The sequence below is a fragment of the Equus przewalskii genome, chromosome 5 (genome assembly GCF_037783145.1).
Source record: "Equus przewalskii isolate Varuska chromosome 5, EquPr2, whole genome shotgun sequence".
NCBI lineage: Eukaryota > Metazoa > Chordata > Mammalia > Perissodactyla > Equidae > Equus > Equus przewalskii.
The window spans coordinates 12,981,845-13,053,933 of record NC_091835.1 but is presented as its reverse complement, the minus strand read 5'-3'; the positions used below and the strand labels follow the sequence as shown (position 1 = coordinate 13,053,933).

At 42.5% G+C, this 72,089-nt stretch overlaps 1 protein-coding gene across 1 annotated transcript; it reads left to right on the top strand.

Moving 5' to 3' along the window:
* The first annotated feature begins 36,020 nt into the window (after nt 1–36,020).
* Nucleotides 36,021–59,283, top strand: FAM124B (family with sequence similarity 124 member B). The gene is made up of 2 exons (XM_008519106.2): nt 36,021–37,255; nt 56,433–59,283. The coding sequence occupies exons 1-2, from the start codon at nt 36,524–36,526 to the stop codon at nt 57,081–57,083; spliced, it is 1,383 nt and encodes a 460-aa protein (XP_008517328.2). The 5' UTR covers nt 36,021–36,523; the 3' UTR covers nt 57,084–59,283.
* Nucleotides 59,284–72,089: the final 12,806 nt, after the last annotated feature.

Here is a 72,089-nt window from a genome sequence, read left to right as displayed (position 1 = left end):
AGAAAGACTCACAACCAGGATATACAACTATGCGCTGGGGCTTTGGAGAGGGAAAAAAAAGGAAGATTGGCAACAGATGTTAGCTTAGGGCCAATCTTCCTCACCAACAAAAAAAAAGAGAGAGAGAGAGACATTTAAAAAAAAAGAATATATCAAAGAGACCCCATATTCATGAAACAGGAAGCAATCAAGCAGATGGAAAACCAGCAATAATCAAACAAATGCCCAAAGAACATTTCCCCAGGTTTAAGAATGACATGACTCTGACTCAAAATGCCTTACAAATGTTCAGCAGGATTATTGAAAGAGTTTCCAAAATAAATACAACATGCAGTTTTCCTACAAAAAAGGAAAGAGACTCAGACCGCCATCAGAATTCTCATTTGCAACACCCAATGCCAAATGCAGTGTGGAGCGATGGTGGCAAATTTCTGGGGAAAAAACATTTTCTGAGAGTCCCATACTAGACAAACTATGGGTTATCTCTGAGGCAAAAAAAGACATTTTCAGACCAGCCCTATAACTTTCTAAAAAGAATTACTTGGAAATTATCCAGCCAAAGGTAAATTTGAATCTGAATTCGAATTTGAAAAACTAGGCAAGTGGAAAGCATAATACCCAACAGACAGTGATGAGAATGAAACTGATGTTCGACCGCAGAACTACTGAACCAGAATCTTCCTTTAACAAGATTCCCAGGCAGGAAGCTCTGCTCTGAAAACGATTCTGAAGTCCCTTACAATCCCCACCTGCTGAAAGGTGGGAAAAATTTTAAATTTTGGTTCAATTTAGTTTGATTCCAATTTGGTTTAAAATAACCATTTATCCAATCTCTGGGCTTAGCTCTGTTTATGGGGGGCTAACGGTGCAGACTTCTGGTGTCATTCCCACCCCCCGGTTCCTTTCTAACACAATATCTGGAAGATGGGGTGGGCCCAACATGGTATGGTGTCATTTAGGAGTAAAAGGAGCCCATTGATCTCAGTTGGTCCTTGGGTGTGTAGTTGGGTTGGCTGAGAGCTGGATGGTCCCATCTTATCCCGGGCATCCTGCTGGTGGCCTCTGGAAGTGACGAATTCGTGGTTTATTCTTTCTAGGCTCCATCAGGGCTCAGCCGCCCCTCCCTCTGGCTTCATCAACCTCACTTTGATCTTCACTGAGGTTGAGACCCTCGCTCATATGCTCCTTCCCAGCTTTTGCTTCAGCAATCCACCCCATGGCCTTTGCCCTTACCTGCTGGTTGGCAGCTCAGCATCCCTCACCTCTCGGGATTTGAGCAAGGATTGGCTCGGGCCACAGATTTAGATCCTCCTGTTGTGTGTCTACAGTGCCCTCCCTCCCTTGTTAGACCAGGGCTGCCTGCACCTCAGGCGCCTTCCACGGTCCCGGGGGGAATAGAGGCCTCACCATCATCTTAGCACACATTTCCCTCACCACGCCAAGGCTCCAGGAGAAGCTGGGACACACTTTTGACTCCCTCCTCCCACGTCGCAACCTCCTCTGGCCTCTTCACCTTGCTCTTCCAACCATCCCCAAGGACCAGAACAGACACGCTCCTCTTTCACTTCCTCTGTTTCGTACCCTCCACTTTCCTGATTCCACCTTCTCGGCTAAACCCTGTTGGCAGACAAAATTATTTTCTATGAACTTTGGGAGAATTACTGCTTTGTGGTCCAGGCCTACCATTTGATATATTAAATCGAAGCAAAGGAATTTAGACATTTCTTTGTTTTCAACTGACTTCCAAGCATATTCGCCTATTGTCTTCCTGCAAAATGCCATTTAAATGTCAGACACTGAAAACTCTTTGTCCATCGCTGCATTTCTTCTCTACACACAAATCTTAGTAATTCTCATTTTCCAACAGCTGTTGAAGGCAGATGAACACCGTGGCCTCATGTATATGTGGAATAGCAGAAAAATCTACAAATTTTTTAAAAAACCATTATCTTTGTTATGCTACATAAACTTTATGGTTAAGTCTAAATAGTTTTCATAAAGTAGTTATGAAGTTTACAGGTGGTAAAAACAATTTTTAAAATGTGTGGCATAATACAAAAAAACCACAAAAATCTTAGTAAAATTTTTACAGTCCTAAGCTTGCTGACAGTCAATGAAGCAAGATTAGAAATTAACAAATATAGAGACAACAAACATTTGTCTCATTTGGAAACTTAAGCCTGCTCTTCTAAATAACTCCTGTCACAAAGGAAATCAAAATTGAAATTATAAGATCTTTAGAATTGGATAACAATGGGAATTTTAGATATCAATAACTATGGAATTTGGCTGCAACCATACCCTGAAGACAATTCAGGATTCAATGCTTTTATTATTAAATAAATATGAAGCTAAACATTCAATTCAAGCCTACAATAAAATAATCACAAGACAAATCAAAAGACAGGAAAAGGATCTAATAAATATAAAACTAGAAGTTAACTGATAAGCAAGTGAAAAAGTAGAAGAGATGGATAAACCAAGAGTTTGACCTTTTGGGGAGGGAATAGATTAATGATAGATAACATTTTTAGCAAAACAAATTGTTTCTCAAGTTCACCTGAAAAAATAAATGGAGACCACTCGTTAAAGATGTCAGATTGAACACACACATTTAACCACCACTCCCTCCTGAAATCCTACAAAAATGAGAGTAAAGGTGTTTTTCTTTTTTTTTTTTTTGCACAACTCCTCAGGGCCACAGAGGGCAGGAGAAAGCAGGAATCAATGTCAGGATCTGCAAAACAGATGGGTAATGGCAGCTGACGCAGCAGTTCCCAGAAAGCTGCCTCCTGAACTGGCAGTGGAGAATATGCAGCCCTTCACAGTAGAGAAGCAGGCAGCTTCTCTTGAATGGCACAGTGAATACCAGAAATATGGTGGTTAGCATAGAGGAAATCATGGCGGCGGCTGGCAGGCTGAAAATGCGTGATTGAACTTGGTAGTTATAAGTTACAGATAAGAAGCCACTGAAGTTTCAAAGTGAGGCATCAGACAGATCCTGGAAAAGAACTGAATAAGAACGTTTACATCAGAGGGGAAAAAAAAGATTTAATGCCCTTTGACAATTACAATTAAAATTAATTAAAATATCCTTAGTAGAAATGTAAGTTGGAGTTTTCCAAAGTATTTGGGCAAAGTATTTGGTCCTAGAACATCACTGCTCTTTGCTACTCTTACATAATTCACTCTTATTTTCCTTAATTATGCTCTTCAGTTAAAAACGTAGCCTATGGGGACTAGTTTCTGATTTTAAATACTTAAACTTTGTTGATTGCATTAAAAAGTGGGGAAAAATTGTAAATGTGTATAATATTTAATGTTTAAAGGAAAGAATTTCTCTGTACAACGTCTCATACAATGTCTCAAACAATGTCTAGCACAAACGTTTTTTACTTAAAACATAGAAATAATACATGAATTCATTTGAAGACTCGTATTTCCTCCCATTGCGTCTTGTCCACAAATGTCTGATTTTAATTTACAAAAATAGCCCATTATAGCATTGTTGAGTTTTTGCTACATTTTTGGAAAGTAAGAGTGGATCATGGAGGGACTGGCCTGCTGGCACAGTGATTATGTTTGCATGCTCCGCTCTGGCAGACCAGGGTTCATGAGTTCAGATCCTGGGTGTGGACCTCCACACCACTCATCAAGCCATGCTGTGGTGGCCTCCCACATACAATGGAGGAAGACTGGCACAGATGTTAGCTCAGTGACAATCTTCCTCAAACAAAAAGAGGCTTGGTAACAGGTGTTAGCTTAGGGCCAATCTTCCTCACACACAAAAAAGGAGTGGATCATGGAAAGAATATTTGTTATTAATTTACAAATCAAGCTTTGAGTATGACCTCAGGCCAGGCAGAGGTTTAACTTTTCTGTGTCTAATGAAATATGGAAGTTCGGGCCAAGCACCCACTCTAGCTTTCACCGTGTGTGTGTGCTTTGTCAACATTTTGTTTTTTTAAAACATTGAGTTTATATGCCTTAGGCAGAGCCTTCATTCTGTAGTTGTACCATGCTGACACCATGATCTATTGTCATATACAAGGTTACTTGACAAATTTACGTAACTGTCTGGCCTCTGAAGGCATTCAAGTCTGTAATTCCTGGAATAAGGCCTATTCCAACTCCAAAACTTGTAAAAAATAGGCACCCACTGAATCCACCAGGGGTCAGCACACCAAACGTTATCACTCCAATGTCAATATGAGTTAAACCAAGAAAAAAAGCTAGAAAGCTTAGAAAAGCCAAGTACCCTTTGGGACTTGCATATACCCATAATTAATTTCTTTTTCCTTTCAGGAAAGTCGCCATACTTGCTTGCTTCGTACTATTTTGATCCTTCCCTCTGAGGGCCAGGAACTCAGTAGCCATTAACTCTGATTTGTAGTCAAGATGACTCCATAAGTTAACCTTTTAACTCATCCTCCTTGCTCCAAACCCACAGCAAAGACAGCCCATAAAAAGGGAAAACCATTAAGATTAAGTCTGGATCAAAAACAAAATAAATTATTTCATGGACCAGAAATGGATCAGAAATGCAATGCTATGAACTGAGCCAAAGCCAAGCAAACACTCTCACTAAAATAATTGTTAAAGAATATACTTCTAGGGGCCAGTCCCATGGCCAAGTGGCTAAGTTTGTGCACTCTGCTTTGGCGGCCCAGGGTTTCGCCCATTCTGATCCAGGGCACGGACATGACACCGCTCATTAAGCCATGCTGAGGTGGCGTCCCACATCCCACAACTAGAGGACCCACAACTAAAATATACAACTACGTGCTGGGGGGCTTTGGGGAGAAGGAAAAATAAAAATATATTAAAAAAATAAGATCTTAAAAAAAGAATATACTTCCATAGGAAGAAAAAGGAGCCTAGAGGAAAGGTATGGGATACAAAAAAAGGTGGAAAGCAGGGAAATTGATAAAGTGTGAGCAAATAACTGTAAAAAAATTCTCAATTTTTGTTTGCTTTATTTCAAGAAGTGGAAAACTAAACTCTAGATAACAATAAATTGAAGAGAAACTGTCAATGGGTAGTTAAAGTGTGCTAAAGGGGTTTTTTGCTATTGTTTTTCAGGACAAAAATAAAATTACTGAGCATTTTAGATTATTTAGAAAAATGTATGGCCTGATATGTATGTTAAAAAACTAAAGGTAAGTAGTCAAAAAGTGAAAACACTGTCCACAGCTTCCTAACCAGAAAGAGGGGAAATATAGAAAGCTTTACTAGTTCAATAGAATGCAGGAAAGAAGGAAGAAAAGAAACAAAGACCAATGAAAGTGAACAGAAAGTCAAAACTAAGAAAGCAGAAATAATTTTAAATCAATTAATAATCCAAAACATTGAAAATGAAATAAACTTACTATTAAAAATCAGAATCTATGATTAGATTAAATTTAGAAATCTAGGCATAGTCTTCTTATAGAAGATACACATAAATAAAACCACCCAGATATGCTGAAACTAAAAGGATACAAAAACTTGCCCCATACAAATAATAAAAATAACAACCCTAAGAATAGCAATATCAATTTCAGACAAAATATAACTTACAGCAAAAACACTATACGGGTAAAGAAGGAAACATCTTAGTAAAAAGAGGAATATATAATATTCATGAACTTGTATATACGTAAAAAGATAGCCTGGAAATCTAGAAGGCAAAAATTAACTTACACAAGGAAAATGGACAAACCTATAATCATATATAGGGGGATTTTGACACATCTCTACAAGATACTGGTTGGTTACATAATTTTTTTAAAAAAAGTGTAAGCATATAGAAATAAAAAATTAAGTTTGACATAATGAATTATTTTCAAAAGTATCTTCAAAAATTGACAACATAACAGGTATAAAGTCTAGATAAATTAAAAAAATATATCACACACACCACATTCATTCTTCGGCTACACTGAAATTAGATGAGACCTCAAGAATAAAAAATAGCAAAATAAATAATAAATGAAAATACTAATAAAATAATAAGTAATATTTTCACACATTTGGAAACTATAATGCTCTCTTGATTAATTTGTGAATTAATTGAAAAAAGAGATCGCAATGGAAATTGCATCAGAATGATAACGCACTTGTCACATATCAAAATTTGTGGGATGCAGCAAAAAGTTACTAGAAACACATTTTGTAGGCTTCAATGTATGTTTTGAAGAAGAAATTTTGAAAAAAAAAATGAGTAAAACACTCAACTCAAGAAGTTAGCTAAGGAACAGAGTAAATATTATATAGAGAGTGGAAGGAAGGCATTTTAAAGAATAGGAACAGAAAATAAAGTATAAAAGAAAGAAACAGTGAGTATCAACAAAATCAAAAACTGGTTTTTTGGCTAAAGTAAGAAAATACAAAACAATAAAAGAGAGTAAAGGCATATACACACACACACAAACAATATTTTATAGGAATGAAAAAAGGATATACCTATGCATTTAGTGGAGATTTTTAAAACCACACACGAACATTAAAAGGTTTGATAAAATATTTACTTTTCTAAAAAATATATGAATTTAAAAAACTGACCCCAGAAGACAAATTCTGAATAAACAAATAGCCATGACAGAAATTAAATTAGTAATCAAAAAGTTCTCCTGGCATTCTCCCCAACCCCTTCAGAAAAACACCAGGCCAGATGATTTTACAGGAGGGGGTCTTACCAAACTTTCAAGGAGCATTTATTCTATCTTAAATTATTTCAGAGAAAAAAAGAGAGGGGAATTATCCAGTCAATTTTATGAAGCTAATATAACCTTCATACGAAGACAGAACAAGGACAGGACAAGAAAAGAAATCACACGTAGGATTTAGATGCAAGATGCAAAGAGCCTAATTAAAATGTTAGCAAATGGAATTTCAGAATTATATACATCTAAGAGGCCAAAGTGGACACTTGGCTGCCTTTTCTGACCTGGCCTCAGGAATCCTGAAGTCCACTGTCTTTTCATGGTCACGCACACTAGCCCTGATCCAGGGCCCCAGTTGCCTACACCGGAGGGCATTCTAGCAGGAGGCAAGGACCCTTGCGGCCACCTTGGGGGCTGGCTACCGCAACCAAGGGCCCTTTTGGAAATGAAAGAACTATATAGTCTATTAGCTTCTCTAAGAAGTGTTACAGTAAAGTGTTTAATTAAAAAAAAAAATTCAGTATTTGTTTAATCCACATCTGTTGGACCCTGGAACCCTTTTATTCACCCAACACTTACTGATTCCTACTTGGTGCACTTCAGAAAATGCTGTTTGCAGCTGTTTTGAAGGGAGTGTTAAGGACCCAGTGTTCATAGCATCTTAGGAATCAGTCAACCCCTTGTAAAATATCTTCTTTCTGAGCGTTTGGTGTCTAATGGGACATCTGATTCGTTTCTTGAGGCTCAGTAGGGAAAGCCCAATCATAACTGGTCTTTCGTCCTGCTCAGGGGTAAGTGGCTCATCTCTTTTAAAATCAAGGTTGGATAAGATTCTCTCGCCCCTATGTCTAGGCACAAGTCTGGAGAAAGCGCTGAGGGAAGCCTTTCCAGAGGCTTCTGGAACTGGGTGGAAGGTAGAATCACAAACTCCTAAATCCCTTTCGACTCCTAAGATTCCACGATTCCAACTTAAGTTGATGGTTTTCAATTCTCCCTTGGCATTTCCCGCCTCTTGCACATTCTTCAAAATGTATCAGCGCTTTGAGAGACAAGGTGGGTGTCCTTCCTGTACCACATGATGTCACTCGAAGAAGATTAATAACCCACTGAGCCTGGCGGTTCCTTTTGTATGTTGAAGAGACCCCAGACTTATGCTCATGAGACAAGTAACCCACAGAGCTGGCCGTCTCCGATTTGGTGTGTGTGTGACTTGAGATCATCTCAGACACGACAGCAATCAGGCTCTCCCCAGACCCCTCCCCCTCCCAGAGAGACTTCCGGGATGAGAAGAACAGCGTAAGGATTGGAGGGTATCTCTGGGCCAACCCGCAGGAGAGCAAATAGAAGGAAAGGCAGGAACTTGAACTTCCAAAATGAACTTTTTAAATAAAGTTTCATGAATAAAAAAAAAAACCTTTTGGTGGTAATTTTTCTCTTGGAAAACCCTAGCCGGCCTCAACTGCTAAGGAAAAACAATGGGCATGCTGGCGTCCGTCCTGTACCCGGGCGGGAGGGACAGGCGGCAGGAGCCCTGACGTGGTGGGATCTGCTGGGACAGACCCTAAGGGGAGAGAGGGAGGGAATAAGGAAAGAGAAGAGCCCAGCCTAACTGGAATGCGTCTGCAGCTTGGGCGCGCTGTAGGAGTTCGTGCTGTGCGCCTCTAAGCCTGCAAGCAGCAATGCCTTTACTATTGATGCTCGAGGAGAAAGGGTGGAATGGAAAAAGTAAAAAACGAAACCTGGAGCTCTTAAATGTCGTACAGCTTTTTGTTTTTCAGAGGGGAGGGAGATGCTGTGAACTGCAGAATAGTTCAAGGGAGTGGGTTTGCCGGCAGGCGGGGAGCGGAGGCCCGGGATCCGGCTGCTTCGCTGAGCGCTTCTCGAGCCGCTTGGTGGGGTTCAGGCGATGGAGCAGGTGGAGGGATGTGAAAGGAGCCTGAAATGCGGGGCTCCTGCGCCAGACCCGAGGGCTTTGTGCGTCACTGTGCGGGCTATGAGGAGCCGCTGGTTGTTCTAGAGGAGAGAACAGTTGCAGCCAAAGTGCTACGAGATGGGGGAGGAGTGCTACATGCGATTAGTCGGAAAATAATCATAAAAAGGAGAATGGCGGGCCCAATGAAAATTCTAAGTTCTTCCTACAGAGTGCTGGTTTCATCCTTCGGGCTCCGCGCCTCCAAGAAGCCTTCCAGGATAGCGCCCCTTCCCTGCAGACCCCGTCGGGACCTGGATGAACCAGATCCCCGTGCGGCCTCGGCTTGGCGTCGCCCTGGCTCTCCGTCTGGCTCGGGGCGAGGGCACAGGTTCGGAGGCATGGTGCCCGCAGCCAGGCAGGGGTCCCTGCAGCCTCAGGAGGTGACTGGGGCCGTGCGCAGGGACCTGGGAGCAGGTTCGAGTCCGGAGGGGACCGAGCGGGAACAGCTCCAGGTGGCCGAGGAGAGCGCGGGGCGACCGCGGCGGCTGCCCCAGCGGATCCGGCCGAGGGGCGAATCTCGGCGCCCCTGTGACCCGGGGGTTCGTCGGCGGTGTTCCACGGGGCCCGGGCGGGGTGGTGGAGCTGGGCCGGGGCGGGAGGCCGAGCCCGGGTCCACCTTGCAGCTAGACTGGCCCGGGGCGCTGACTCCGCCCCGCCGCCCGACGCTGCGCGAGATGCTGGAGGGGGGCCGGGTCGGCTTCTTTTTCCTTCCTCTCTCTTGCTGGCTCTGAGTCCGGGGTCTCTGGCTTGGTCTCATTGCCTATTTATTCTGGTTCTGAATCCTGACTCAGCGCCCTGACTCTCTTTGGCTTCCCATTTTAAATCCCCCGAGATCCATCTCCCTGAGCACACCCCCTCATCTTTCCCAGCGCACAGGGGTCACTTATCGCCTTACACAAACTAAGTCCCGCCCTGCCCTCCTTCCCACGTCCATCATGAACAGATCAGGTACCAGGGTTAGAGACCAGCTTTGCTAAGTGGGTTCTCAAACTGCGCCCCGGGATCACCCAGACACCATCTACCTCCTTTGGAAGGGAGTTTCTGGAAATCCACTCTGGCCCATCCCTATTTTTTTCCACTGTGGTTATGATTGTTTTCTCTCGGATCTTGAAAAGCTTTTTCCTTCTTTCCTCTCTTTGGACTAAAAGGTAAGCGGCGATACCAACACTATTGTTAGAGGAAAAGTTAAGAAGGACACCAAGGAGGGGTGGTGGTGGCTGGGGTGAAGGCCTGTGGCCACCAGGTTACCTGGGCTGGAAGGAACTGCCTATCAAGGATGACGTGTCTCCTCTCCCCTTTCCAACCCGGGTTGATCAGATTTTGCTTTGTAAAGTCCACTTTGTTACAGGTCACTTATGTGATGCTGGCCCAATGAAAAGAAAAATTTGAATGGTGACTTTGCCATTTGCTTGCCAAATTGATACTTAGAGAATCCAGTCATACGTCCCTTAACGATGGGACACATTCTGAGAAATGCGTCGTCAGGCAATTTTGTCATGCGAACATCATAGAATGTACTTACACAAATCTAGATGGTATAGCCTACAACACACCTAGGCTATGTGGTGCTAATCTCATGGGACCACCCTTGTGTGTGTGGTCCCTCAATGACTGAAACGTGGTTATGGACACCTGACTGTAATGGCTCAAGTTATCGGGCACCTGCCCCCAGATAACCTCAATGACTTTGGGGGTAGTAGGAAGTAAACTGGAGGAAATAGTTTACACATTTGAACCTTGACACTAAGCAATAAGGATGTGAGTTCAAGTGAGTGGGTTTGGTAGCTAAGTCCCGGACAACCAAACAATGCAGAAGAGTCATCACATCACAGCGTTAAGCTAGAGAGTAGTGAGCAAAAGAAAAAAATAAGGGGGAAAACCTGAAAGCATCAAAGAGTTGAACCGAAGAGTGAAGAAAGGTGATTATGGGCAAATCTGATTCAAGAATGATCACTTTAATGGATTGGATAGTTGCTTGCAACAAAGATGGGAAATATTTGTGACTTTAATAATTAATCATGCAACATATTTTCTAGACTGAAGATATTTTAATCCCATGTCTCTTCTTTGCAATAGGATCTTGTAGGAGAACTTGGAAGTTGAGGTCAAAAGAAGGCCATTCAAATCCTAACTCAGGCCTTTCCAAGCTGGTGGGGGGAGGAGGTGGGTGGGTGGAAGGTGCGTTATTGACCTCTCAGAGCCTCTGATTATTCAGCTGCTAAATAGGATTGTGTGAAAATAAAATTATATACAGTACCTATGTATAGCTGGTAGCTGCTATTGACAAATATACTGTCTTTACTAAAATTACTATTCATAATAATAAACTATTTTGTAGAAATCACGCTATGGCTTTAGCAGCACTCAATAAATATTAAAAAAAAAAAATAAATGAAAGCCAGCCCTGATGACTTAGTGGTTAAAGTTCAGTGTGCTCCACTTCTGCAGCCCTGGGTTTGGTTTCTGGGTGTAGAACCACACCACTCATCTGTCAGTAGCCATGCTGTGGTGGTGGCTCACATAGAAGAACCAGAACAACTTACAACTATACACAACTATGTACTGGGGCTTAGAGTAGGAAAAAGGAAGGAAAAAGGAGGAAGATTGGAAACAGATGTTACTTAGGGTGAATCCTCCCTTGCAAAAATAAAATAAAATAAATAAATAAATAAATGACCCTAATTCATGTAATACTGTTTATGTCTTGTATTAAGTCACGTATTTCCTGTTTTATCCTAAAGACAATATTGTAACTGCGGGCCCTCCAGGACTGGTTCAACTGACTCCATCTCTTATCAATAGAGTGATTAAGAATTGTCTTTCAGAAAATCTGCAAAGTCATGTAGCCAGAACATGCGCAAAACAAGAAATCTTGACCTGAAGTGACCACAGAACCAAAGATTCTCCTTCCTATGGAACCCAAGGACTGGGACACAAGTGGAACTTGTAAGTCAGACTCTTATCAGAAGCGAGGGGGTCCCTCATTCAGGAAGATCTGGTGTTAAGATTCCTTCCCCACCTCATCAAAAATGTTTAGAACCCTATGATAAAAGTTGAGAACCCTGTCACAAATGTTTAAACCTTACCATAAATGCTTGAAGCCCACCAGTCAAAACCTGTCCCACCAGCATTTCTGTGTGCCAGCCTGTCCTCCCTAACCTCATAAATTTCACCCCAAATCCTGAATAGGAGAGACAGGTCTGAGGGCACACACTCCCTGTTCTCCCTGCTGGTTGATCTCGTAGAATAAAGCTGATCTCTTTTCCCAAATGCTAATGCCATAACTAATTGGCTATTTATGTGCATCGGGCAAGAGAACCCCAATTTTGTGTGGGAACAAGATCACACAAACTAAAATATCAGCATTTTCTTAGTTTCATTTGTTCTATTTAAGAGTAATAGAAAAGTTCACAGACTGTGGCATAAAGAAGCTGGTACATCTTTGTAGTCAAACTCATGATCGATTAAACTAAACAAAAGATGGGGAAAGAGAAGCATGGTCGGGGCTGCACAGAGCCATACTTGTCATTTGAAATCCATCTTGTTTTCCCAATTTTCCTTGTCATTCTCAAGGTCGGTATGTAGCCTTCCCAGGATGCTAAAGTGTTTTGAAATGTTAGAAAAAAGTGGAAGATATACTACCTGCCCCTGGAATCCTTCCATCCCAGGGGTGTTGGGGAGAAAGGAGAAAAATTAAATAGCAAGTAAATTAATATTGCTCTCATTCTGCTTGAAGGAACCATATAATGGGATTTACATTACAAAGGTTGAATTTACATTATAAAGAAGTCCTTTAGGTATTTTCTTACTAAATCCTCTTAGGGAAAGGCTTGTAAAGACTTGCCTTGAGTAACTAAAGTTCTTTATAAGGCATCCCAATTCCACATGAAACCACTGAACAGTGATATGAAGAATGCTGTTTGGAGTAATGTCAAAGGATTTGGTAGGTGGGAGCATGTTGGGGGGAAGGCACAGCTGGGTGGGATGTATGGACAAAAGCTTCACAAGGGGGTGTGATAGGGGAGGGGGTGCTTTGGTTAAAAGTAGAGTGTCTAGGGGTTGGCCCTGTAACCAAGTGGTTAAAATTCCCTATGCTCTGCTTTCACCTCCCAGATTTGTGGGTTCAGATCCCGGGTGTGGACCTACTCTGTTCATCGGCCATGCTGTGGAGGCATCCCATGTACAAAGTAGGGAAAGACTGGCACAAATGTTAACTCAGGGCTAATCTTCCTCAAGTGAAAAAAAAAGAGGCTGATTGACAACAGATGTTAGCTCAGGGCAAATTTCCTCACACACACACACACAGAAAGTAGAGTGACTTCTCTATCTATGTGACTGGTCAGTCCTGCTGCTGGTGTAGAGGGGGAGACGGAAGAATAGGTGCTGGGGATAGGAATTAGCTCACAAATCAAAGGAGAGTAGGTAGCTGGTGGTGGTGGTGGTGGTGGTGGGTGGGAGTGGGGAGGAATGGCTGCTGTGAATGAACCTTAAAGCCCTGGATAAGAATTTTAGTGTGATGCAAGGAGCAGATGGGGAAAAAAATGACAAGGCTCAAAAGAAAGCCAGTGTGTCTTCTGTGGCAGTTCCAGAATTTCCAGTGTAGGAGATGATTTGGGGCAGGTGTCATTGACTAACTGCCTGGAATAACTCAAAGGAGGTTTCAGGAGCACTTAATTGTTTCTCAAAGGTGTTTTTCAGTTATGTTAAGAGATGCAATCACCAACTGCCCTGAATGGGTCCAAACCCCACAGCAAGAGCAGCACCTGTGCAGACGGGCTGAGAAGTGTCCAAGAGTTACCTTTGCTTTATTTTAATGTTAAGATCTCCACCCCAGAAGGAGCTTAGGCCTTATTACCATAACATGTAATGTGTGCAGAAGCATGTTTTCAAATTGCACCTGAGCGAGAGAATACCCACCTCTACATGTGATGACACGTAGATTTGAATATTCATTCCTCAACCAAAATAAAAGGTACCTGCTTTCTCTTGCTCAGGGGCACGGCTTTGGAAGTGATTCCCCTGGTCCCTTTATTTGCTGCAAATAAATTTTACTTTGTGTGGCAACTACTCCTGGTGAAGCTTTGATTTCAACTCACCAGGAAGCGAACCCACTTTGGTTTGGTAACACAGCCACCTCCTCTGGGACACCTAAGAGTATTTGTCTGGAAGCTCATTTGCGAGTCAGATACTGATTTTACTTAGATTGCATATTTATCTGGAGTGGCTTGCTCTAGACCAAAGAGATAGGAGTGACTATAGCACTACCCCTGCTAACCACCACTTATATTATTTAGATTGTTTTGATTGCAAAAAAAAATGGTAATTGCAAAAAATGAGGTTTTATTAGAAAGATATTAGAGGAGTTAGGGCTCTGGTTACCTCCCACAGAAACTCAGCTGCCTTCACAGAGACCATAAAAGAATCATGGTCAGTGGCAGAGAAGGAAAGGACTCAGGAATTGGTTCCTGCAGGAATTCTTTATTATCTTCCCTTGCGATGAGTTGGTGTCTTTTTGCTGTGTTCCCTTTGATGCTTCTTACCGAGGTCATCCATCTTGCCTCAGGGGTCTCTTTGACCTCAACTGTCTCTGTTTTGCCCATTCACACCCCACCCCTGCCCCCGGAGTGTGAATAGGACCCAACTGGTCCAATTTAGTCTCCATGAGGCCAGGAGAGGACCTTTGCACCTCAGAAGTTGCAGAAGAGAGAGACGCTCTGCAAGCTGTGCTTTAGGAACTGTCTGGAGCTACTTCTGAAAGCCAGGCCTGTAGGAAGCACCTCCATAGAGGGGACTGAGACGTCCCCAGGAAACAGACCACTTTCTACTCTGAGATTCTGCTCAGATCAGGAGCATGAGCGTGAGGGAACGTGCTCACGTTACCTCTGTCTGTTCACCCACTGAATATGTAGAGAGGAAAAAGGCCTCAGAGGGTTTGAGAAACTATCTCATCTTAAAGAACAATCTCCCTTTACAACATTACTGGTGAGTCATTCAGCCTCTTTTTGAAAAGGACAATAGCATCATTTACTTTGATGGAGTGTTTGTTACCTGGCAGGAACAGCTAGAGTGCTAAGCACTTTCCCTGCTCATAGGATCACACATATGTACTACACCTCACCACTGTGATGACATAAATGCTCTTAATATAACTGGCCACATTTTCAGGTGAGTCATCTATTTCTGTGTCACAAACCACCTCAAAACTTGGCAGCCTTCAGCACCATTTTATTTGTTCAGGTGTAGGGGTCAGAGATTGAGTTAGGGCTCAGCAGCTTAGTTCTTCTCTGTTCTAGGATGTTAGGACCTCAGTGGGGCTGGTGGAGACTGGCTGGGAACCTCTCTTATGATATTGGGGCCACTCACCAGGGGCTGGAAAATCCAAGATGGCCTCCCTCATATACGTCTGGGACCTTGGTGCAGGCTGTTGGCTGGGGGACTTGGGTTTCTCTCTGGGTCGTCTCCTTTCTCTCTCTGTCTTTCTTTCTCTCTCTCTCTCCCCATCTCCATGGTCTTTCATCCTTCTGTGGGCTAGCCCAACCTTCTTTACATAGTGGCTGGCTCCTGAAAGGGAAAATATGGAAGCTGCAAAGCCTCCTGGGGGAGAAGCCTGAAAGTCACAAAGCAAGTCACAGAGACAGCCCAGATTCAAGGAGAGGGGAGATAGAGGCACATGAGTGCACGGGGATGGAGGAATGTTGGTGGCCATCTTTGCAGAGCATCTACCACAGAATGTGAGCTCACTGAAAATGGCAGAGCCACCTTTTTAACTGAGGCTGACCCTCAAGTTCATGCTTGAAACTGCTTCACATTTCTAGTAATAGCCCAGTTGGCATGGGACTTTGGTATTTATTAGAAATGTTTTCTATTTAGCTGAAATCTGCTCTCTGTTCCGGGACAGTGATCAGAGTGTAGGCTCATTAAACCTTCTTACTGTTACGAAATGCACCATTTGTTCTTTTCAAGGATTAGCTGATGATGATTCAGACAGGAAACCTCAGTGGTTAAGGACATATACACCTTTCTGCTATAAAGTGATTCCGCCCTGGAGTGGTCACCGGACAGAGGAGAATGTCACAAAGAGTCACAGTGAAAGCCCTCAGAACACCCTCTCTCCATGGACCTCTCACATAAAATTGCGATGCTCATAGAACCAAGCGATTATTTTTCTTCTTCTCTCTCACCCTTTCAAATAGACCTCATTGCAACTATTGACCTTTTTCCCACCTGGATTCAGTTGATGAACTGTCATCCAAAAAAGAAATTTTACAGAGTTATGCCTTCTCAATTTTGTAGAATATAGACCATGCTGAGGAACACTCTGGAAAAGCTTGAGCCATCAGAACATGTAGCAATGGGCTCCTCTAGCTTGTGTTTTTCTGGTTAACTAAATATTTAGTTCTAGTCATTTCAGATTCCGTTGAAAAATCTTAGAAAATGTATTAATCTAACTTACTGCCTTTGTAGCTATAGTATATAAAACACATTTGAGTTTTGGCTCACATCTGAAAAGCTCTAGGCTCGGGGTCAGTTTTACAAACATTATTTTTGGAGGTAGCTATAGCAGGACCAAGTGCCAAAACTATATATGGCATTCCCAGGAAGTTGTTGACAAGGTTTGATAGTTTTAGTATAACTCTCTTCTTTCTGATAAAATTAAAGGCAGCCCCTCTTTTCAAAAAATGCTACCTACTTGAAGATTTTATTATCAACTTAAATACTTTTAACCAAATGAAGGGAAACTATTTTGTCATTTAATCATGGAGAATTTTACTCTTGTTTCATCTGACTCTTCAAGAGGAAATCCGTAATTAGTATGGGACGGGTCTGCATCGCACAGAATCCCACTTCTTCCTAAAAGGAAGGCCCGAACAATAGGGGATATGAACTTTTATTGGTCTATTATTATAATAAATAGGCATATCCGTCCAGACACATTCTTTTTGGAACTTCCATTTCTGTTCAGCCTTTCATCTCTTACACATTTCCCCGTCAGACTCTTCATGCCCTCTGAAAGATAAGGTTTGCGTATACAACTAGAAAAGTAGTTCTAGGACTAGGCGATATTTGTATTTGATTGGATAAAGTTTAACTTTAAAGAAGACTTATTTGATTTTAGAAAGAAACCCCTTCCAATACAGTGACATTATTTGTCCAATCAAGTGTGGTTTATGGAATAGAAATTCCACGTGCATTTTCCAATTTAAATGTATAATCAGGAAGTGTGATAAGTAGAGATGTTCTGCACTTAGAAAAGTCAGAATCTGGGGTCTGGCGTGGTGGTGTAGTGTTTAAGTTTGCACACTCCACTTCAGCAGCCCAGGGTTTGCAGGTTAGGATCCCTGGTGTGGACCCAGCACTGCTCATCAAGCCGTGCAGTGGCAGCATCCCACATAAAATGGAGGGAGATTGGCACAAATGTTAGCTCAGCAATAATCTTCCTCAAGCAAAAAGAGGAAGATTGGTAACAGATGTTAGCTCAGGGCCAATCTTCCTCAAAAAAAGAAAAGTCAGAGTCCTTTATGTAGTTAGAAAATATATATATATATATATTATGGATGTTACATCAAATCATTGTCCACACCTGTCTCATTGTGCCCTTTGTGTTTGTCTTTCACAATTTCCTTTATCTGTTTACTCATTTGCTTATTGAAGAACCTAGTCTATGTCAGGCTCTGGGGATCTACACATCAATAGAGCTGTAGTCTTTCCTCTCTGGAGATAGATACTTAAGGGGAGTTGTTGCAACACACCAAGGGCTATCTTACAGGTGTGAACGTGGGGAGGCCTGGGAAGGTCAGGGAAGGTTGCCTGGAGGAAGAAATGCTTGTGCTGAATCTTTAAGAAAGAGCAGCAATTCATCAAGTACAAAGTGGGGTTGAGAGTTGGGGAAGGGCATACAAGAGGGAATTACGCGTGAAAAGGCAGGCAGAAGGCAGCTTGTTGAGGAAGCTGCGAGAGCTGGGCGGAGCAGGGCACTCTTCTCCGTGGAAAGTGTAACTGAAGCTTTGGAAAGGTCATTAGGGACGGGGTTATGGAGCCCTTTTGTGCTAAGACCAGGGATTGGGGCTCTATTCTGCAGGGTAGACAGTGGGCACCCTGGAGGGTTTTCAGTCTCTGTAAGTAAAAATGAAGAAGACGGTAGGTCTGGAAGAGGCGGGTGGGAGAGGGTTGAAGCAGAGACAGAGAGGCAAAAAGTGCAGTGGGCAAAGGCCAGAAGCTGGACGATACTCTAGGTTCTAGCTGCTCCGCCTTACTAGCTGTGTGCACCTGAACAAGTTACTTAATCTCTCTGTATTTCCATTTGCTCATCTTAAAATGAAGATAATAATAGCACCTATGTTGTAAAGTTATTAAGACATTTAAATGATTTAATGTTTGTGGAACATTTAGAACAGTGCCCAGAGCATCCTAATAAATGGCAGCTATCATTAATAGTTGTCAGTGATGTGATCAAAGATGAACTCAGAGAGCTTGCCTTGCTGGCACGGTAGAGAAAGGCTTGGGAGAAAGGCACCAAGGAGAAGATGTTTGAAGTTCACCAGATGAGAGACCATTGGTCCAGTGGTGAAATCAATCAGAGGATTGATTTTAAAAGATTTTAAAAGATAAACTCTTCAGGACTTGGCAACTGATAGGATGTGCAGAGGGAGAGTGATGAATCATGGGAGATGCCTCGGGTTGCTGGCTTGGGAGTGTGGCTGGGAGAGTGAGGTGTTCATAACAAGAAGAGAAGCAGAGGAGAAGGAGGGCAGGGAGTAATGGGAGGGGACCAGGGAGTAATGAGCTCAACTTTGACGTTGTATTTGAGGTGTTTGTGGGACATCGAAGTGGAGATGCTTGGGTGCATATACAGACAGTCCTAGGAATTTGGATTTCAGACTCATCATGGCATAGGCAGTAGGAGAAGGCATGGGTGTGGATGAGCTGGCACAGGCTACGTGTTTAGAGAGAGAAAGGGATGAAGGACAGAAACCTGAGTAGGATCCTATAGACATCTGGGGTTTGGAGAACTCTGGACCTTTCCCTTCTTGGGCAATGATAATGTTTTAATGAGTCTGGAGTTTTTCTACTCACATTGGAATGATCCATTAGGATGTCAGTACATCTGAGGGGACAATGACTCCTGGGGACAGGGAGGAAGGCAGAAAGAACCTGGAAGTGACCAGAAAGGGTGGTTAGGGATAAAACTCAATTTTGAAGAGGTAGCAGAGGAACCCCTGCAGGAATGTTCCTAGGCAAGAGGGGACAATGGCAAGATCATAATTGATTATGAGGGCTGGACAGACGATGATAAATAGTGGATTGTGGGGATGGTGGGAACTAGATCCAGGCGGGAGTACAGCTGCTTCTAAAAATAACTGCCTTTTGTTGAGCATTTTCTGTGTACCCAACATCATGCTAAGCGTCTCAGTTGGACAATGAACAGGAGGCCAAATTAGATGAAAGTGGGAAATAATCACTGCATTTTTTTTTTTTTTGGTAGGATCTGTAGTGAATAGTTTTCATTTGCTGACCACCAGCATGTCTTTGCTGGCCTGCATGGGTCACAAACGACAAATAGCACCTATCCTCCACAGTGGTTCTGGGATGGAAAACCTGGTTTCCAGTTTCTGAAAGTTTTGCTCTGGCTGCCAGGAGGCTCAACACCAATTCCTGTGATGGTTCTTCCACATGGAATATGTTTCTTCCTTTTCATGATTTTGGTTCCTCCTTTTATTCCGTTGTTGTCATTATTTCAGTTTATGTCTTTTATAGTAAGGACAGTCCAAACTTTTGTGGATGGAGGTGGAGGATAAATAAATATAAATAGAATAGAAGGGAGAATTTAATCTGAGATGTAAATAACCTGCTGATTTTTTTCCCCCAAAGTCAGGCTTGGTTTCTCTAATATTACATGTCAAATAAAGTCATCAATCTGTATCAGCAGAGAGTACTTATCAAGGATCATGGCAGCAAGTCGTGGTCCTGGCTTTCTCTGGCTTATTAATCCAACTGGTTTGGTGTTGAATCACACAAGGTGTGGGATACGCTTTGACTCTGACCTTTAGTACCATCACAGCTGTGTCTCTTTTCTGCATTCAGATTTCATTCCTGAATTCTTTCAGAAGATGTACTTTGTTTATTTTCTGAGTACCTCCCTAGAATGGGGGAGAACAAGAAATTAAAAAAAATTATTTTATTGACATCATATTGGCTTATAACATCGTATACATTTCAGGTGTACATTATTATACTTCAGTTTCTGTTCCTGTTCAGACTGCATTGTGTTCACCACCAGCAGTGTAGTTTTTATCCATCACCATACACATGTGCTCTTTTACCCCTTTCCCTATTGCCTACCACTTCCCGTCTGGTAACCACTAATCTGTTCTCCTTCTCTATGTGTTTATCTTCCACATATGCATGAAATCATAGAGTGTTTGGTTTTCTCTGTCTGACTTATTTTGCTTAGCGTAATACCCTCAAGGTCCATCCATGTTGTCACAGATGGCTCAATTGGATTTTTCTGTTTTATTCACCTCTATATCCTCATCATGTAGAACAAGGGCCGGCACATAGTCAGAGCCCAATAAATAGTCACTGAATGAATGAATGATGGTATAGATTTTGAAGTTAAGAAAAAAGAATCAAAGGCAATCACAGGTATTTTGAAAAGAGACAAAACTTCTGAATCTTCTGAAGAGTGGGGATTTTCTGCACCATTCCACCATTTGGTCGCAGCAGACAGCCGTTCACACCATCCTCATGCCTCCTTGCTGTGTATTCAGTCTCAAGCTAGCTATCCAACAGTGCACAAAGCCCGTGCTCTCAGATCAAAGGGTCAAAGGGCATTACATGGAATACAAAATCTACTTTTCTTGTTTTTGACATATTAGGTGATTTCTCACCATGGTGATACTTGACCCCAGTGTACTGGAAATTGTTTCTATGGCAATTGAAATATTCAATTAATCTATAAGCTGTCCTTCCATCATCACTTAAGAATTTAGTATAGCCATGACAGCTTGTATGTAATAATTTCCAAAAACTCTTAAAAGTATTTCGTAAACAATTATTTTGGCATAGGATAATTCTAGGAAATCAATATATATATTTTTTAAATTGTTCGAGGTGGCCGGTGCCAATACGGAGAAGAAAAACACGAACCCCTCGTTCTCAATTGGCATCTCTTTTGTACAGTCAGATGAATCTCAGAGCTTGTGGGGTTTACTGCCCGAGAGGAAAATGTCTATTCTGACTCCATCATTTCCTTATGTTAATGTAGGTGGAACTTGAGAATGACTCTGTTGAGCCAATTAAGCATGTTCTTTGTCTCTCTAGTGCTATCAGAATACCAGGCCAATAGGCTGAGTAGTCAAAGTTTACTAAACAGAAGCAAATTTATGGAGCATCCCTAGAGCGCATGCACCATGCCAGGCACCGTCAGGAATGGAGCAGGGCTGTCAGGCAGCATGTCCGCCGCTTGCAGGTTTACGGTCTCTCTAAGGAGATGTTAGTACGGTGAAATGACTGGGAAATGATGGATAAGAATGAGCGTGTGCTAATTACTTATGGTATCAAGTTGCTTAGACCTCTGCTCTGGGCCATCTCCTCCCTCCGCTCACTCTCTTGGTGATCTCACGCAGGGCTTTTATTTATTTTTTTAGTAAAATTATTTTATTTTATTATAATGAGTAAAATTGGATTGTACACTGTTGCGGTTGTAAAGAAAGTAGTCAAATTTTATTCAGGGCTTTTAATGGCTTTAAATACTGTCTGGATGCTGCTGATTCTCAAATGTGTGCCTTCCAGCCAAAGTCCTCCCAATGGTATCTCAAACTCACGTGTTCAAAGCAACCCAACCTGCTCCTTGACCAGGCGTCATCCTCCTGGAAATGGCATCACCATCCACCTGGCTGTTCAAGCCAGAAATCTGGAGAATTTTCATTTCTCCCTTCCTCTCCTCCTCCACATCCAGTTTACCCCAAGCCTTGTTGGTTCCACCTCTTCTACCTTCCAAGCCATGCCATCTACTTTTCACCATCTCCGTGCCTCCACCCTAGTCTGAACCCCTACTGGCTCTCCCTGCGTTACCGCAGCAGCCTCCTAACTGGTCTTCCGACCCAACCCATCCTCCTCCTTTGGTGTCAAAAACATAAATCAGATTAGATCACTCATTCAAAATCCTACCCTAGAATCTGTGCATGGAATAAAACTGCAGACAGAGGAATGAATGTACGTCAAGATCAGAAAAGCTGAGTAAGGTCTATAGTCGAGTTAACAGCATTGTACCAATGTCAGTCTCTTGATTTTGATGTTGAACTACACTCATTCAAGAGGCCACCATCAGGGGAGGATGGATGAAGGGTACGCAGGAATCCATGGACTATTTTTGCAACTTCCTGTGAGTCTATGATTAGTTTTTTAAAAAAAACTTGCTGAAGAATAAAGAAAATCATTGGCTTTCCACTGCAGTAAATCCGACTCCTTTTACCAAGGCCTGCGAAAATCATTGCCTGCGGCGATTCCGGCCAACGCCCTTTCCAACTCCATCCAAGGTCATCCTCCCATCAGTTACTCTTCCTCAGCTACACAGGTTCCTGGCAGTTCTGAAAACACAGCAAACACCTTTCTGCACCAGGACATTTGAGTATTCTGTCCCGTCTGCCTAGAACTCGAGTCCCATGCTGGCTCTTCCCTGTCCTTCGGAGAAGTCTTTCTTGATACCTGACACCTAGGCTGGACCCTCACTGGGCTCTTTTCCTTCCCAGAACTGTCTGTGCCCTGTAATGAGTGCTTGCCTAGTATCGATCGGAATGTACAGCCTAGTGAGAGAAAGCAAACAGATCTTGTCTGTTTCATTTACTATTGTATTTTTGGCCACTAGCATGGCGCTTGGCCCATAATCGGTGTTTAATAAATATTTATTGATATAAAGAAAGAACAAACCAACATGCTTCAGGATCCCAGGAAATGGAGATGCCAGTGTCTAAAGGAGTGTGAAGAAAGTGTTTCACACAAGAACTTGTTAAAATTTGAATTCACAAGGGGTATCTGGTTTGGGAAATGCTGTTGGTGTGTGCCGGGGCACAATCAAGATTCTGTTTTCAAAGTATAAATGTATATCACGGATATGTACCATTCCATTTTATCAACTTTGAAATTTTGCAATCTATTTTAAAACCAAGTGCAGGGACTACTGTAAGTTCTAATATTTCAAGTCTCCTCCAATGACCTTTGAATTTATTTGGACTCACTTTACTCGATATTTTTGTGCAGGACAAAGGAGGGAGGTGCTATGTTTAAATTACTTTACTTTTTAAAATTGTAGTATTTACTGTTTTCTTCTTATTAGAGCTCTAAATGCACATATCAGATACCCATTTGGAAAATACAGAAAGATAAAAATGAAGAGAAATATCACAGTTATCCCATTATCCAGAGATTGCCACTGTTCACACTTGTCTTTTCTTACTGTTCTTTCTATGAATATTTCTTTACCAAAATTAGAAACATAATATATATGAAATATTATACCCTGGATTTTAAAGTTTAACATTAACATAAGCAGTTTTACATCAGTAGGTATTATTTGAAAGCAGCTTTTCAAATGGTGGTGCCACGATTTATCACCATGCTCCTGTTATGTGGAAACACTCCAATTGATTATTATCCTAGTCAAAATTTGGGCTATTTTTTTCCACTTCCGCAAATTCACACATGATGAATAGCTCTGTCCAAAAATGTTTGTCTGAGTTTCTAATATTTACTTAGAAGAACTTTCTAGAAAGAGAATTCCTGAGTCAAAAGGTATTCCCATTTTTAAAGCCCTTGATAATATATGGCCCAATTGTTTTCCAGAAAAACTGCATTCCCATAGCTGTTACTTTATTTCAGAGTCACTTTGGCATTTCACTTTATTTTAGATGGAAATTGGTATGAATCAGGGCCCGTACTGGGTCCCTTCCAAAGGATGTATCACTAAGATACCAGAATGGCCTCCCTCTGGGGTGATCTTACATAAAAAGTGATCTCAATGTGTGGATACCCAAAGACAGTATTACCCTGAGTCTCCTGCACATTTACTTCCTCATTATTCTAGGGAGAAATGTTAATATTCGGGTCTGGTTTCGTGAGCTTTAAGTTGGAGAGAAAAGTGGAGGAAGTGGGTTAGTTTAAATTCCCAGAGCATGCCTTTGCATCAGTGAAAAGTTACAATTTTTGAAGAGATACCTGTATTTCAGCTGGTCCCATGGTGCCTGAAGAATTTAGGGCATGATTAAAAGAGATGAGATGAAAGGAAGCAGTGTCAAAGACCTAGAAAATCTAGTGTGTCGAGACTGAAAACAGGATTTCAAGCTTTTGAATTCCACCAACTCATTCACAGCTGTGCATCCTGTCAGATTTGGGCCACTGGGCAAACAGCTTTGGAAGACAGTATTTGACATTGAAGGTAAAAATTTGTTGAACCTGAAGGAAAATGAACAATTGCAATTACAGTAGGCTGACAAGTTTTCTGGAAAATAGTTATTTTTATTCTTAGTGAGGTAGGACATGACCGCACTGAGTAAAATGAGTATTTTTGGCTCTTCCAACCGTGTCTCAAGTATTTAGTTTCAAAGTTGTGTTGACTGAATACAGTGAGGATTTTGTCCCAGTTTGACTATGGTGATTAATTACAAGTAAACAATGTCCTTGTGTAAGTGCATGTGTGTGTGTGTGTGTGTGTGTGTGTATGCAGAGAGAGAGTGCTCATGAAGAATTATACATTCTGTACATCATGGAATCCAATATATCCATGTAGGCTAGAGGTTTCTGCTTAGACCTCTTAGGGGCCTATGTGGTGATGGATGAGTTCCAGTAAGTCCAGAACAACAGAGCTTGGTAGAAATACTCCTATCTTCAAAGCAGCAGTTCTAGTGAGGTTAAATTCCTTTCACTCTGTATTTCCTGTTGTTCCGGAGCCTACACGTTGCTAACAGAGATACGAATCACTGTGCATGTGTCATACTTTCCTTTGAAGATAGGTTAGGGTGTTAACTAATTACTAGGCAAATGGACAATTATTTCTAAGAGATTTTTTTTAAGTATGTTTGTTGACACTATGATTAGGCTATTTATAGTCATCTTTTCAGGCGGTTTCTGAGTCTCTCACTGTGAAAGTAAAGAGATAAAATTAATAAGAGATGGTAGAGCAGGGAGCAGTGCTGTTAGCTCTTTTGGTAAGAATGTGGTGCTAATGAGGCATGATCCCACGAAGACCAGAAGAGGAATTCCATTGATGCCAACAGAGAGTTCTCCCCTTCACCAGCTATCCCGGACTTGGGGCTGTTTATCGTGAGAGGAGCTGGGTCAACGTGGGAAGACGGAGCAAACCACCTGTGGTTCCCCTTCTGGAGATGAGTTGTCATCACTACCATCCTTGAATATGATGAATTTCTTCTTAGTTAACAGAGAATTGAAAATATGCCTCATGCTTTACCCCTGGCTTTACCTTGCAAATGCCATGTGTCAACTGCCAACACTACACTTCAGAGGACCCAAAGAGGGCATCGCCTGTGCTCACAGGAGGGAGGAAGTACAGGTGTCCAGAGGGCCTGCAGGAAGCCCTGGTGGTGCCAGTTTCAAACACACCTCCTGTCCAATGGTCACAGCCTCGCCCCGGGCATGGCTGTCACCACATCACAGGCACTCAGTGAATATTCATTGATGAAATCAAGGACAATGAAGCCTGCCCTTTCAGAACCACATCAGACCATCCCTCACCTTCTGTCCCACCCAGAGTATAATCCAATCCTAACCTGTGTGTGGAGTAAAAGAGGCTAACAGGGTTTTTCTGATCATTTCTTGAACACTTAAAAAAGATGTTTTCTAATTTATCAGGAGAACTTAACTATAGCTTTTTTCCTCCACCTTTTTTCCATCATGGGTGTTTATGACTGCTTAGAACTCTATTGTCCCAGACTGTCACACAGCCAAAACCCAGTGCTGTTAAAGATGTTTTCAAGATTAAAACTAATATTATAAAATCATGCCTTTATAAAGTTAGTCATCTTCACTTTCAAAGGATCCTAACTAATACCCAAATGTAAAGCGTTCCATTTCTTTCAAGGAATATGAAAGAAGTATAACTTCCATGGTGCTGGATAGAAATAGATGGACACGATAAGCCAATTCAAGGGATGTCATAAAGGGTGGCTATTCTTTTCCCTAAGGAAATCTCAAGGTCTCTTTGCTTTGGGTGCCCGCTGAGTACAGTAGAAACTAATTAGCTAATTTATTTCGTGTATTACTTCCACTTAAATAATTTAAAGTCCTTATACTATCATGATGTTTCTTCTTTAAATATGGACTATGCATCTCTAAAAAGTAAGGATATTATTCCACCTAACCACTATACCATTATCACACCTAATGAAGTTAATAGTAATTCCTTAGTTGTATCTAACACTCGTCTCCCCCATCCCCCAATTTACCCAATTGTCCCTACATGTCATTTACAGTTGATTTATTTGAATTACTTAAGATCCACACATTGCTTTTGGTTACGTCTCTTTTATTTTCATTCCACGATGGATGTTTTTTGATTGGGGGTCACTGGCATTAACCCCAAGAGCAAAGAAAGCAAAAAACCAAACGTTGACTTGGACTTGACTGTGACCATGTATGTAGTGGTTCTATGGCAGAATCCCTGTGATTTAGCTCCGTGAGTCTCTGAGCCAACGGCTGCTTTTCACAGATTTGGCGCCCAGTTACTGTGACTGCCCACTTCTTCCTCTCCTCGATTCACAGGTCAGTTTTCAGACAGCCAACAATCTTTACCGGTGGGCTGCCTTTCAGAAGGTATGCAATCCCCTTCCAGCTCTATAAAGAACCTTCCTGGGGAGGAGACTGTATTAAGTTGAAAGATGTTTATGAATTCCTTTTCACTTGGTTACGTCGGACTTTCTTCTCTACCCTTTTCTCCTATGGAGAAGAAGGCCCCTGTGACAGAATGACAGTTAGTACTAGGATTCCCTCCAGTAACCAGCAACCTTACACTTTACAGTGTACCTGTGTTAGGGATGTGGGGAGAGGTCTTTTATTCACAATGAAAGGAAATTGCCATTCAAAAAAAATATGTCTCCTATGTAAAGTACTTAGAAAACGGTACATGCTGGTTAACTAGCTACGGGTTAGAGATGATCCTTTCTTACCCCTGTGGATCAAAGTGCATCTGTCAGACCCTGTTCTGGTTCCAGTTGAACCATATTAAACTGGGTGACCTGGGGCAGCTCACCCATCTTCCTTAGCCTCATATTCTCAATCTAAGAAGTCAGGAGATTAGACTAGACTTCAAAGGTCCCATCCAGCTGTTGAGCTTTATGACTTAATCATGTTAATGGCAACTCCCATTTTGTCTCTCCCCTCTTCCCATGAGTAACCTCTTCCGACAGGCACTGACTATTGTGTGTGCTGGGAGCCTCTGTAATGGTTTGGGAGCCATGAGTCAAGAGATCCTATTCTTAATCTTTAAGTATGACTTTGCTAAGCAGGTAATTTCATGTCTAGGTTTATGTGCTGTAGGTTTCCCACATATTAAAACTACTCACCTTTTTAATTAAGCCCCGTGAATCCAAATATGTTTATGTTAAAATGGGTGTTATCATAGAGTTGCCTAGAACTGGATGGATTGAAAAAATACAGAGCAAGCAAATATGCTATAACTAAATAGAATAGCTGTAAATGCAGTGCAGATAGTGCCACACTTAAAAAAAAAAGTGCCTTGTAGGGCATTGACCCTGTACCAGGCACGTACAGGCTCATGATCTCATTCCATAGCGACCAAGGATGGAGCTGGCCCCTTTTGGGAATGAGCAAAGAAACGTAACCTTGAGCATAACAGAGCCAGGATTCCAATCCAGGACTTCTCCCTCCCCAGACCAATTCTCTTTCCAGTGTTGGAACTCAACTTTTTAAGTTGTGTCTTTGAGCAATATTATTGTTTATACTTAGTTTGTGCGTAATTCAAGAGCCGTCCTCATTTTTCTCCTGTGTTATCCTACAGAATAGATACCACAGACAAATTTAGAAAGCTTTTCAGAATGATTCATATGGGGGAAAAATTCAGCCACAAGATATTTGTACCAGGTAGCCATAGAAACTGCACCCTCAATGTGTGTCTTCTAAAAGTTCTTTTATGAAGTTGAATAGACCAAAATTCCTGCTTCGTGGTTTAAGAACGGGTTGGTTATTAATGTGTATGGTTATTTCCCCATCTCTTCTATTTTTGCTGTGGTCGGCACAGCCGTGGCCTTTTGTAGCAGCTGGGATGAAAATATACAGTGGGAATTGGGGCCCATTAGGAGTGGAAGAACAGCTGACGGAGCACAGCAAAGCCCCGGGCTCTGCAGGGCTGACTGGCCAGTCCGGGCATGTTGGTTTCGGTCTGCTTGGCTTGCCGGCTCTATGCTGAGCGAGCTTTAGTGATTAAAGGCTGGCACGGGGAGCAGTGCTTGTCGTTAGGAGAAAGAATATCCATTCCTGTTTGTAATCTACATGGTAATTAAAGCCAGACTTTTTGATGGAGCATCATTTTGGCAGAGTTTGACTCATGGTATTATATGCCCATTTCTAGCTCATTTTTAAGGGTGCACATTATATGTTAGTAAAATGTTTAAAAATTGTTTATGGTTCAGAGTCAGTTGGCGTCATCCTTACCAATTTATAAATGTGTCGCTTCATGAATGTTAGTCCTTGTGCTGGAAAGGCACTTGTCTGAAATCAAGGTGAGAGTTTATAACAACATTTACGATCCCTTTTGCAGACACTGGCAGGGTTGTTGTTTTTGTTGCTTTGTTTTGTTTTGAGTCGTTTCTTAAACTCTGATGAGGAAAGCTACTGATTATTAATATTTGTTATTGATTATTAATGATAGTTAACTAGCAACCAAAATTGTTGACAAACAGCTAAGATTTTTCTATCAGAGGAATAGAAATCATGGCATATATCAAGTAGAGAATTTGCCGTAGATATTCAGCTGACAGCTTACTGTGGTGAACAGTTATGATGTGCCCACTAGGGACCAGGCATTCTGCCAGTGGCACGATGTACAGTGGAATTGATATGATCTCAGCTCTCCGGGAGCACAAGGCTATTTTCCCCAGTTCACCGAATCCCAGATTTTCCGTAAAATTTAAAAATAAGTATATAAATATAAAATATTATAAATATGATACTATATTATAATTATATATAATTTTACTTTAATATAATATATAATTTTAATAGAATCAATTTTAATATAACACAATTAAATTTTAATGTAATTTAAATATTATTAAATATATTAATTTAATACAATATATAAAATATGTATTTATATATTGTATATAATATATTTTATATATAATATATAAATACATAGACATGTACTTATAAGTATGAATATATATTTATAAGTATAAATCTTTATATATAAATATATATTAGTTTTTTTATATTGTGACAAAAAGCAAAGATGCCAAATAATTAAGGGTGGTTGTAGTTTTACATGTCTAGATGTCATATGACTAAAACTTCTATGCTGCCGTTTTTTCCACCTGGTCCTCAGTTTCTTCATCTGTAATATGGGTATAATCCTATTACCTACCTCATAAGGTTGTTGTGAGGATTAGTTAGTTAGTTAATAATACGTAATTAGTTAATATACATCAATGTTTAGAACAGTGCCTGGCACAAAGTAAGTGCCCAATAAGTATTAGCAGTTATTATCACCTGTTCAGTGACTGTCCAGATTTGCTTCTTCTATAGGTTGTTGGGAGCATTCTACATCATAAGACATTTTTCCAGAGCTCATATATCAAAAACATCCCAGCCATACCCCAGTCTAGCCTGTTCTTGTGGAATTTCCTATCTTAGCACATGGTACCACTAGCTACATATGCCAGCCCTTCATTCCAGCATGCTCCTGCCTACCACAGGGCCTTTGCACATGCTAGTCCTGTCCTAGAATGTCCTTACCATTTCTCCCAGGTCACTTTTGCTCCTTTTCAAAGACCATAGCTTCTTTCTGCTGAGTTGGCTTGTCTGACTTCTCTGAACTGGTCAAATTCCTGTGCACCACTTGTCTGTAACATTTAACACAGGTGCTATTTTATATTTAATTGGGTGCTTATTTGATTCATGTCTGCCTCTCCCACCAGAATATAGGCTCCATGAGAGCTAGGGCAGTATTAATTTTTGTCAGTCATGGTATCCCCAGCATCTAGCCCAGTGCCTGAATTACCTGGTGGGTGCAGAGTACACATTTGTTGAAAGGATGGATTAGAAGGCTGTAGTTCGTGTCTTATTTGAATTGGTTCATGTTTTACTTGTTATTTAATTACACAAGTAATACATGGCATTTGTACTAAATACTAATAATATAGAAATATACGAAGTAAAAAATGGAACTGCTCCTATGGTGTACATAGTCCCATCTCCCAGAGGTGTCCACTATGGACACACTATGGACACGAACTTGGCTTCTATCCTTCCAGACCTTTTTCCTGTGTTCACCAATCATACACACGTGTACATATGCACAGACACAGTTCTCATGGGGAAATAGAACCAATTGCTACTTATACTTTTGTTTAACACCAAACAGGAGCTATCTTTCTAGGCTGGTACGAAATAGATCTCCCTCATTAAAATGATTATGAAAGACTTCTGAAAGGTCCAAAAACAGAACAATGAGCATTCATGACCTACCACCCAGCTTAAGAAATAAAGATTAGCAATATATTGATCACATTCCCCTGACGGCTGAGGTAACCACCATCTTGAATTTGTTGTTTCTCATTCCCATGCATTTTTTATTCTTTGATTATCTAGGTCTAGATTTATAGCCATTGGAGAGTCTTTGCACATTTCCAAATTTTATATATATATATGGCATAATTCCATATGCATTTTCTGCAATTTGCTTTTTTCACTCAACTTTATTTTTGTGAGATGCATTCAAACAGAAATGAATAGTTCAGGTTCCTTCATTTCTCTCAGTGTAGCATATTCTTCTACAAGAATATGATTAAATTAATTATCCAAGGGCTGGCCTGGTGGTGTAGTGGTTAAGATCGCCGGTTCCACTTCAGCAGCCTGGGGATCGTGGGTTTGGATCCTGGGCACTGACCTTCACTCTGCTCATCAAGCCATGCTGTGGAGGCATCCTACATGCAAAACAGAGGAAGACTGGCATGGATGTTAGCTCAGGGACAATCTTCCTCAAGCAAAAAAGGAGAAGACTGGCAGCAGATGTTAGCTCAGAGCCAATCTTCCTCACCAAAAAAAATATAATAATAATAATTATCCATTCTTTTATTGGTGTGCATTTAGGTGTGATTGCTATTTCAATCAATGCAGCTATAAACATTCTTGAATTTGCCTTCTTTTGTGCATACGTGAGAGAATTTCTGAAATGCAGGGTAACTTCGACCTCACTAGACAGTCTCAATCTGCTTCTCCAAAGTTCTTTCATTGTTTTTTTACAGCTGCACAGTATTCCATTAAAATAACGTACACTAACTTACTTACCTATTCCCTACTGCATTTACTGGATGTTATTTGGGGGTTAAAAATTTAAATATAAGATCTTCCAGGCTGAGATGATTACACTAGTGGAGCGCTTGGGAGCCTGGAGGGCCCTCTGGGGTGTTTTAGCTCATATGGTCCATGGAGAGAGTCAGGCCAATTATTACCATTGCTCCTTTTTATCTTCAGTGGATGATGAAACCAAACCTGAGGGATCAGAAATCTCAGGTCCTCGGTGGGTGAGCAGCAGAGCCAGGTGGAGCATCCCAGGTCTGGGGCTCATAGCTTGTTCCACTCTACATCTCTGTCTTCTTCCACAGTTACTGGGTTGGTTCAGCCGAGAACTATAACTCGTCAGGGCGTGGGAAATGATGTCACAGCAGAAGATCACAACAAAGAACAAGGGGCAAACATCCCTTCTTTGTTGTACCCAGTGAACACGCAGAGTATCAGCTCACAGGCCGCTACTGGGCTGCATTGTCCTGGAAGAGGGGAAACAGATGGCAATTTAATAGGAACCTGATAGCATTGTTTTGGGTTGGGCAGGGGGCATCCTCAGGGGAACTGGGAGAGAAGCGGGGCTGAGAGCCACACTGGCTTGGAGGAGGAGCTTGCTGTGGCCACTTCCTCCCTCCCGCCTCTGCCCTAGGAGGAGCCCAGAGGAGGTGGGAGTGCATAGGCCTCCGTTGTTTGCCTGCTGATGTTTCTACCAGAACTCCCGAGAAGCCAGGAGCTATGATCCAAGGGCATAGGCGTGTGTGTGTGTGCGTCTGTGTGTGTGTGTGTGTGTGTGTGTATCTGTGTGTTGGGAGAAGGGCTGGAATGGTGAAAGCTGAGTACAAGAATGGCATTTGGGCAGAAATGCCTAGGATGGGGAGACACGTGCTAACCAGAGGTGTCTACAGCATGAAGCATGAACAATGTGTATAATGCCCACTCCTCGCATCTTCCTTTTTCCTTTTTATGGGCTGGCTGTGTGTCCTGAATTTGAACAGGTCTCACCTAGATAGATACAGCTGCTGTGCATTGTTCCTCTTGGGAGTGGTGGGGAAGCATGGTTTAAAAACTAGAACTCCAGGTTCTGCCACTAACCAGCTATGTGACATTGGGAAAGTCTTGTCACCTCCCTGGGATTCTTACCCATTAGGAGATGCCAAGATTCCTTCTTCACTACAGATCCGTTTAGTGTCAACTCTAGGTGCAGGGTTGTAGGCTACTGTCAGGGGTTAAAAAATAAGTATGAAATGATCCCTTCCCAGCACATTTTCTCCAGTTATTTCCTCTATAATGCCTAGATCCCGTTTAGCAATTGAGTGTCAGAGAAAGAATCAGAGTTAAGGCTGTTTTGGGAAGAAGGGAAACAAGCTTGAATGGCTCTGAGGTCTGCTTGGTGCTTCTTTTGAGTTTGTCTAATTGAGAGGGTAGAGTGAGTCACAAATGTGATACTGAAACTCTGAGTGACGATGTCTGCCAGCCAGTGCCATTTCCCGAAATCCTTAAACCTAAGACACAAACACCCACACAGGGTTGGCACAACGTGCTCACTGTCCACTTCTCCTTGGATGCCACTTACATGTTGCTTGTTCCTTAAACTGGATGCTCCCGGACTCCCACCTCTTACCTTTCCTATCCTTGTTGTGTATTCTCCACCTGGGTCATCACATCCCTTCTCACGGCTACCTAAAGACTAGTGGTCCCAAACCCATACTCTCTGGTCTGCTGCTCCACTCTGAGTTCTATGTTAAGTGGTCACTGGGTATCTACACTCTGATGTCCTACAGGCATCACCATGTCCAAACTGAACGCTTCATTCTCACCCTCAGTGGCTCCTTTTCTCTGGTGTTTCTTAATTGGTGCCTGACAGCCTCACCTAGGTACCTATAAGGACCACCCTGGGAGGCCTCCGGGACCTGTCACTGCAGCTTTCTGCCCATATCCAACCAACAAGACTGTCCATTGACTTTGACTCTCTATATATCACTCCTGTCCATGTTTTCCTCAAAGCATCACTTCCTTTTTCAAGCCAACTCTTCTGTGGTTCTGTTCCCATTAGAAGAGAATCCAAACCCTTTGGGGTGACCTGTGAGGCTTGGCTGCCTTTCTATCCTCTTCTTCCCTTTCTTTGTCCCCTCCCTCCAGCCATCTTGAACTGTTTGCAGTTCTGCCAATGGGTCACAGTCCCTATGTTCTTGTCAAGGTGTTGCTTGTCCCCATCAGCTTCCTCTCTCTGGAGTTCCACCCCTTTCCCCAACCCAGTCTCTTCATCTTCCTGCCTCATTCCTTCTCACTTTTCATGACTTCAAGTAGAATCTCCTCTTTCTAGAGGCTTCCTTGGCCCTCTCATCTAGGTTGGTGGTTCCTCCTAGGGGTTTCCATGGCATCCTGCAGTGACCTTTATCATGGCACTGATGACGTCATTTAAGGTACTCCTCCAAAGTGGGACATGGTGATGATGTATTCTCTGCTCCTGGCATAGGGCTGGCTCTCAACGCGTGGGTTAAAGAAACACATTTTATAAGTTAAGGAGAGAAGGAAACTCTTTCTCGAAGTTTTCTTGAGGTGGCGATGGGATCTCATGGTTTAATATATCCCACTGTATTTATGAGACTTGCAGCAGGCACAAATGCCTGTGGACATCCACGGGTTCCAGCAAATCCTCATAATTAGCTCATTTCTTAGATTTCCTTGTACTGTCTATCACCAGCTCCTCCCCTTTGCCAGGAGGAGTTGGCCAGCTGCCTGCCATCCAGGAGCTGATGACTGACAGATCCCTGGGCATCTTTGCCAAGTTTGAGAAAAATAAGGTAGAGAATCAAGTGTCAGCTGTCCGGGTTCTGAGTCAAAGCTGATGACTTCCCCTCGCACATACATCTGTGCTTTCAACAGAAGCAGCCTGCAACATAAGGAGCGCCTGGAATCTGACACACAGCTGAGAATCTGGCTGTTGTGGTGGGTGGAGGAGGGCAAGGAGGAGCAGAGGAAGTTATTCTGAGGGTCAATATTTCAGGTTGTTCCTGGAGAAATCACTGTAGCGGCAGCCAGTCAGAAAGGAGACTGGTGGTACCCTGTCACCCCCTACCTCCCTATTTTTTGGCACATTGGCTGCCATCAGATTAATGAAGTCTTTTCAGTCCTGGCAGAAATGACAACCTCAAGACGAAGAAAGTATGTTTTTGCACTGGATGGAAGATTAAAACAACATCAAGAAGCAAAACCTTTTCTGTATAAGGGCTTAAACACTTGTACAAAATGTTGGGAGTTAATATCTTTGTCTCAGGGGTATAATTTTTCTCCTTGAATCTTTCAAGTTATTTCCAGAATTGCAAAGGCTGTTTCAAAAGCTGTGTCTGACGTTGAAATTGCCTGAGTGCGGTCAGCTTTGTGAGTGAAAGAAGAAGAGGAAAAGGAGAGGCGGTCACGTGGAGGAATGAGAAAGTTGTTGCGTTCAAATTCCAAGATCCAACATGAATTAGGATTTTCTTTTTCTAAAAAAAAAAAAAAGCTTGAGAACTATAATGCCTTTAAAAAAAAAACACCTCTGATGATTTTTGGAAAGTTGAAACAAATGAATTTAATTCCTGAGTCGCTCATGGTAATTAAAAAAGAATTCATCTCTTATAAATTATATTTATATATTTTTCCAATGCAAAAATATAGGACTTAGGAAATTAAGTGGTTAGAATTGTAGGTTAGATTTAGAAAAGAAATCTGAATAGAAATGGTTCCTTTCCATGGATAACAATATTTGACTTTGAATTTGGTTATTGCACTATTAAAGGAATCCACCTCTATAAAATAAAAGTTAAGGTAGGTTACATTTTTTATCACAAAAGAGCTTTTTAATTTATAAAAAATTGTCACACTGCATTCTATTATGAGCATTAGTAAACTGCTTGTTTTAAGAATTACTTTTAGGGCCCGCCCCATGGCTGAGTGGTTAAGTTCGCGCGCTCCGCTTGGGCGGCCCAGGGTTTCTCTGGTTTGGATCCTGGGCACGGACATGGCACCGCTCATTAGGCCATGTTGAGGTGGCGTCCCACATGCCACAACTAGAAGGACCCACAACTAAAAATACGCAGCTATGTGCTGGGGGGATTTAGGGAGAAAAAAGTGGAAAAAAAAAAAAAAGAAGATTGGCAACAGCTGTTAGCTCAGGTGCCAATCTTTAAGAAAAAAAAATAGAATTACTTTTAGAAAAATGTGCTTGTCCACTCCTTTTTAGGATCACAGCTATCAGAGTAGCATATGATTTTCAAATGAAAATTTAGAACACATTAGGGTGGGTATTATGTTTCGAGCTTATATATTCTCATTAAAGATTATTCCATTTAAGATTCAATAGCACAGCATCTCGGGGAAATACGTGTCCTCGTCTAGAACTTGCTTTGGCATCCTTTCCTTATCATTAGGAAGAAAATCCAGACTGGGACTTCCAGGTCTCAGAGAGCAAGTTACTTAGATTTTATTTGCTCCAGTTTCTTCATCAGTAATTTGCCCATAATAGTCTCTTCTTTATAGGTTTGCTACAGGATTAAATCCATTTATGTAAAGTTTTAGAATAGTCTATGCCTGAATGAAGTAGATCCTTAATAGATATGAGCAATGATATTGACCGTGGAAAGCTCTCGCTCTTTCTAAAGAATTTGCATGAATAAATATCTTTTTAGTACACTCAGACTTTGCAGCAGAGCAAATAATTTTCAGTGAACAGTCAAAATTATTGAGATAAAATATCTTCTCTTCAATGCCCTAGCATCAATTGTTCGAAATTAAAATAAAAAGACAAAAGGGGAAAAGAAATCCTGGCAACGAGACAAATTTTGGGAATTGTTTTAAAGCGGTCATTGTATTCGGGTGGCCTGCGGGCCACTGTAAACACTGAGATGTAAGGAGGAAATCAGAACCCATTGTGGGTCCCTAAAATGAATGTCTTTTCAGCTAAACAGATTGCTATCAGCCTAGCAGAGCCGACTCATGTTCCTTTTCGCCCGGTCATTTCCTTTACTGCGTGTCTGTAAGACCCACCCACTCCGGTGTTTCTCAGGATTATAGGTTTTTAGGTCAAGCAGAAACCCTGGGGAACGCCTGAAAAACCCAAACACACGCAGTTACATTACGCATGCGCTGGATGACATTGCCTCCACCGCGGTGGTGTGTCTCTGAGGCTGTTGTGCCCGAATTTGTGTAGATTCTCTCGCTGTGCAGCCGTCTGCAACCAGGAGCACCGACTGAGAGCTTTGCTCTGAAGCAGCTGAAGATTTCCTGGTGGGCTGAAGGCCCCGTCTGAGAACCGCCTGCCCCTTCATTCATTTCAGAAGCTTGATCAGTGGGCCCTCCACGCTCGCTTCCTTTGTCCTCCTCGGGCAGTTCCACAATGAACGAGGCACAAGAGCCCTTGGCCATGACTGTCCACCTCCTTGCCAACTCGGGGCACGGCTCGCTTCTGCAGCAAACTCTGGACCAGCTCCTGGACTGCATTTGCCCAGAGGTGCGTCTCTTTCTGGTGTCAGAGCGGGTCAGTCCCGTGAAATACTATGACAGGTGTCACTCCAAGAGATCACGGTTCCCCGGGATGTCTGTTTTGCTCTTCCTGCAAGAAAGGCTCGGAGGAGAGCGGCTGTTTCGAGTTCTTGACTCCCTGCAGCACTGGCCATGGCAGTGCTACCCTGCCCAGAATGCGCCGGGAAGACTGTGTCCCTACATTCTTGCCAATCAGGAATTCTACAGTCTGGACAACCAGATGCCCGTCTGGGGTGTGAGGCAGGTGCACTGTGGCACCGAGATCCTGAGGGTGACGCTCTACTGCAGTTTTGATAACTACGAGGATGCCATCAGACTCTATGAGATGATCCTGCAGAGGGAGGCCACCTTGCAGAAGAGCAACTTCTGCTTCTTTGTTCTCTACGCCACCGAGAGCTTTGCTCTGCAGCTCTCCCTGAAGCAGCTGCCTCTCGGAATGTCAGTGGACCCGAAAGAGTCTTCGGTGCTGCAGTTCAAGGTTCAAGAGATCGGCCAGTTAGTGCCTCTTCTACCCCATCCATGTGTCCCCATCAGCCGCACCAGGTGGCAAACACAGGACTATGACGGCAACAAGATCCTGCTGCAGGTATTTCTGTTTTGCCTCTATGATCTTTAGATGCACGTGGAACTGTGTGATTTCACACCTGACACGGGCCTTAGAGATGATTTAACGTAGTGGCTCTCAACCTTGGTTGCACATCGGAGGCCCTGGGGAGCTTTCCCCAAAATTCCCGTGTCATGGTTACACTCCAGGCCAGTTAGATGGGAATCTCTGGGGGCACCCAGGTCTGGATATTCTTTTAAAAGCCCCTTGGATGAGTCCATTGTGTAGCATGTAGGGTTGAGAGTCGCTGATCTAATGAAATCCCCTCATCTGACAGGTAAGGAAGTGTAGAGTCCGTGAGATTGTAAGTTACACAAGTAGTTTGCAGTAGGATCAGATGACCCCCCATTTCCTAGATTTTTCTTTGACCATGCTCATCAACTATATGCAAATACTTTGCCCACCCTTTGGGTTCAGGAATATCAGATCATCTGACCTAAGGAAGTTGAAGTTGTAATTATGATTGAGGATGTTAACTTTGCAGTCCTGTTGACTTTCATTTTGAAGCGTCCTGTATCATTGTCAAATTTTAACCCAAATCAAGTTAGACGGTTGGAACCCCTTCAAAAGAAAATCTTGAAAGGAAAGCCTTTTTCTATAAGCATCCTATTGAAACCAAACGTAATCACGATAGCTACCACGTGTCATCTCTTATGGTGTTTTATGTGGCACTTGAGACTTGCCCTTTAGTAGCTGCGTGACTTGGAGCCTCAGTTCCTTCCTTAGCACAATGAGGGTAACAGCATCTTCCCAGAGTGTAGGTTGTCGTCTACACTAAATGACCTAACACTTATAAAGTGCTTAAGGTAGTGCCCAGAATGCAATTTTAGCTGTTAGTGTTCATATTATGCCCTAGATTAAGTGTTTTACATTGATTATTTTATTTAATCCTTATTACAATCCAGGAAGTCAATATTTTCCCATTTTGCAGATGAGAAAACTGAGGGGTAGAGGGATTCAGTTACTTGGCCAAGATACCTTTGATGTGTCTACCTGGCTCTAAAGCCTATGCACTTAACAATTGCAATCCAGTGCTCTGTGGGTGTGTACGTGTGTGTGAGTGTATGCAGGCAGCGAGATATGTGTGATATTCACAGCAAAGTACTCTGTGGCTTCTGATCTTGAGAAATGGTCAGAAACCCCTTTCAGGCCTATTGGATAAAGCAATAAAAGGCTAGAAGATGAATTGTCTTTCCCTTTGATTAATTTTGTTGTCATCAGCTTTGAGTTATTAATAAAATACAAATCACATTCATACTGTATTAAATCATTTCACCTTCTCGTTCACATAGGGTGGACAGCCACTGTTCTGTGAGTTGTCTATTGTATAACTCACTACATAATTTCCAAGGCATCTAAAGTTTCTCCTTTAGCCTTAGTTAATCTCCAGAATTTAAAATCAACCTCACTGTCAAAAATTTAATATGTGTGTGCAGCAGGGGGCACATTTTTAATCATTCCTGTTTTAAAGGCTAATGGCATTTTCACTCCTGAACCAAGGCTTATACAGCTTAGTTACTTTGGAAAATTGAGTCAAATTTGGGGAATGCAAAATAGTTTTGGGATTAAAACGTCAGTGAGTCTAGGCTTTTGCAAACAAAATGGAGGATTATCTTCTGGAAACTTCTGCTTCAGGTCTTATATCATAAAAGTCCCTGAAGAAAGTTAGCAAAGGCTTGACTATAATACACCATGAAAGACCGTGCACTGTAGCTATTCCACTCCTGTAACAGAGTGAATTTTTCAGGCTAGAAAACCCAGCCCAGAATTCCTTTTGGAGGAGAGAGAAGATGGGGGGTGAATGCATTCCTTTTTGCAAGTCGATAGTCTGTCTTAAGCAGCATGCCTAGAACCCAACTGTCAGCTCTGCCACCTGTGTCTTGGCCCTGTCCCCAGATTGGCCCTTGTGGTCGCCAGGTGGCTGCCAGCATCTCCGGGGACTACATCCTTCAGGTGTGCTCTGAGGGCCTCACCCCACAATGGTCCAACACAATTTCAGGACTCACTCCAGTTGGACCAACTTGGTTCACCTTCTCTTCTCTAAATCAATTACTGTGCTCGGGAGAATGGGATGGTGGGGATTAGCTTAGTTCTGAGGCAAGAGCTTTACCTCTATCCCTAGATTTTTGTGGAGTCAGACCCTCCTGGGACTAACTGGGTGGCCCAAATGACTGATGTCAACCGAAAGAAAGAAAATAATACCTGTTCAAGGGAGAGCCACAACCACAGATTAGCCTCTCTGCATGTAACCCTTCCTCAGGGCCAGGATGGATGTGTGTGAGGGGTGCTGGACCCCGTGGGGGATGGTGGGCAAATTTTCCCTGAGGAGTGATGCCGGGCCTGCTTGAGCCAGATGGTCAAGAAGGAAGTAGCCAGATGAAGAAGGGAAAAAGGTATTCCAAAGAGAGGAGGTGGGGTGACAATGTGTGGTATGGCATTTCCGGGGAAGGCCGTGTTCAGAAAACTGCCTGAGGTTCCATGTAGCTGGAGTGGAGGAAGGGAGTCGGGGGAAGAGGATGGACAGATGGGCAGAGGCCACATCATCAGGAACGTGGTCAGCCACTGGAAGGTAAGCACCATGAGGGCAGGGACTGTTTCTGTCCACTCCTCTGTTCCCAGTACCTGGAACAGTGTCTGGCACGTGGTAGGCAATATATTCTTGTGTGAATGAACAAGAGCTTAGCTAAGTAGCTTCTATTTTATCCTTACTATAATCAGCTGTCACAGATGGAGCCTATGAATGGTACTGACGTGTAATTTTTGTTATGAGACTCAAAAGAGAGAATATACATGGAAGTGCTTTGTAAAGTAAAAACCGCAGGAGGTCGTGCAAAAGCAATGCAATTATTGTCTGTGCATGTAAGAATGCTACTGGCTGTCATGCCGAATACACAGTGAACAATTCTTTTCCCACATGACTTCTTGTCGTTGAAGACTATCAATGCTTCTCTGAGTCTAGAATGTGTATGTTTGATGAGAGTGATGTTGGGGTATACAGTAGATGCTCAGCAAATGAATGAATGTATGAATAAATGATCAAGTGTGTCAGTGTTCCTTCATTTACCAAATATATGTTGAGTGCCTACCTTGGGCCAGGCACTGTTGTCCATTGGGCAGTTTGCATCCTGCTGTCTCAGTTCTTAGTGGATGTGAAAGTATAGTGGATTGACTCTTCCCTCCCCGCTCTGAGTGGTCCCTCTGTCTCTGTATTTGTCCCACTGGTGGTAGCGATGGTGCCAGTGTGCACTGAGGGAAGGTAGGATGGGCGATGATACCTCCTCTCTTTTCAGACTTTCCCCAATGTAAACTCTGCCCCCAGTCAAATCAGACATTTTGTCAACTCGACTACAGGCAGTGTCTCTAGCCAGCTACTGCTGGTTCTCAGCTTTCTCCACCTGGGCCATGTTGTCCAAAGTTGCATTCTTTGTCCTCTTTATAGATTTTTTTCAATTTACAACACTTATAGTTCCTCTTCCTTGGTCCATCTCTTAGGCATCTCTGACTCAGACAATCCAGGTGTAGAATCCACCACTTTATATCAGGCTTCTGGCAGACTCCGAATTCCAGGTCATTCAGTTAGAATTGGTGATTTTATCATTCAGTTTGATGTTCAGTGGAGAGAATTTATAGATTAAGAAGGTAGGACCTTGCTGGAAGCTACAAGCAGTGCTCCTGTAAAGTCTCTATTTCCTGACCCTGTGGGAAATAAGACAGTCATCCCTCTGTTGACCATTGGTCAGGTGTTCTGCGCAATCTCACGCTGCCCTTACAATCAAATGGGGAGCCGGATACTCCCACAAGTGTTTGCAGTCCCAGGCAGCTTGTGGTAAATGTTCTACGAGAGCTGCAGCTCCTACCTCATATGTAGGGACGGAAAGGGTTAATTTGACCAAGAGAGTCTGGGAAGTTGTGTGGAGGAGGTGTGACTTAGAAGATGACCGAATCAGGCGGTAGCAGAGTGTAGGGCTAGAGAGTTCTAGAGAGTTTAGGAGAATCACTTTTGGCTAAGAATGGATGGAGGAGGGTGTCCAATAAGCTCTAGCGAGGCATTTATTAAGGTTTTTAGAGAAGAGGCAGACATGATTGTACCTGTAATAGATAATTTAGGATGCTAACCTTGGTTCCATCACGTGGGATAGGTTGGATGAGGACTATGCTGACCAATTCAGAAGTGATTTCTATTGTCCAGTCAAGGGCCAGCAAAGTTTTGAATAACTGAACTTGCAATTCAAACATGAGGTTAAATATGAGTTATATTTCAGGGGTAGACTGGACAGATTGGGAAACGAATTAGAGATGGAGAGTGAAAAAGAGGGAGGTGATGATGGGGTTGGATGCATTGGGTTTGAGATGATTGCAGGTCACTCAGGTGAAGACATTCCAGAGTCAGGCGGCCTCTGAGGGCTGGAACTTGGGAGGAAGCTTGGGCTAGGGACATAGGTTGGAGTGATGGTTGATCCCGGGAAGAAGTGATATTATCAAGGAAGAGAGTGTAGAATGAGAAAAGATGAAGGCAGGACCTGTAAAATGTCCTCACTTCAGGAGTGGAGAAGGAGAATCAGTGAGAGAAACCAGGAGCAACCAGAAAGCAGGAGAAGACCACGATGTCACAGAAGACAAGGTGTCACTTGGCGGCGTGCTGTATTCCCTAAGATGTGGTTTCTCAGACGTGCTAGAACAGGTGCCTCAGGTTCTTCCACTCTGGCCTCCTCACCAGGCAATCCATCTCTGGTTGTGTTGCCATTGACCCTCGCTAGATCGCCACCTGCTGTAGGGCCAGCTCTGCTCCGCTGGTAACTTCTGCCATTGTGGCCCTGAGCTTAGGAGCATCTTCTTGGCAAAGCCTCCACAACATTACTGAGACCAGGCTATAATTTTCGATGAGATCTTTCTGAAGATTTGAGGATAAAGGGGAAAAACAAGAAAGAATTCTGTACAGGAAAGATAACTTGCAAGCACCTCTAGATGTCACCATTCTCAGAGCTCCTAGGCCAAGACGTGACCTTGAGGTCTTTAATAGATCTTTTCCCTGTGTTCTCCACATCCATCTGCAAGAGGTGCTCCAGGCCAAACTCACACAGCAAGAGAAGGAAGGTTCCCTCTTACCCACCTAAGGCCTACCTTCCAAGTCTTCTTTCTTGACAAGAGTTGACTGACTCCCAAGATCAGTGAAATGAACAAGTTCACACCCATCTTCCTCTCCCACCTTCAGAGTGGTGGGGTCTTGTTCTTGCACCTGGACAGGATAGTTCAATTACACGAGCATATGAGCCCAACATTAGCACGATGTGGGGTATTCGGTCTCAACTACAGATGTTGCTCATCAGCTATTCATTCTAATGGCTTTTCCTAGTTTATTCTCCCCCGTCAGTTGAAACTCATGTCTGCATACCTTTCCTTCAGTCGTTGGGCTTCACCTCCGGATCCCCTACAGTTAGTGCTTGAGTTAGAATCCACATAGCTCTCCAAGACAGAGGCATAAAGTCTCGTGTTTCTGAAAAAGATTCTGTTTCCCACACACATTCCTCTTTTTACTCTCCAGTTGAGAGCCATCCCTGTAGACTTAATGCTGACCTCTAGAACTTTCTGTGGTGACGGAAATATTCTATGTCTGCACTGTTCAGTATGGTAGCCATTGGCCACATATGGCCATTCAGCACTAAAAATGTGGCATTAAAAATGAGGAAATGAATTACTAATTTTATTAATTTGAATCTACATTTAAGTAGCTACATGTAGTTAGTGGCTACTGTATTGGACAGTACTGGTCTGGGTCACTTCTGAGACCTCTTGCGACGTGAAGCTTCTATGACTATACTGTGTATAGCTTCACTGGTGGCAGACCCTCATAATTTCAGGGTGGAATTCAATTAGATTCTTGGAAACAATCAAAAGATACTTGGCATCAATTTTATTGAACATGGTAGATGGATTAAGCAATTTTTCACATTTTTTTTTAAGAGCACAAGATATGCACCTCTCTGGTAACTCTAGACTGGTTTTTCTGCACTAATTCTGAAAATAAGATTGCCAAAAATCTTCCAAAAATATTTGATATAATTATCAATCTTTTAAGTGTATGTGTATAGCTTTTCATGATATCTGCCTATGGACAGCAGACAGTTAATATTATAATATGATATTATATTATATATAACAGTTAGTGCCTCATATGCTGTGCGCTGGGTTCCATAGTTTCGCTATAAATATCTCCATTTTATAGATGAGGAAACCGAAACTTAGAAAGTTTAAGTAAATTGTCTATGGTCACACAGGTAGCAAGGGATAGAGTCAGGTTTCAAACTCAAGTCTCTCTAACTCCAAAGTTCAAGAATTAAATAGCTATGCTATTTTTGTTTTGTTTAAAAAAAGATTTTAACATATAGTGTTTTTTCTAAAGACTTTATTTTTTTAAGAGCAGTTTTATGTTCACAGCAAAATTGAGAGGAAGGTTACAGAGATTTCCCGTGTACCCTGGCCCCCCCACATGCACAGCCTCCCCCATTATCAACATCCCTCACCAGAGTGGCACATTTATTACAGTTGATGAACCAATATTGATACATTGTAATCTCTCAAAGTCCATAGTTTATCTTAGGGTTCACTTGATGAGTTTGGACAAATGTATAATGATGCATAGCCATCACTATGGTATTGTAAAGAGTAGTTTCACTGCCGATCATATAACTTAATTTAGTAAAACTCTAAGGTTTCAAGTTACCAAAAAGATTTTGAAGCTATTTTTAAGTACATATATCATAACACATAATCATTGCTAAAAAAGTTTATCTATAAACTCTAATCAGCTAAGAGTTTATCTGAATCATTGTTGGTATTATTACTTTAAACAAATTGTTATCTGTTAGATCAATTAAAAATAAGAAAAATGAAGTTGTATTTCACCTGCACTTATTTCTTCTTTAGTGCTCTTCCTTGCTTTTTGTAGATCCAGTTTTCTGACCTATATTATTTTTCTTCTCTCCAGAGAACTTTTTAACATTTCTTGCATGGCAAGTCTACTGCCACCAAATTCCCTCAACTTTTGTTTGTCTGAGAAAATCTTTTTTTTGCCTTCACTTTTGAAGGATAATTTCACAGGGTACAAGGTACAGAATTCTCAGTTGGTGGTTTTTTCCCAACACTTTAAATATTTCACTCCACTCTCTTCTTGCTTACACGAATCTGAGGACAAGTTGGATGTAATTCTTATCTTTCTTTCCCTGGTTTCTTTCAGGATTTTTTCTTTACCTTTGATTTTCTGTAGTCTGGAAATGATGGACCTACGTGTACTGTTTTTGGTTTATCGTGCTTGGTATTCTCTGAGCTTCCTGGATCTGTGGTTTGGTGTCTGACATTAATTTGGGGCAATTCTTAGTCATTACAGTTTCAAATGTTTCTTCTAGTCCTTTCTCTCTTTCTCCTTCTTCCGGTATCCCCATTATGTGTATGTTACTCCTTTTGTAATTATCCCACGGTCCTTGGATTTTCTGTTCTGTTTTCTTCGGTTTTTTTTCTCTTTGCTTTTTGGTTTTCAAGGACTGTATTGATATATCCTCTACCTTAGAGATTCTTTCCTCAGCCATATCCAGTCTACTAAGAAGCTCATCAAAGACATTCTTTATTTCTGTTACAGTGTTTTTTATCCCTAACATTTATTTTTGGTTATTTTTTAGGATTTCCATCTCTCTGCTTACATCACCATCTGTTTCTTGCATTCCATCTTCTTCTTTATCCATTAGAGTCCTTAGCACATTAATCATAGTTTTAAATTCTTGGTCTAATAAGTCCATCATCCCTCCATATCTGGTTCTGATGCTTGCATTGTCTTTTCAAATTGTATTTTTACCTTTTGATATGGCTTGTAATTTTTTTCTTGATAGCCAGACAGGATAGCAGGTACAAGGAACTGCTGTAAATTGGCCTTTAGAGATGAGGCAGTATGGAGTTGGGGAGGGGAAGCATTGTATAATTAGGTCTCAGTCTTAGTGAGTCTAAGCTTTGAATTGTGAACTTCTTAAGTGTTTTTAATTATTTTTCTCCCCCGCTTAAGGCGGGAGAGGATGGCTAGAGTGGGTTGGAGCTGGGTATTTCCCTTCCCCAGCTCAGTTAGGCTCTGATAACACACAGCGGGTCAGGCTCTGGTTAACTAGTTTCCTGAGAACAGGACTTCTAAGAAAAGAGTGCTCTGTTGTATTTAAAAATGATTCCTTCTCTCTTCCCCTTCTGGAAGCATGGGGGAATTTTTCTCAGATATTTACTATGAGAAACTGGTCAAACTCTTGGAGGTAAATCTCACACCACTGTGGGCCCCCTCCATGACTGGGACCCCCTGGAGTTTTAACTCTCAGAGTTGTCCTCACTGATGAGCCTCCACACATCCATCAATTCCAGTGCAGGTTTCCCTCGCCCAGCACTGGGTCCTGTGGCGGTTTCCACTTGTGAGTCTGCTCTGGGAAGCCGTGACTCTCTGTATTTGTCTGTCTGTCTCTCCAGTCTTGGGGGACTGTTTGCCCTGTGTCCTCACCTCTTTTACAGATGCTGAAAGAGTTGTTGCTCTCTCTAAGGCCACAGTGCGTGAGTTCAAGACGTCAGCAGCATTGGTAAATGTTGACCACTCCTGCCTTGAAAGTCTTTCCTCTGTGGGCTTCTGTAACCTAACTTTTAAATTAAAAGCTATCTCTCTGACTATCGCTTTGCTGTTTTTTTTAAAAGATTCAACTCTTTCTTCTATTTCTAAATCAGGTTTTCTCAACCTCAGCACTATTGACATTTTGGACGGAATAATTCTTTGTTGGAGGAGGAGATGTGCTGCATTGCAGGATGTTTAGCAGCATCTTTGGCCTCATCTATTAGATGCTAGTGGCACTCAGACCCACTCCTTCTAGTTGTGACAACCAAAAATGTCTCCAGACATTGTCAAATGCCCCCAGGGGGCAAAATTGCCCCCGGTTTGGAACCACTGTCCTAAGAAGAAGGTTTCCCTAAGATTAAGAAATAAAGGCCATCCTGTGGATTTAGTTATCATCTTTGTTCAACTTACTCCTCTATTTGCATCTCCTCTATCTCTTGAGCTTTTATTTCCAAGTCCCGGTAAGATCATTTAAACATAATGTCTCATCCTCATCTCAAATTCAATCCAAACAATCATCATCTACAGGCCGCCCCTCAGCTTCTCCAGCTCTGGTCTTTCTCCCTTTTGCACAGGTTTTGAAACATCAGTCATTTCTAAAGCCTCTTTCTTTCAGAAACCCCACGTTGAGTCAGCCCCCAACTGTTCCAGTTTTCTTTCAGAGTCATGTATTTTTCCCACTTCCTCCTTTAAACCCACATAACTTCAAATGTGCATTGTTGTTATGACATTCTAACTCTTCCTGCTGGCTCCAGGCGTTTCTGCTTTATCCTGCAACCTTTGTTGAAACTATTCTTAAATGACTGCCCGATTTATGTTCCTTGTCAACTCAATAACAAAGTCAAGCAAATAAAATTAAAACTCACTTGCCTGGATTTCAAGGCCCTTCATAATCAGGCCCCACCTAATATTTCCCTTTGCTGCCTCATTCTTGGCCTATCCCAACCTCCATTCCAGAACACCCATGTATGTTTTATTTTTATTGTTGTGAAATATACAAAACATAAAATTTATCACTTGAACCATTTTTAAGTGTAAAATTTAGTGACGTTAACCAAATTTACAATGTTGTATGACTGTCACCATATCCATTTCCAGAACTTTCTACCACCCAAAACAGAAACTCTGTACTCATTAAACAATATCTGCCATTCTCCTCTCTCCCCGTCACTGGTAACCTCTATTCTTCTTTCTGTCTCTATGAATTTGTCTTTTCTAGGGAACTCATATAGGTGGAATCATATACAATATTTGTCCATCAGTGTCTGGCTTATTTCATTCAGCGTAATGTCTTCAAGGTTCATCCATGTTGTAGCATGTGTCAGAATTTCACTCCTTTTTAAGCTGAATAATGTTCCATCGTATGGATATCTGCATTCATGTGTTATCTAGGCTGTTTCTTGTCCAGCCATGTATTTCTCTTCCTCTTCACTCATCTGCCCTTTACGGCTCTATGCAAATGCCACTTCCTCCATGAAACCTGCCGTAAGTTCAAGGTCACGTGAACCACATTCCTAACTAAGACATTTTACACCTAAATTTTATAACGCACAACTGATTATCTATGTTCTCCTTCTTGTACTATATAATTTGGGACTTCATGACTCACCATCTCTTTTCAGCATTGTATGGTAAATGTTTATTTCCAGGAGAGAATCAGGCAGACAGCTGCTTCTGAAACACGTCTTGGTTGATGGATTGCTTGTTCCCAGGAAATAAGTTTATCTCTTCAGAAAGGTATCTATTCCAGAAGCTAAGTTTGGCCAAAGCAAGCCTGTGTTTCTTTCCATCTACAGACATTTAGCTAAGTTCATCTTCATGTTCTTTATTAGCTATTTAACATTAAAGAACATAGTCTTTCATGAAGTTAAGTAATTCATTTTATTCTTCTTCTGTAGCATTTCTTTCTTTTTTCTTTTGTGAGGAAGATTGGCCCTGAGCTAACATCTGTTGCCAATCTCCCTCTTTTTGCTTGAGGAAGATTGTTGCTGAGCTAATGTCTGTGCCAATCTTCCTGTATTTTATGTAGGATGCCGCCAGAGCGTGGCTTGATGAGTGGTGCTAGGTCTGCGCCCAGGGTCTGAACCAGTGAACCCTGGACTGCTGAAGCAGAGAGGGTGAACTTAACCACTACACCACCAGCTGGCCCCCTTAGGCATTTCTTTGTTTTTTTTGTTTTTTTGAGGAAGATTAGCCCTGAGCTAACATCTGTGCCCATCTTCCTCTACTTTATATGTGGGATGCCTACCACAGCATGGTGAGCCAAGTGGTGCCATGTCTGCACCCGGGATCCAAACCCTCAAACCCTGGGCAGCCGAAGTGGAACGTGCGAACTTAACCACTGCACCACCAGGCTGGCCCCACCCCCTTAGGCATTTCTTGAGGGCTCCTTTCTCATTTCTGAGTCTCTCTGCTGTGCTCACTCATACTCTATTCCTCCCTCTTTGTTCCTCTCCTAATTTCCTTCCCATTCTCCATTGCAGCCTCTAACATGCCCTACATAGCCACACACACATCCCCACAACTCCCACTTCTACACTCTCGCTCAGTCCTTTGGTTTATGCTGCCCTGAAGAAACACTTGTAGGCATTCCTCAGAAGGTTGCTGATGTTAGAGACTGGTTTCAACTCTTAAGTAAGCAAGTCTGGCGCTGTTTTTGGGTTTCTTATTGTCTATATAATTTGTTTCTGTGCAATTTTTTTCTCAATGTAAGAGAAATCCTCTTTTGCTATCCTTTGGAATCACTTTTAGTAAAAGACAATATTACTTTCCTTTCATGATGTCACTCTGCCCCTTAAGAGCTTAATCATTTTTCAATGATGTATATTCTCTTGTTTTTCAAGTATTTACAGTTAAATGAGTGATGAATGGTCTTCCTAGCAACAAATGATCTTCCTGTTCATCAGGATAGTTGCTAATGTTCCTTGAAACTTGAAAACTGGAAAAAGCCTATCTCAATTTGTAACATTTTACAAATATTTCTTAGAAAGATGAGCTCTAAATGATCAGAATTCCTACAAATGCATTTCAATTTATCTTTTGGCAAAATTTTTTGGCAAGAGGACCTTTATTCTCCCTTAAGGGATTTATCTCAATCACTCAACATTATGTTTCTCCTGGAAATTCTTCATTCCAACTGCACACATTTGCATTTCTATAAAATGTTGCACTCATTTTTGCTATTTGGTCTAAGGATCTTAGACTTCTCTTAAAGAAAGAAATGTTGACATTCTCTTGTCTTAAAAAGATTGCAGAGGGCCAGCCCTGGTGGCCTAGTGGTTAAGCTCAGTGCACTCTTCTTCAGTAGCCCAAGTTTGACTCCCAAGTGTGGACCTAAACCACTCTGTTAGCGGCCATGTTGTGCTGGAAGCCCATATACTAAAAAATAGAGGAAGATTGGTATGGATGTCAGCTCAGCATAAATCCTCATCAGCAAAAAAAAAAAAAAAAAAAAAATTCAGAAATGGCCATCTATGTGATGAAAGTCATTTTGCAGTTTCTTGATAAGACTCTCTATCTACCTAATGTCAAATAATTATGGGCCTAATTTATAGATTCTACACTTCCATACATGCAAAAATTTATATTTTGTTAGGTATTAAGTTTTATTTATTTATCGAACAGACGTCTAGTGATTACTTGTCATGTGTCAGGCACTGTGCTGTGTACTTGAGAAATGATGGAGATGTATACAACCCTCCTCTTTCAGATGGCAAAGTCCAGAGGAAGACACAGAGAAGTAAGCAGACAAGGGAAAACAGTGTGGTAATTGCTATGATGTGGGAAGTATAGGCTTCTAGGAGAGTCATAATATTATTGATGATGAGAATAGCCATCTTGTTTCTAGCACTACCATGTCCCAGGCACTATTATCACCTAATCCTCTCAACAACCCTATGACATTGGTCATTATTTTATTATCTCCTTTTATAGATGAGGAAAGGGAGGCACAGGAAGATTAGGTAACTTGTCTAAAGCCCCATTGAAACTGAACACAAACTCAGGTTTGTTTACTCAACACACAGCAAAGCCAAGCACTGAAAAGTCAGGATTGTAGCAAGGAAAGAGGTTTATTATCAAAAGGCAGCCAGATGATGAGATGGGAGTAAAAACTCAAATCTACCTCCTCAAAGGGAAAAAGGTAGGCGTTTTTATCTGGGGTTTCAGGTAGGGGAGGGGGAGCATGTGGCCTTGCTGGCTGGCATCTTCCCACAAGCTTTACCTTAAGTCTCTGGCATCACCTTCAGTTACATTTGGTCTTGTGAAGCTGAATCTCTTTTTTTCCTACACTGTCTGGACTTTTACTTTCTGGAAAAACAGCTTACTCATCATGTACTAAGGAGAAACAGAAAGATCTGGTTAGTTTTAAACAACGTTGATTATTAGTAGCTGAGTATGTGTGTGCACAGCTGCAGGAAGCAAAGCTTATCTCAAATTTTTGTCTCTTCTTTTTTTTTTGGTTTTAGCCCAGGGAAAATTTTAACTCATTTGTTCTCGGTCTCACCATGCCTAATAAGTGGCAGAGCTAATATTTAGGGGCACCTAACTCAGATTCAGTGATAGAGAAAGCTTCAAGAAGAAATGATGTGTAAGCTTCGAGTTGACAGTGGGTTTTTAAGAAAAAGGGTTAGAGGAGACACACCCCAGACAGACGAAATAATATACACAAACACTGGCATTAGGAAGGAACAAATAGTGTCCAAGGAATTGAAAGAAGTTCAATTTCGGCAAGTGGAGGTTGAAGGAGAGGTAGTGGTGAATTATCAGGCTGAAGTAAGAAGGAACAGACCATGAAGCGTGTGATAGCCCATATTAAAGGGCTTAGAGTTTTATCTTAAGAACGGTAGGAAGCCATCTGAAGCAGGAGGGTGACATGATCAAAATTATTTTCAAAGCTCCTCTGGTAGTGAAGTAGAGAATGGATTAGAAGGAGGTAAGACCATCCCTGGGGAGTTTCGTCAGATGGCTGTTGCAGTAATTGAGATGAGAGATGATGACAGCCTGCCCTAGGATTAATGGCGGTGGGTGTGGAGAGACAGGAAGATCTGGGAGATGTTTGGGAGGTACGGTCCATGGGAATGGATGACATAGGGGATGGAGAAAGGAACATGATGTTCTTGCTTGAGTAACAAGGGACTAATGATGCCATCTTCTAAGACAGGGAAAAGAGTAAGTAAAACAGATTTGGTGTAAGGAGGGAGATGAGTTCAATTTTGGACATGTTGAGTTTGAGGAGCTGGTGCCTGAAAGGCAGTTGGATAGGTAGGTATGAAGCTTAAGAGACAGATCTGAGCTGTAGTTAGACTTCTGGGAGCCTTAGTCATTGAGATAATACTTGAAAGCGTGGGTGTTGAGATTGCCCTGGGAGAGTGTGTAGAGTGAGAAGAGAAGACGGCCCCGGTCAGCACTGAAGAGCTACAGGGTATAATGCACTGACAGGGGAAGGGGCTCCTCCAAAGGAAACTGGAAAGGAGTGGATGGACAGGAAGGAGAAAATTCAGAACATGTTAACATAGAAGCTTAAGGAGAAGAAGACTTCCAAAGGGAAGTAGAAAGTCAGTCTTGTAAAATTCTACCAGAGCTCAAGTAAAAATGAGTGGCAAAGAGGCTGCTTATAGATGATCTTGGCAAGAGCTATTTCAGTGAAATGGTAAGAGGAAAAGTCAACGCCACGGGTAAGGGAAATGAGGGAAGGCTAGTATGAAAAATGAGCATGGACCAATTTTATAAACAGATTTGACTGTGAAGGAGAGGAGAGCTGGACAGGGAGAGAGGGTTGAAGGACTGTTTTTCACTATAGACTTATGCATGTTTAATTGTTATTGGAAAGGAGTAGGCACAGAAAGAGAGAGAGGGAGAGAGGGAAAGATAGAAGAAACAAGATAATAAAGTGGGAGAAAATGAATAATGGATAGGTTGGGGTCTCCATGCAAGAGGTGGTGGAATTCACAGCACGGAGAGAGACTGGTCATTTTCCTTGTGGAGAGAGTGGGTGAAGTTACGGGTAAGTTTGGTGGAAGGAAACAGGGAAAGCTGCTACCTAATGATGGCTTTTGTTTTCTCTGGAATCTAGATGGTGAGACCATCTGATGGGAGTGCGAGGGGGAGGTGGTGCCCCTGAAGGTTTGAGGACAGTTCAGAAGAGTCAAAACAGCTGCTTGTGGTGAATGGAGAGAGGTGACTAGGGAAGCAGGAGGACTGGCAGGTAGCCTGGGTGGAGTTGGAAACCAGCCTGCATGGTGGCACCAATCTGAACAGTCGTTTGCTTTTCTCCAGCAGCCTGGGCACTGGTTCAGAAGATGTGGGCAGGTGATGGATCCCGGTTTGGGAGGGATGGAGGGAGGCTATGACAGAAAGGGAGGAGTGCAGGGGAGTTGGAGGTATTGGTGAGGAAATGCTTGAAGCGTTGGTCTTTGGACTCAAGTTGACTATGGAAGGCAGTGAAGATAGAATGGGGCTGAGGGGAGAAAGTAGGGAGGGAGATGTTGATATGGAAGAGCAAGTGTAACGGAGAATTGAGTGCTGGAGCTGGAAACAGTGGGTGATGGCCTGAGGGTGCTAGGTTTAAATTACATCCTTTGGAGGTGGAGCATTGTAAGGAGGACGAGACCCACTGGAGGGGCCGTGGGACTGGGCGAGCAAAATTGAGTGCAGGGAGACCCTGGGCTGGCTCAGCTGGGCCCACTGACTGTGGACCCGACTCTGGAGGGCACTTCATGGGTGTCCTGAGATGTCTAGGTTGTAGCTTCAGGACCAATTTTGTTCTGATCTGAGATTGATTTAGGAGGCAAAGGGGAACTTACTCAGGCCTCTCTTTCTATTGCTAGAAAATTACATAGGAGCCCCAGAGTCCACCTTGTGGATTTCCCCATCTTCACTTCCAAGAATCAAAAGGACTGAATAATTTTTCTTCATATATCACAGACACATTTATCGTTTTGCTGTTGAAAATTAGGTCTTAGAAGTTAACTATTTTTTGATGTTTCATACCATACATTTAAATATAGTCAATTAGGAAATGGTTGAACATAAGCCATCAACACCAAATGCTGGTGAAGATGTGGAGCAATGGGCGCTCCCATTCATTGCTGGTGGGAATGCAAAATGGGACAGCCACTTTAGAAGATAGTTTGGCAGTTTCTTACAAAACTAAACCTACTCTTACCATCAGATCTGGCAATCACGCTTCTTGATATTTACTCAAATGAGTTCAAAAACAAACCTATGGATTTCCTCTCCCAGATTGCAGTCTAATATCAACTCTGAACGATTTCTGAATATGGAAATGACCATGCCAGTTTCCATTTCCAGAAGAAAAAATCTTCCTTAGATCAAATAAAAAGGCAGACTATTATGTCAAATGATTCTCCAAGAGGCAAAGAGGTCAGCCCTTTGAAGGACTGGGGGAGTTTGTTCTCCGGGGGAAGGGAGGCCCCTGCTTACAACTAGGAGGTAGTATTTTCCCCTTGATTTTGAAAGGATAAATAAGGACTTTCCTTTGGAGAAGAGAATTTGGGGTGATTTGAGGTTGGGGTGGGGGAGAAGCCTTTACTATTGATTTTATACTCTTCTACAATACAATTACTTTTATAGTGAGCAATTACTACTGTTATAATAAGATATTTTTATTAAAAACTAACACTCAGATGAAAAGGGAAGAAAGGAAAGGAAGGGAGGGCAGGAGGAAGGAGGGAAGGAAGAAGAAGGAAGGAAGGAAGGGAGAGAGGGCTGGAGAGAGGGAGAGGCGAAGGAAGAGAGAGGGGAAGGGAGGGAGGGAGGGAGAAACGGGGGGAGGGAGGGCAAAGGAAATATCTGAAGTGTGGAGCAGGGGGTCAGCTTTATGCACTGAGAAACAGATTCACAGTGATCACAAGATAATGTGCTATGTGAGACCCACATTTTCCGGATCTATGGCAGCAGTTCTCAAACTTTGTTGCACGTTAGAATCACCTAGGGAGACTTAAAAATTCCTGATGCCCAGATTGCGCCTGGCCCAATGGAATTAGAATGTCTGAGGGTGGGAGCCCCAGACACCAGTGATTTTTAAAGCTCCCCAGGGGGTTCCAATGTGCAGCAAAGTTTGCGACAGAAATTGCTCCTTTGGGTTTGCACAGAGGGCGCATCCCGTGATGCGATGGGCCTCCCTTTGACAGCACCCCCACTAGAGAGAGTTTCTGATGCTGGCGGAAGCTCTCCTCAGCACAGTGGTGCACGGTGCTCAGGTGTGACTCAGTGCAAGCACACTTGTGGAGGGAGGGTTCAGGTAAATGCAGCTCTCTAGAGAACTGCCTCGGTCCAGGGGTAGAATCTGGAGATTCTAGAATAGTGGTTTTCAAACTGTGTTCTGAGGAGCCCTAGGGACCTGGTGAGGGGGTCAGAGCCACCACAGGAGGGGGAGGGGAGAACAAGAAAGGGAGGCCCAGCACCTCGGGGGGTGGGGGGGATATCTCTGGTGCTTCAGCCAGGGCTGCTCTGCCCAGTCTGCTTCATAGTTTGGGAAGAGATTTTGTTTGAAAAAAGGTTTTGTATTCTTAAGAGAGAGAGAGAGCAAGAGAGGGAGGGAGAGAATGAATGAATGAGAATCATTGATGTAAGCCAGGATCAGCCAACTGTGGCCTGGGAGCTAAGAATAGTTTTTCCATATTTAAATGGTTGGAAAAAAAATTTCATGACGCATGAAAATGTGTGAGATTCCAATTTCAGTGTTCATAGAGTTTCAGTGAAACACAGCCATGCCCATTCATCTGTGAGCTGTCCACAGCTGCTTTGTGGCAGAGTCGAGTCATTGCAGTAAAGACCACATGGCCGCAAAACCTCACGTCCTTACTCTACGGCCCTTTACAGAAAATATTTGCCAATTCTATGCTAAAGGAATTCATGGAAATCCCTTTTTTTGCTTTTTGCTTTTTGCAGCTTAGTAATAATCCTCTCACCGTTTCTAGATCAGAGAGAAAATTGAGAAGAGGACGTATCTGTGTATCATCTATATAAACACATACTGCATGTGTGTGTATGGTGATGGACACATTTCTAGACCTGGTTTCTCACTGTTCTACCTTCTTGCCTTGTGAGATAAATATGTACGTCTTTTTCTTTTAATAGACTTTTTTTTAGAGCAGTGTTAAGTTCACAGCAAAATAGAGCAGAAAGTACAGAGAATCTCATAGCCTCTCTTCCCCGCCGACACACACAGCCTCCGCCACTGTCAACATCCTGCACTAGAGTGGTACATTCATTATGATGATGAACCTACGCTGACGTATCATTACCACCCAGAGTCCATAGTTTACCTTAGGGGTCACTCTTAGTGGTGTACATTACATGAGTTTGGACAAGGGAATAATGATATGTATCCACTATTGTAGTATCACACAGAATAGCATACAGAATAGTTCATTGCCTTCTAAGGCCTCTGTGCTTCTTCACTTATTCATCCCTGCCTCCCACTTAACCCCATAACTCCCTAACCACTAACCTTTTTACCATTTCCATAGTTTTGCATTTTCCAGAATGTCATACAGTTGGAATCATAGAGTATGTAGCCTTTTCAGATTGGCTTCTTTCACTTAAATGCATTTAAAATTCTTTCTACCATTCTTTTTGATATTTAGTTAAGGACTAGGCCAGGTAGGGCTGGGCCCTGGATACCAGTTTCTAAGGGCTACTGACAAGATGGAGAAAATTGTCTTTTCCAGAAATCCTTTTGGCGAGAGTATCATATAAGGAGTAGGGGATAAGGCTCCCAAGAGTGTGAGGAAGGCAGACGGGCCAGCAAACTCCCCCTGCGGAGGGCGAGAACACTTAACTGTGGCGGGGTGTTGTTCAGTAGGATCTGTAAGTTTGGAACCAGAATAGAATTGTGAGGGGTTAAGACACCAGAGACCCCAAATAAGTAGTGCCCACCTTCTTTGTTTTTCCACATACTATTAGGGCTCCACTCTAAATAAATGGTGGCCCCAAATTTAAAGCATATTGGTTTAAAATGTGTCAAATGATTGGCCTGCCTGGAGTGCCCACATGTCCTGCTATAGCCCAAGATATATATCAGTATTAGCATGATTCAAAAGGACTACCAGCTTTGGAAGATTGAATTCTTGTTCCACTTTATCTTGATTATAACCACGTTTTGGTGGATTTTTAGAATTTTTTTCACGGTTGGCAACGCCGTGGTTGGCATGGTCAATCATTTACAACATGGATCGAAGCCACCGAATAATATGTATGAACACCTTTGCATCATTTGAACAACGATCTACCAGAACTGTGTTGTTGTCAAGGGGTCATTTGATTCTCAGTCTTAGCCTTGTCAAAATATTAACTTAGGGAGTCCAAGAGAGATGTTCCGAGCTGATGCTGATTACACACCTCATGATTAGATTGCATTTATTACTTCTATTCAATTCAACCAACTCTATTGAAAGTCTGCTGTGGGCACACACGGTGGAGGATGAATAGGATCAGAGTCTGTTCTCGGCACTTAGTTAATGGAAAACATCTGTTGCATTTCTTCCTCTTTTCCTTGTCCCATAGGTCCAATTGAATCCAGGACTTGGTGTCAGGAATGATGAGCTTTCCTTTCTGAATGGCGCCTCGGGAGCTGACACGATTCCCCAGGGCTCCAGGCTGACCTCTGCCTCTGCAAGAAGGACCTTAGAGCTGAGAAGCCGAAGGAGCCAGGACAGGAAGTTCAAGGAGGATTCCGTGGAGCACCCTGACCCCAGCGGGAGCCCAGCGTCACACAGCCCTAGTGGCACTTCATGGAAAAGTCGTGGCCGCTCGGTCCAGGCCAACAGTGTGGCCATGGGCACCCAGCTGCATCTGCCTTCTCCCCACCTCGACCCTGGGGCCAGAATGAAGGTCCTCAGCTGGGAAAACAGTTCCGAGAAACTGGAGGCAGAGACGAATGTTGACACAGGGTTCACCATGGTCAGTTCTGAACCCAGGCAATCTTTTCTGAGCAGGTTTCCAGGGCATCTGCGGACCAGCCAGCCACCATCCTGCTTGCCACCCTTCTCCTTAGGGGCGGCTGCTCCCAAAACCAGCAGAATCTTTAAGGAAAGTGTTCATCCTTTGTCCCTTGCTGGCCCAAGGGACCTTGGAGCAAGGAAGATGATCTCAAAATGTCCCCTTCATCTGCCAGTCCAAGGTGAAGAAAAAGAAGAAGAAGAATTCTTTATATAGCATAAAAGAAATGTGGTTTTCTAAAATGCAAGATCAGATAGAATGTTCTAGAAATGGAGCACTGACTCAGAATCAGCCTGTGTCTTGTTCAGCTGAGGGAAGCTGAATGCTGGCCATGCATAGATCTGTACTGCTTTTATTTCAAATGCTCAAAGTCTAACAGTGCCGTGGTTGTTTATTTGCTGTCATGGTCATACGGGAACACAGCCAACCCTCCAGGGAAAAGCCTGTGTCCTTGGAGACGCACTAACCCAGCTGGGTGTGTCGAATTTGGCACCCATCAGGATAATTGCATTGTATGCAAATGAGTCAGATGTGCAACACAATGCTGATTAGTGTATGTAATTTGGTTTTAATTTTTACTTAGATTGCATAGCTCATCCCCCTGGACAGCATGGACTAGTTATTCTTTAGTATTTTTTCATTTTTATGTGACCTCCTTTGGTAAAGAGGCCCCATTCACCACCTACACTCTAGAGATTTTGCCTTTAAAACTGTTTGCCTCTGGAATGAGTTAACATGCAAAGTGTTTTGAAAATTACAAACAATTTATTTTTTTCATGTTTAATGAGCAGAAACCCTGGAAGCCAGAAAATCAGGTTAAAAATGAAAGCTAGGCCCTAGGGTTTTCCTGCTTCATTTCTCATTTGCTTTGGCACCGCTCCAATGGGGCCAGTGGTTCATGTTATTAACAGAGAGGAATGTGACATGACTGGAAGATTCGAGATCTCCACTGAGTAGGGCAGGAAGATTGGATTGGTTGGATCTCTGGAGCAGAACTTGGATTCTTCCGACCATGTTCAAATTCCTAAATTCCTTTGCAATATTCATTCATTCATTCATTCATTCATTCATTTATACATTCATCCAACAAGTATTGATTGAGCGTCTAAATTTGAATAAGACATTGATGTATGGTACACATACCTTCTATGGCCATCAAGCCCAAAAAGTGTTTGTGGTCTCACCAGTGTGATAAATCCATTCTATCAACTCTTAAGAATATGTTGAAGTCCAAACTTATTCCTCTGGGACCTTTTTCCACCATTGATTCCCACAGCTGCTGCACCAGGCTGCAGTAAGCAGTCGCAGCCTGCAGATGGAGTCTGAGTATACCATAAATTACAACTATACTCTTAATGGACAAATTCTCAATTGCTCCTCTCTCTCAGCAGCATATTTTGGTTGGGTCTATACAGACATTAAAAAAAATCTGAGATCTGTGTGTTTCAGTTAATTGATAAGGCTGTTCGACTCCATGAACTTCATTCTCCAGGACAGATGTTACGTAGACTATAAATGCTGCTTTAGCTGGATCTTTTGGCGACTCTGATACTTAGTACACCCCACTGGAGAGGAGGATGAGTTCAGGCCTAAAGACGAATCTTCTGGCAGCGAGACTGGGCTGAGCCGGGGTGCTCTGCCCCGCTGAAAGAACAGAGATGGTCAGGAGTTGCAATGGACAAAGAGAAGCCTTCGAAATTGACTTTTGTTTTTGTCCTTACAACTTCAGTATATTCTCATTCTCATTTTCTTTCTCTCCCTCAGATTAAAGTTAGATCTTAGAAAGTGGAATGAAGAACTTAATTTTGGTGTAGTTTTCTATAATAAGAGTAAAAAAAAGTGAAAGTCTTATTGAACTATTGAACTGCCTTGAAAAGCACAGCAAGGGAAGTTCTGAAATTTCTCTCCCACTTTTTTTGAGGCTACCTAAATTTCTTTAACATAGCTCATGGGTAAGAACATAAGTACATGGAAATTATGAAGAATACTGAGAAATTTGAATGAGTACCGTACAAAATTGACTTGTAAAATAAGGCACTCTTAAAATGCTACATATTCTATCCTCCTTCTCAACACAGGAATTTGATTTACAACGTGATGGATGGAAATTCCAGTGGGTGAGGTGGGAGAGGCCCAGAGCGGGGTCTCAGCTTTTAAATTTACTATTTATGTGACCTTGAACTGTCAGCCTCTTTGATCCTCTGTTGCCTCAACTGCTGTAAAAAAGGTTGTTAGGAGAATCAAGATTATGCGTAGGAAAGCATGTGGATATTGTTAAGTACTATAAATATGTAAGATAGTATTATTACAAATGGTCCTTCAGACCCACAGTTTTTAAAATATCATGGCAACAAAAGATTGTTTTCCGAAACAACTTTTAGTAAAATCAGTGAGAACAATAAACTTAACTCTCTAAGATTTTGACTATGTGTGCCATTTATGTTCATATATCTAGGAGGAAAATTATGGATAGAAAGAAACGAGTATATCCTAAAGTCCAAAAGAGATTGTATGCAACAAAGATAAACTATGAACTAGTTTAATCTAATTTATGAAGTTAGCCAGACTATTAATTATATTATATTCCTTAAAATGTTTCACTTTTTAAATCCAAGGGACTCTTGATCATCAGATTATTTTATATATCTTTATGGGTATGCCTATTAAAAATCAGTTGCATTGGATTTGTTTGGCTATTTTTTAACCTTATTAATAGTATCCCATGCTTTTTGGCAAGCATTGTTTGAACACTGGTAAACATTAATAGAAGTGGTAACATTTGGAAACTGGAAAACAAATTTGCCCATATTTGTTCACTAGGGGAGGAAGAGCAGGGGGCTGGGGAGTGGGACACACCTTGATTCAGGAAGGGAGGTGGAGCGGGCGCCTCAGCTGCATCCCCATCCTCCTTCTGCTCGGATGGGACTTTGTGGAGGCCATCTTGGTCCTTCCACAACCTCCAACAATCTACTCGCCCGTCCAGTTACCCCCTGGAGGCACAGGCACAACCACCACCAAGAGGAACGGAACCAAGTGTGGGGAGAGGTGACAGCCCCTTTCCTCCCTCCCAGAGAAAGCTGGAGAAAAAGGAAGAGAAAGACGAGAAGAGAATGGAGCCCAAGCACACGGACCCCATTTTCTGTTGATGAGAAACTTCTCAATGTCATCTCCATGTCATAAAACCTATTCAGATATTCTTGAAAAACTTAACGCCCTTTGGCTTTCTGGAATCTTCTCTGAACCCTATTGTTTGGGCTTCTTCTCCCTTTTCCTTCTTTCTTCCTTCCCCTTTCCCCTCCCTTTTCATTCATTTTTCTTTCCTTCTCTTCTTTTCTCTCTCCTCCCTCTCTTCCTCCCTCCTTTTTTGTGTGTGAATTTGATACTCTCTTCATTCTTCACTCTGTCCTCTCCAGGAATTCCTCAAGGGGCTGACAAACAGCTGCAACTTCTAAATGGCCCCTTGGCTGAGCTCTGAGAGAATGAGGAAGAAGAGATGCTCCTTCTCTGAGGAACTTCTCCCCACTTCCCAGTCCATCCTCAGGATTTTCCTCTGGGATTACTAAATCCACATTGCTTAGAAACCAGCTGGTCTCTCCACCCACAACTCACTCCTTTCACCCCTACTAAACCTTTCTCTGAGGCCTGAGATGTTTCTTGAGCTCACTCACAATTAGCAATTGTAAAAATTAGCTGTAGTATGTGATGGCAAAACAAAAGGCGCTTATGGCCCCAGTGAGCACATAATTACGATTTATGTTATTGAGAACTTGGTTGTGTTAAACTTTATTTTCAAATATGTTGTTAAAGAAGTCTAGTTATTCCAGAAAATCTATCTGGGCTACTGAAGACATGACATGACAAGGTCTCTGCTTAGTGTGAGAAGAATATATTCTATTTGCAAATTCCCCTTCTGACAGCAATGTTTCTTTTTAAGGACAATCATTCTAAAGAGGGACAGTAACACTAAATCTGAGCTGAGGATGATGGCTGCCCCTTGTGGCACTTCTTGCAGGCGAGGTACTTTCCTAAGTATTTTGATCTTTACCTCAATTCTGTGAGGTTGGTGCTAAGATTATCCCCATTTTACGGATGAGAAAACTGAAGCACAGAGAGGTCAAGGGCCTAACCCAGAATTGCACAATGAGTAAGTGGCACAGTTGGGAACAGAGTCCAGGCTGTCAGGCTAAAGTCTATGCCCCAACCCCTCTACCATCCTGCTCCTTGAAGGGGGGTGCCAGAAGGGTGATCTTAGCTTTGGAATGGTGCCCACGCTGCCTCAATCTGAACAACTGGTGCACTGCCCTGGCTTCCTTTCTGCTCCTCAAGCATGCCCCACTTCTTCTGTCTGCCCCAGCCCTGGTGGGCTCCTTGTTGGTTAGGTTTGACAACATGAGGGACCCCCAGATGACACCCTATCGAAGCAGTCTTGGCAGGCAGCCCCTATTGCAGTGTCAGGACCAGAGTAGGTGCTTTTACAAATATTTTGCTCAATGAATGCACAGCAAGGGATGGGAGCACAAATAACCTTCCATTCTCTAGATGCCAGAGGTAAGAGGTGATCTTGGTCAGCTGGGGCTGCCATAACAAAACACCAGAGACTGGGTGGCTTAAATAGCAGGCATTTACTTCTTGCAGCTCGGGGGTCTCGGAAGTCCAAGATCAAGGTGATAACATGGTCTGTCTCTAGTGAGAACCCTCTTTGTGTCTTGTAGAAGGCCACTTTCTCACTGTGCCCTCATATGGCAGAGAGAGAGCTCTTTTGTATGTGTCTCTCTCTTTTCTATATTTTTATTGAAATATAATGGACATAAAACATTATATTAGTTTCAGGTGTATAACATAATGATTCGACATTTATATGTATTGCAAAATGATCACCACAATGTCTAGTTAATATCAGTCAGCATATATAGTTACTCCCAATTTGTTTTTCTTGTGATGAGGACTTTTAAGATTTACTCTCTTAGCAACTTTCAAACATGGAGTACAGTAGCATTAGCTACGGTCACCATGTTGGACATTACGTCCCCAGGACTTATTTTCTTGTGTCTCCTAGAAGGGCACTAATCCCATTCACAAGGATGCCACTGTTTTGACCTAATTAGTTGCCAAAGTCCTCACTTCCAACTACCACCGCACTGGGGATTAGGGCTACAACATATGAATTTAGGGGGACACAAACATTCATTCCACAGCAGAGATGAACCATTTCATAACTGTCTGTGTTCCGGTGTGCTCGGGACAGCCCTTCTCATCCGTGTTTCTCCATTTCTCCGGTGTGTACTTTTCCTCACTTGCCTGCTGACTGTTACAGCCTGCAGCAGCTCCCTCCTCATTTCATTGGTCCTCTTTGTGTATGAGCATCCCTGTACATTTCCTTCAATTTTTGTGCTGCTGTGCTCTATCTGACACTCACTCCCAAGGTTTGGGCTCGTCCATCCATTCCACAAGCATCACCTGTGTGCCAGGCCCCATGGATGTGGACGTTAGGTACCATGAACCTCCTGCCTCCATCTCCAGGAGCTTGTCCAGGCTCCCAGTGTCTTGACCTGCGAGCCTCACTTCAAAGGAACAGATTTTGTCTTCAAGAGACGTAGCGCTCCTGGACGGTCACAGCAGAAATGCTCTCATCACAAGGGCTGTTTGAATTCCCCCGGCACCGACGGTGGTTGATTCAAGCTAACATCCATTGTAAGTCATGGTCCTTTTTATATGCCTCTCCCGGGATAGCATTTGCATCTTGGAATTTTCTCTCGCTTTGCACAATAGTCTAAATCGTAAAACTAAGCATAACTGAATTTCAGCAGGCCTTTTCAATGGGGTGTGTAAATAGTTACGCTGTTCTCACCCTATCACGAGGCTGTCGCTAGAGGGCGCTGTGGCGACACAATCGAATCACCGGGGGCGTCTCCAAGCTCCTGTTTTTCTCTGCTTCACTCCAAGAGAGGACAAAGTAGATGTTTTTAAATTAATTTATGTTCAGGAAATTTCCCCTTAGGAATCTCAGTGAGAGGCAGAGCGCATCTAAATCACATCCCACCCCCACCTCCTCTGACTCGGGAGAGACACAGACTTGACCAATCAGGCGTTCTCTGCTGGAGTTCTGCCGCTCCCACGTGGGGATGGGAAGACGTCCTCAGGGTGGCGGGAGGCAGCCAGCCGCGCTCTGGTCCCGGGGAGAAGTGATGTCAGTCTTTGGCCAGGGAGCCCTTAGCCCACGTTGGCCTCAGGCCTGGATTTCATTGTGATTCTGCCCGTTCACCCTCCTTTTGTTCTTGTGCATTTTCGGAGCCTGATTCTCCAGCCTTCTGATAAATTCGTTCGCAGCTAGAATCAGCCAGAATCAGTTCTGTTCTTGCACCAGATAACTGAGATTGATACAGAGTGAAACGCTGATAAGGGTTAAGGCCAAGTGCAAAATTGGGGCACTGGGTCAGGGAATTGAATTTTCAAAGGGATAAACAAAGATGTTAAAACTGTTCATTGGGGGGCTCGGTATCTCTTTGAAGTTCTCTTGGCTTTGATTCTCTTGGCTTTTTTCCTGTTGGATTGCTTCTCTCTTCTCCCTCGTGGCTGTGCCAGTAAGAAGACGCGCCCCCGCCCCTTTAGCAGGCGAAGAAGGAAACCAGGTGGGACTCACAGAGCGGGGACAGAGTCCCTTCTGAGACTCAGCTCTTCCTCTAGACTTTTGTCCAGACTAGACAAGAAGAATCCTGTGGGCTACATGTGGTCTGGCTTAGATCACCAGGACAGGGCCTCGAATTGGTTAGAGCCCTTCCATTTATAAGCAGGAGAGACTGAGAACTAATTTAAACAAAATGGAGAAAGAAGAAAAGCCACTAGGTCATTTAACTAAAAGACTCTGTCAGGGAACCGCAACCCCAGCATCACGTCCCACCAGGCTAGCCCCCTAGGGCAGCGAGGGAATCTTTTTCAGAGCTGGAGAAGAAAAGTTCTAGAGAGCACTCTGATTGGCCCAGCTTGAGTCACATGTCCATCTCCGGACCAATCACTGTGTCCAGATGATGGGTTTCTGGGATTGGTAAGACTGCAGATCTGTGTCTGTTTGTGCGAATGAGAGTTTGGGAGAGAGAGGGAGGCAGTCTCACCTGAACAACATGGAAAGGGTCCCCATGGGAAAGAGACTTTCTGTTACTCAGAAGTGAGAAGAGATGTCAGCTGGCAATGGAAACAGGCATCCACTCTTGGCCAAAGCTGTAGCTGGTAACACAAGCCAATGGCACACAGGATAATGTCTCTTAATAAGCCAATAAAGAAAGAACAGACTCCAAACCAATGATAGATTAATTACACTGTTGTTCCAGGCGAAAGGGAGATGAAAGAAATAAAGTCCAAATTTAGTTGAGGTGTACCTTTCTACGAGCAGAGTCAGTCCTTCCAACTAAAAGCTGGGCATCAGCTGCCGGCTTAGGTCCCTCACTGCCAGGGCACGTAGCTGGTGGGCAACGGCAGCGGTGTTGGCAGGCATGGTGGGCCGCTCTGAATTATCACTCCAGGGACCATTATATGGCTTGGTTCACTGGCTACGAGGAGTAGCCTCGCCAAGGCAGGAACAGATGTCCCTTCTCTTCCTAAGACTACTGAACAGTTCAACACCACTCCCAACCAAGAGTAGCCCGGCCACCACAGGAGCGAGTGTCTGAAGATCTCCAGAGAGCTATTTAGATGAGCAAACAGTAGCCCTGCCCAGACCGAACACTCTCGAATTGCTGGTCAAACTTCTTGGTTTTTAAAGCTTAAAAGCCCATCGTGTGATGGACACCATTGCTGTTACTGTGGTGTCAATGACGTAATGGCCCTCTCTACTCCAGGTGGGAGAGTTCGATAAGAAAGTCCCAATACCCAACTTCAAGACAATTTCCTTCAAACAACTTCAAACCACAAACACCTTTGTCCAAAACAAGCTTTCAAAATGTGGATTTGAAATCATAACAGGTCAGAACACACTTCTCTTATTTGCTTCTCTCTCTGTCTTATAGTGACACTCGTCGTTGGATTTAGGGTTTACCCAGATAATCCACAATAATCTCAACTCAGTACCATTAACCTAATTACATCAGCAAAGACTCTTTCTCCAAATGAGGTCACATTCACAGTTTCTGCGAGTTGGGATATAGACATATCTTTTGGGGGCCACCATTCAACCCACTATGGAACCCTTATAATTATGTGATCTTTTCTGGTTTAGTTGTTTATTTACAATGTCTGTCACCCTCTCTTAGGCCATCCTACTTCTCTTTCTCTCTCTCACACACACACACACGCACACACAAAAATAATAACCTCAATCAGAGTTAGGACCTGCCTTATCTGTTCATAACTGTATCCATAAGGCCTGAAACAGTGCCTGAACCAGAGCAGACCCTCAGTGAGTGTTAGTTGACTGAATACAAGAATGAAAGAATTGATCTCCTTGAATTGTGTCCCCTTAGCACTTCATCCACGCATTTAGTACTGCTCTTGACCCATTGTATCAGTGTCGGGTGTGGACGTATCTCTATCCCTTATTTTAATACGCACTCTCTGAAGCCTGTTTTTCACAATTCTGGGTGATCATTTCTGCCCTTTAATTCAGAACAATGAAATTTATGTGCCAAATATCATGCTAGATGCACCCTAGGAATTAATAGTGGCTGAAGACAAATATAAACACATATTGCATAGTTTGGGTTTTAGTTTAATTGCCTGTCCAGCTGTAAATAATTTTGGCTTTCCCCTCCTCCCAATATATTCCTCATCTCAAATTACAGGTTAAGCTAGCAGTCATTCAACCATGTGTGCTCAGAGCCTTTAAGAACTTTTTCATTCTAACTCTCCTTTTTTAAGTCAGTCACCGTCCTCGATTTTTATTTCCTTGACTAGGCCTTGAACAATTGAGATATGAAAAGGAGGCCTGACCACTAGGCACATGAAAAGATGCTCATCATCGCTGATCATCAGGGAAATGCAAATCAAAACTACACTAAGATATCACCTTACACCCGTTAGAATGACAAAAATATCTAAAACTAATAGCAACAAATGTTGGAGAGGTTGCGGAGAAAAAGGAACCCTCATACACTGCTGGTGGGAATGCAAACTGGTGCAGCCACTATGGAAAACAGTATGGAGATTCCTCAAAAAACTAAAAATAGAACTACCATACGATCCAGCCATCCCACTACTGGGTATTTATCCAAAGAGCCTGAAGTCAGCAATCCCAAAAGTCCTGTGCACCCCAATGTTTATTGCAGCACTGTTTACAATAGCCAAGACGTGGAAGCAACCTAAGTGCCCATCAACAGACGAATGGATAAAGAAGATGTGGTACATATATACAATGGACTACTACTCAGCTGCAAAACAGAACAAAATCATTCCATTTGCAATAACATGGATGGACCTTGAGAGAATTATGTTAAGTGAAATAAGCCAGCGAGAGAAAGATAATCTGTGTATGACTCCACTCATATGAGGAATTTAAAACTATGGACTGAGAACAGTTTAGTGGATACCAGGGGAAAGGTGGGGTGGGGGGTGGGCACAAAGGATGAAGTGGTGCACCTACAACATGACTGACAAACATTAATGTACAATTGAAATTTCACAAGATTGTAATCTATCAATAACTCAATAAAAAAATTAATTAAAAAAAAAAAGAAAAAAAGAAAAGGAGGCCTGAGACGGACACTTAACTGGTTCCAACAGGTTGAAATGTAGGAGGCTAAGACTTGTTTGTGACTGCTTTGAATCTAATTGAAAAAAAAAATCATAATTAACGTGCCCTGCCACCCAAGGAGCTGCCTCGTCCGTCTGAAACACCTACTGGGAAGAGCTGTTAATGGAGTAATTCCTATTGAGGCATTTCACAGCCACAAAGATAATTAAATGACGGCGGTGATGTCCCACAGCCTTGAAGGTTGCTGTGTGACCACCTGTGTGTGCACCGAGGGTTTCCAACCGGCCTGTCAGCAAGTCCTTCTTGAGCCCCTGCCACCAAGCAGCACACAGCTGGACACTTCGGAGATATTTGCCTGGTTCCGGACCAGCGGGATTGAAATGGATTCTCGCAGCTTTCTCGTGAGAGAAACGTTCTCACGTTTTTGAAGAAAGAGAACCAGGTTTCAATTACTTTGCACATTGCTGTGCTAAACGAGCAAGTTGTAAAAGGGCCCTGTAGACACCACAAAAATGTTCCCCAAGTGCAGAAGCATAAAAACCTAACCGTCTTCCTGGAGATAATGTCCCACCAAACCTAACACAGAACTCCAAAGGAATGAAAACCAGCTTGGGAGCAGATCCACGAGATACAGATTAGGGAGAAAATCATCTCCTTAAATGGCTGCTCACCGGTTTTGACCACGCGGACGTGGGCCAGAATCTGTTTTCAGTCACACCATGAAACTCTTGATGAGGCTGAGTAACTCAATGAGTAATTTGTCTTTGGGAATATTTACAGTTTGTAGAAAAGGGAGATATTCCAGTGAGGCAATTGAAGTTCACTTCACAAGGAGTTTTTTTTCCTTTTGTTGTGAGCATAATTTAGGAAAGGGGCAAAAATATAACCGTGTCCTGGGAAGTTTTTGTTAAGTCTGAACAGAGCCCCCTACCACCTCTTGATTTTAATATTTTGGACACCATTCAGTTATACTACAGACTGGCATATTTCTGTTGTATAATGTCGTAAAATTAAGATGATGAATTTCTGTGTCTATGTGAGGTTTTTTAAGGTTACCTCTGCAGAATACCTTCAAAACTGGGTGAAAATAGAAAAGTGCATAGTGAAATAAACTAATATCCTCTCGACTGTCACATGTGGCTGTGACCCGTTCCCTTGCTCCAAGCGGAGTGAAGAGATGGGGGCCCAGGAAAAGGCAATGATGAGAGATATTTTTAAATTTATTGAGAACAAGCTCCCAGAACCTCAGTCTTCACACAAAGGCAAAGGACTTTCCTCTTAAAGTTAATAGCTCTGTAGTTTCTGCTTAGTTATCCCTGGGTCACAGATGCACAAAGATCCAGAGAGGTCAACTGCCACAGGATGAGCAAGCAACTTGGGGAGCTGGCAGTGACTGTTGGTACCGGTCTGTCCCATGAGAGAGGCAGAAGGAAGAAAAGAGTGTTGTGGCTCTGGTTGGCAATTTTATTACTTAAACAAGGGGCGGCCAGGGGAGAAGGAAGGAGTGAGTCTGTTGGGATGGAAGGAAATCATAGGAGCACAGGTGGGGCCAGGAACCCGTCCAAGATCTTGCTCTCAGTTGCCAATGGCCACAGCAACAGGATCTTCTGTTTAGTGTGACAAGAGCTGAACCGAGTTCCCTGGTGCTCTGAGGATGGGTTGCCATGGGAAGAAGGGTAGGACCCTGAGCATCTTAGATATGGCAGCTTAGCCAACATGGGCTCAGAGCCAGAGTCTCCAGCTTTGGGCCTGGACTGAAGGTAAGACTCTTGAGGAAGAGAGAAAGTGAGACTGGGGTGTGTATGTGTGTATCTGTCTGTCTGCCTCTGGGACCCACAGGTCTTTAGTAGGATAATCATCATCATGAGTGCTCAGTACGTCCGAGACACTGTTCTAAGATTATTTTAAAGTGTACAATTCAAATTCTAAGATTTTTACATATATTAGCTCATTGAATCCTCACAAAAACCCTGCAAGGGAGGTACTGTTATTATCTTCTTTCAACAAATGAGGAAACTGAGGCAGAGCATAAGTAACTGGTACAACTAGTAGGTAAAGCCCAGGCCGCCTGATTCTTCATGACCTCACTACGTGTGGTCGGCTGAACAATGGCCCCCAAAGATATCTGGTTCTAGTCCCCGGAATCTGTAAATGTGATTTGATGTGGTGAAAGGGGACTTTGCAGATGTGATGAAGTTAAGGCTCTCAAGACGGGGAGATTATTCTGGACTCTCCAGTGAGCCCTCAGTGTAATCACAAGTGTCCTTACGAGAGGGAGGCAGAGGGACATCCGACTCCAGGAGAGGCAGAACGTGATGTGATGATGGAAGCAGGGGGGAGAAAGGTGATCTGGAGAAGGAGTCATGAGCCAAGGAATGCAGGGGGCTTCCAGAAGGTGGAAAAGGCAAGGAGACAGATTCTTCCCTAGAGCCTCCAGGAGGAGCCAGCCTGGCCAACATCTTGGTTTTAGCCCCGTCAAACCCGTTTCTGACTTCTGGCCTCCAGAATTGTAAAATAATAAATTGATGTTGTTTTAAGTCACTGTGTTTATGGTGATTTGTTATAGCAGCCATAGGACGCGATGCACCATGGATCTCAACTCTCTTCACAGAAACACATGGAGATCATGTCCTCAAGGGGAACATGTGTCCATAAGCATACTCACATTTTGACACTGTCAACTCCCACCAAATTAAATAGTATATGTATATGTGTGTGTGTGTGTGTGTATACTTGATGGGGGCAAGGCATAATAAACACATGTTCTAAGTATATGATTCAGTACGATAAAAGATCTCAAAATTCACTTTTTAAAAATTAAAATATTAGGTTGGAAACAACCTAAGTGCCCATCAATGGATGAACGAATAAAGAAGATGTGGTATATATATATACAATAGAATATGACTCAGTCATAAAAAAGATGCAATCCTGCCATTTGCGACAAGATGGATGGACCTTGAGGGTATTATGCTAAATGAAATAAGTCAAAGAAAGACAAACACTGTATTATTTCACTACTAAATGGGAGATACAACAACCACAACAACCAAACACATAGATACAGAGATTACATTGGTGCTTACCAGAGAGGGAGGTGGAGGAGGGGGAGGGGGTGGAGGGGCACAGTGTGTGGTGACAGATGGTAATTAGTCTTTGGGTGTGAACATGACGTAGTCTACACAGAAATCGAAATATAATCATGTACGCCTGAAATTTATAGAATGTTATAAACCAATGTTGCCTCAATAAAAAATAAACTTAAAAAAAGAAAATTTTAATCTTATTAACCTAATAAAACAATTTGATTGTTTGTAATAAGATACGTTATTTTTTGCCTCATTAGTTTAGTCTGGTGATTAACTTCTACTGACACCCACACAAATGTTTCACAGCGTCATTCTGCGCCCCAAAAATATAGAGGGAAATCCCCTACTCATGCTTTTTCATCTTCCCTTGTCCTTTTCTTAATAAAAATGTATCCATGGTTAGAAGGATGAGGAAAGAGAGGGAAAACCAAAAATGACAGCTCAGCACACGAATCCCAGCCCACCCTTAGCGGTTGAGGTCTGGGGATCTTGCTCTGCTAGCGTAAACTTCATCCTTTTTGTTTTGGTTCAGAAAGTTGATGAGGATGCAAGTGACAGGATGCAAATGAGGATATGATTGGAATAGCCTGGAAGCTTACTAAGAAAAAATGCAAACCTTCACAGAGTTTGGTCCTATATTATTGATTGCAAGACACTAGTGTTTTTGTCAGACAGCCATGGGTATAGGCGCCCAGCTAATTGAGATTGGCAAGGAAGGTACACGTCTCTTTTACAGGTCCCCCTCATGTGGTGTACGGGTTGTGTGTGCACACTCGCCGGGCTGCCTTCGTCGTTTGAACACGTGTGGATTTGTATTTGTTGGGAGAATTTCCCAGAGGTGGCATTGAGAGTTGTGAGGAAAGGCATCCTTTTTCTAATTTACACAAGGATACCATAGGGGCTAGCAGGGACCTCAAGAGCATTTGCACAGGCACAGAAGGATAAGGGTCTGGGGATGGAAAGCCATGTCTTCCCAGGGCTGTGTTGACCCCAAAGAGGTGGAGACAGCAACTGGGAGAAGGAAGGAGCGACACCTGCCTTTAGGAGTGAGCTTCGAGAAGAAGTCTTAACAGAACTACCTAGAAATCCCATATTAAAAATCTCTGCGGTAATTTGATGTAAGCTGTAAGGCGACTCCCCTGTGTCATAGGAACATGCAGATGCTTAATTAATATTAACATGAAGTAGATGCTATGCTTGTGTAATACTTTACTTATCATAAAAATCAGCCTTAAGTGAGAAAAATGGTAATCCATGAAGGCAGTCAAATTATGTAATAGAAGGATTAAAAAAATCTGCAAATACTTTTGCTAATTATCATTGCTGGGTAAACTTTCTGCCAAGTGAATTTGCAACCTACTAGATTGTCACTAGGCCAAGTTAGTTGGCAACCAAATGCAAGTTGCCCAAATGTACAGTTGAGTTTTCCAAATATGAAGAAGTTCTGATGCTTTATTTCTGTCTTAGAAGAAATTATGTGCAGTAAAGATTCATAAGTTGTTTTGTAGGAGCACAAAAATCTTGGTGGCACAATGCACAAAAATCAGGTGGCAATGGTTTACTTGAATTAATCAAGGAAGGGATAGCTTTCAAAAAAATGATATGTAAGTCTTTACCAATCACCACGTTAACATTGAAAAGGCTTAGTTGTACAAAATAAAGAAACGTAGAACATATGAGAGAAAATAGAAATGTTGGATTCCATCAATAACAGAAATCTCTTCCTAGAGTGAATCTTTACTTTTCCTGCCCTTTCGTGACTTCTTGGTACCTCTGTAATTGCAACGATCACAGTTTGTCCTGTAATCCCTGTTATTTACGTTGCACATGTATCTGATTCCTCTAAGAGATGATAAGATCAGGAAAACTAAAGATTGTCTTAAATTATTGTATTCCCAAAATCACCCAATAGGATGTTTAGCTCATAATAGACACTAGATAATAATTCTTTGCATTCTATTGGCAATCATGTCTATGGGTAGAATTTTATTCTTAATAACATTGAAAATAATATTTCAAGGCTGCCTTGAACCTTGTTAAAATGGTATTTTAAAATATGGGTTTTATTATTATGTAGGCATGGTGAGGCCAACAGACCAGGAGATGACTGCCACTGAACAGATAGTTTGTTACTCATGGTGCCCAAGAGGAGGGGACATGCCGCACAATGCAGGGCCACAGGGGAAGCACCAGGGTTGGTCAGAAGGCTGAGGGAGTGAGGAGAAAATGTGGGCAGCAGCCTTTATTGTGGTTTGGGTGGGAAGGAACAAGTGAGGCAGGGTAAGCAGGTTTAGGATTGGCTAGTCTGAGTAATTTCAGCAGGCTTGGAGTGTAGGGGCTGTACTTGTTGTCTGGGACCTGGCTCAGGGGTGACTGGGACAGAGGGAGAGTGGTCCAGTGTAAGAGCCAGATACAGGAGACAGTTGGGATGTGGGCTCTGGATTGGTTGGTTTG

Excerpts from the sequence above, each read along its gene's own strand:
- FAM124B (XM_008519106.2), top strand. The coding sequence starts at position 36,524 with ATGAACGAGGCACAAGAGCCCTTGGCCATGACTGTCCACCTCCTTGCC. Across the intron at positions 37,256-56,432 it reads GCAACAAGATCCTGCTGCAG|GTCCAATTGAATCCAGGACT; the intron begins GTATTTCTGTTT and ends CTTGTCCCATAG.